General features: G+C 37.2%; 5 protein-coding genes across 5 annotated transcripts in view; 3 read left to right on the top strand and 2 right to left on the bottom strand.

Moving 5' to 3' along the window:
- rcc1l (RCC1 like) overlaps nt 1–22,307 on the bottom strand; it is a 22,612-nt gene extending 305 nt beyond the window's left edge. The window contains exons 1-12 of the mRNA XM_079814828.1: nt 22,091–22,307; nt 21,453–21,749; nt 12,547–12,676; nt 12,024–12,152; nt 9,167–9,233; nt 8,765–8,816; nt 6,699–6,783; nt 6,340–6,521; nt 6,073–6,160; nt 1,852–2,025; nt 1,622–1,707; nt 1–1,298 (exon numbers count right to left, since the gene is read on the bottom strand). The exon at nt 1–1,298 is cut by the window's left edge and continues 305 nt beyond it. Coding sequence (XP_079670954.1) covers nt 1,221–1,298; nt 1,622–1,707; nt 1,852–2,025; nt 6,073–6,160; nt 6,340–6,521; nt 6,699–6,783; nt 8,765–8,816; nt 9,167–9,233; nt 12,024–12,152; nt 12,547–12,676; nt 21,453–21,737 — 1,356 coding nt within the window. The 5' untranslated portion in view covers nt 21,738–21,749; nt 22,091–22,307 and the 3' untranslated portion in view covers nt 1–1,220. The remainder of the gene's footprint in view (nt 1,299–1,621; nt 1,708–1,851; nt 2,026–6,072; nt 6,161–6,339; nt 6,522–6,698; nt 6,784–8,764; nt 8,817–9,166; nt 9,234–12,023; nt 12,153–12,546; nt 12,677–21,452; nt 21,750–22,090) is intronic.
- A 389-nt stretch (nt 22,308–22,696) lies between these two features.
- On the bottom strand, nt 22,697–31,000 carry ncf1 (neutrophil cytosolic factor 1). Its single transcript, XM_079814829.1, has 11 exons — nt 30,881–31,000; nt 30,615–30,695; nt 29,730–29,805; nt 29,019–29,184; nt 28,510–28,577; nt 28,291–28,413; nt 26,504–26,611; nt 26,280–26,397; nt 26,047–26,160; nt 25,784–25,944; nt 22,697–23,141 (listed from the first exon to the last, which is right to left on the bottom strand). The coding sequence occupies exons 1-11, from the start codon at nt 30,950–30,952 to the stop codon at nt 22,996–22,998; spliced, it is 1,233 nt and encodes a 410-aa protein (XP_079670955.1). The 5' UTR covers nt 30,953–31,000; the 3' UTR covers nt 22,697–22,995.
- Nucleotides 31,001–41,462: 10,462 nt separating this feature from the next.
- On the top strand, nt 41,463–48,994 carry polr2j (RNA polymerase II subunit J). Its single transcript, XM_079815827.1, has 4 exons — nt 41,463–41,583; nt 42,087–42,176; nt 42,264–42,438; nt 48,595–48,994. The coding sequence occupies exons 1-4, from the start codon at nt 41,531–41,533 to the stop codon at nt 48,628–48,630; spliced, it is 354 nt and encodes a 117-aa protein (XP_079671953.1). The 5' UTR covers nt 41,463–41,530; the 3' UTR covers nt 48,631–48,994.
- A 266-nt stretch (nt 48,995–49,260) lies between these two features.
- Nucleotides 49,261–56,011, top strand: alkbh4 (alkB homolog 4, lysine demthylase). Its single transcript, XM_079814752.1, has 3 exons — nt 49,261–49,397; nt 50,654–50,845; nt 54,683–56,011. Exons 1-3 carry the CDS (start codon nt 49,290–49,292, stop codon nt 55,199–55,201), a joined length of 819 nt encoding a protein of 272 aa, XP_079670878.1. The 5' UTR covers nt 49,261–49,289; the 3' UTR covers nt 55,202–56,011.
- A 277-nt stretch (nt 56,012–56,288) lies between these two features.
- On the top strand, nt 56,289–71,655 carry lrwd1 (leucine-rich repeats and WD repeat domain containing 1). Its single transcript, XM_079815980.1, has 16 exons — nt 56,289–56,357; nt 56,856–56,937; nt 58,456–58,690; nt 58,810–58,929; nt 59,050–59,196; nt 59,325–59,417; nt 61,640–62,122; nt 64,131–64,254; nt 64,349–64,455; nt 65,674–65,881; nt 66,983–67,055; nt 67,199–67,339; nt 67,430–67,533; nt 68,122–68,280; nt 69,860–69,969; nt 70,339–71,655. Exons 1-16 carry the CDS (start codon nt 56,345–56,347, stop codon nt 70,486–70,488), a joined length of 2,349 nt encoding a protein of 782 aa, XP_079672106.1. The 5' UTR covers nt 56,289–56,344; the 3' UTR covers nt 70,489–71,655.
- The last annotated feature ends 434 nt before the right edge of the window (nt 71,656–72,089 follow it).

Below are 72,089 nucleotides of genomic sequence, written 5' to 3'. Positions count from 1 at the left end.
TTCAGGTGACCAAAATGTTAATGTTATTTCCTGTGAACATTTAATGCTTTAAAATAGCTTGAATGTAACTCTACACCCTTGCTTAATTTAGTATATGCGGCACCATTAATATGCAAATTTGCTCCCACCTCCAGCTCAGAGATCCACTATATGTTTGAACCAGCGAATTACACAAGTTTGTCTACAAGTCGATTTGTTACAGCATATTTGTGACGTAGAGAACTGGGGCGATTTCAAACCATGTTTTTGAGACTGGTTCACTAGTTTTAAGGATAAAATACGCTGCAATGGTGTTGAGTGATGAATTTGCACATGATTTGTCTTAAAGCACATTAAAAAACACCACATAGACATATAAACAACATTTAAAAACTTGATTTTCACCACAGGGGGTCTTTAAAAGTAGCTTTTTGTTAAACTTTCATTTTACAAATACATTTTTGCGACCACTTGCGGTCACAGAACCTGTACATATCATGGAATTTTAAAATGCTTTTCCAGGCCTAGAAACAATGATACCTAGTGCATTAAATGAGCAATAACTAGCTAATGAAATATTTAGAGCATAATATTTAAAGTAAAACTAGCAAGCCACAGTGATGTCTAACTTTTGAATTCAGTTTTTAAAAGATTTATAGAAAAAATTTCTGGTGCAAGGGTGGGACAACCCGGTCACTCACATGAGATCCACCAATAGCAAACCCCAACCATCCAATCAATTCCGCATATTCAAAACATCATTTCACCAATAACTTCTGCTTTAGCCTGCTTTAAAGAAGGCTACATAAAAGGTACATTTAAATTATAGTTTTCAGACCCCATTTGATTCAATTGCCTGCTGACAATTCAATGTTTTTAACAAGAAAAGCAGATCCAGAAACAGCACTGGTTTTAGTTTGAACATAATATCCACCTCAGGTGATGACGAAATAAAACATTTCGAGGAAACCTCAAGTGGCCAACACAAGAGTTCTTGAGTTATTTATGAGTCAGACTCGCATCTGTTTTTGAGGTCCACACTGTAAACAGCAGAGGAGGTGTCACGTTTCAATGTTACCTTAAACACACCCTTGGCTTGCTTGATGCAGGATGACATGACGACTCCTCGGTGAGGGCCCTTAACAAGTCCAACGTTTATGGAGACATAATGAAACCTAGCATGCTGATGGTGTTCGCTGAAGTCACCCAGATGTGCAAGAGAAGATCTACCAAAGACAGTCTCAAATGATGGATTTGACCAGCGCCACCATGTGGTCAACACCACAGGCAACATCCTTCACGTGGCCTGGCACTGTTACCTAAAGCCAATGACAAACATTAGGATAAAGAAAACGGATTTCATCTAACATCTACTACAGGGTATAGTGTTGTCAATTTAACATTCATTAAAAGTAGACTTTTTTTTTGTTGTCTATTCAATGACAATAATGCTGCGTGTACTATTCATTTGGGGGCTTTTCTCACAAAATATATATGTGTGGTTAGCTGTGATTAATTTGAATAATGAATTAATTTGGACAAAACAAAAAATTGGCTAGCCCTAGTTTGCCAAACCAAATAAGCTCTGAAATCCTCACTCTTCCATGTTAAAAGATAAAATGCTGCATTGTTGGTTTCTTACCCTCCATGGAAAATACTGGTCATCATGTTTCCCAATGCCGAGACATCCTCTCACATTCTTACCCCAAACAAACAGTTCACCTCGATCTGAAAACAATATTCACGTAGCAAATCACTCAGCCCTCTATTTACATGGATGTTGGCCAGGAAACAAGCTGGATTTAACACCAACATGGTTATCAGGAGAATGTGTGTTAGTATCCTGTATGAGAGCAAAGATAATGTTTTTACCTGTGACGGCTGCAAAGTGATTGAGTCCACAGCGGATGGACGAGACCTTCACACTGGGGTTGAACTCTGACTTCCCAAAAAATGTGGCTGGCACTCTTTCTGGGACAGCAGACTCTGAAAGTTTTGGGCCTTTTCCCAGAATTCCGAAACCCCAGACAAACACCTCTCCTTCCTCTACAGAGATTGAGTCAGTTCATTCATTACACAAGCCAAAACTACAAAGCGACATCAATTTGTGCTTTTCCACAATAGTTGTATGGCAGGTACAATTGTGCATTCAGACATTAAAACATATTGAGCATTATAAATTATGAAAGTGATGTCCTTAAAATATGCAAATCAAATATTCAGATCAGTTCATACATAGGGTTTTTGGTAAAGCACAGAAGTAGATTCACAAAAATACCATGGTGGTTTAATGATGGTGTCAGGTTGTAATATTAGGTGTGAGAGAAAACAAAAGTGTTGCAATATGATAATGCTGTCACAACATTGATTGTCAAAAACAATATTTTAGTTATTTATTTTAACATGAATACTTTCTGAGAATTTAGAGCTGGGATTCCCAAACGTTTTAGACTGTAAAATGGTTTTTCTAATATTGATTATAGAGTATTAGAATAATTCAGAATATTGATTGTTTTTATTTTAAATTAAATAAATAAATGATTATATTTAGATCAACTAACAATCCCCTGTTCGAGGAAACCTTGTCTCTATGACAAGGCAAAACCTGACATGAATCAGTGTCATGACCCTCATATCAATATATATAATATTGTATTACCAGGTCCCTGCTGAAAACATCCACCTTCCTCACCTGCATAGATCTGTACGTTTGTTCTTAAAGGGTCATGAAACCCCAAAACACATTTTTGTAGATATGAACAGATATGTACAGGCTGCACATCACTGAAAACACTAGAAGCACTCATAAATGATCAACAAGTGGAAATTGTTTTGCATTTTTCTGAGCAATTTTGTTCGAAGCAACATCACGTCACATAGAAGCGTGCTTTCGGAGTGTGTGATTGGCTGCTGGCACGATTCTACATCAGCCGGTTCTGAGCGCTTCTCTTCATTTATTCGTGAGAATGAACTCTTAACCCATTCACTGCGCTGTATCAAGATGAGAGCGGTTTCTGCGTGGAATGAGTTTAACAACGCTCGCAACGCGGATCATGTAGATCAGATACAGACCGGAGCAAGCACGTTTCAAGTGTTTATGGATATATTTCATATCCTCTAGTGCTCTTAACATGAACCAACATGTGCACATATTTAATCACGTCATGTGCAAATAAGGACACTTATACAGCCGTACGTCTGATCATGAACACAATGATGACATGAGGAATTATTCTGATACACTGAAGACAGTGATGTAGACTGAAAATTCAAAGAACAATTGACAAAGTAACTATTCTTTCTGCGTTAAACTGACGTGTCATTTGTTCAGACTCTAGTGCTCGTAAATGTAATGGATATATTATTTGTAGACCTTTTAAAATGTTCTTCCTCATTCTTGTGAGTTGGTTATATAAGGTTATAATTTTAAAATATGCCCTCAAGCTTTCTATAGATATATTTAAGTAGCATACGCTACTTGCCTCACAAAAAGAAACATTTTTTTTTCTCCTTTATGTCACCTGAGGGAGTTTTGGTTTCTTTTCACCGTCACCTGTCGCCTTTGGCTTTGGCTTGCTCAGTTGGGGACACAAAATATTCAACCATATTACTGATCAGCTCATTTAAATGATCATAAAGTCATAATTAAGAGATAAAATGTTTAAAATATGATTTTAAATGTCCTCATTATTAGATAAAAAGTCAAAAATATGATTTTAAAAGTCATAATAGTGAGATAAAAAGTCGGAAGTACGACATGCTAAGTCATAGTGAGATGAACAGTTGAAATTAGGACTTTAAAAATTCTAAATGTTGGATTATGATTAGAAGTCCTAATTATGAGATAAAAAGCTGAAATTAGATTTTTAAAAAGTCTAAATTATGACCAAAACAAACTAAGGCATTTAAGAGATGAAATCATGCTTGTTTTTTGTATGCACTTTTAATTTTTTGATTCACACTTATAATAATACTATTTACATTTATTGTTTTCATTTTGTGCAATATATTTTTTTTACATGCATTTGTACATTTTGAGTACATTCAGTTTTTACAACAGAAATTAATCAATCAAAAACTTGTTTTAGCTTTTCATCTAAAACTAAATTCATTTCCTATCATCACTGTAAAGCTGCTTTGAAGCAATCCGTGTTGTGAAAAGCGCTACAGGAATAAAGGTGACTTGACGCCGAGTTTTGGTTCATTTTTGTGACGTGCTACAGTTCACAGAGACCGAAATGGCAGAAAGTGTGTCTTGTTTTCTTTACTTTACAAAAGCACAACGTTTTGTTGTTATTTTTAGTTTACACAAATAATAGTTTCAAATGATGCATTACTCTTATTTGTATGAACAAAAACGACTTAGTATTTTAAGCGGTTTCCAAAAAATGGAAATGGAAAAAATGCACAATAGCGCCAGTTAATACTTCAGCATCCAGACTCCACACAAACACGTGTCTAATAATGGCACACATTTATCTAGGTTAATGTTAGAGCGAGCAGCCAAGTATAGTTGCTATTACTTGCATGTTTCAAATGATAAGCCATATTTGAGGTCGATGGATGAAAGGCAAACATTTATATTTCCTGCCCGACATACTTTAATTAGCACAAGGATCCGCTGTTGACTAATAAAAGTTTAGTCGATTAATGTTTAGGGGGACGCCCTAGTCTTGGTGGACTAGATCTGCTGCGTTGTTGCTGCAGAGCAAGTATGGACTTCTACCTGCCATTAGATACACAGACACGCTGCTGTGAGCATGTAAGATATGCTGCTGCTGTATGAATAAACTTACATAACTCACGTACAAATCTAGGGAGGTGGAGGGTTTCAGAGAAACTCTGATAGCACATGGATCTCTCAACTATATTTGTGATGGTGGTTGCTGATTAAATGCACTTGTCTGTGTGACAATGCAAGTCTTTTTTGCTGTTGTTTTAACAGAAAAACAGGAATGTCATTTGGAATTATTGGATTACTAGGTTAATTTTTGAGAGAAGTTTCTTGTTTTAACCAGTAGGCCTATATGATAAATAGCCTATAATAAAACAGGAAACTAGATGAGGTCAAATAAACCATGCATATGGGTTGACATTTGTAAAAGTGCAATAATTCTAATGAAATGGCTTAAGCCTAGTCTCAGACTAAAATGCATGTTTGAGCTGTCTTAAGGGGAAACCATGCACAGACAAATGACCGGTTTGTGCGAGAAACCGAACAGTATTTATATCATTTTTTACCTCTAATACACCACTACCTCTAGTCCAACAGCCTTGAGCGCGCGATCACTTCCGGTGAGTGAGGTCAATGTACACGTTCTGGCGTAGTTTACACGCTGAAGGCTGTTGGACATAGTGGTGTATTAGAGGTAAAAAATGATATAAATACTGTTCGGTTTCTCGCACCAACCGATCGTTTCGTGTCTTAAGACATCAATGTGTTGTCACGAGCCACAGGGTTCAATATGGATAAGTCTGTGCATGTTTTTTTCCTCTCATAGATTTTGTTACCATTCACATGCATTATACGACTGACAGACTGCAATGGTTGGAGTTAAAAATCTTAATTTGTGTTCTACTGAAGAAACAATCACCTATATCTTGGATGCCCTGGGGGCAAGCAGATAAACATCAAATTTTCATTTTTGGGTGAACTATCCCTTTAACTGAAAGCAACTTGCAGCAACATCTTAAAATATGTCAGTGCCATTGTTTTGTCTCAAGATGCACACCAGTGATGTTTTTTTCTAAGGCAAGTTTATAAAAGCTACTTAAATGCCCTAATTGAACTAAGGCCTAATCCTGGCTTTATTTAAGCCCTGTCTGCAACTTGACTAAACAAAAACAGAACAAGGTTGACTACATATGATACAAACAAAAAAGTAAATTTGACACAGGACTGAGACTAAATAAATAAAAAATTGCTGACAAAATTAACACTATATGGTACTAAATAATTGACATATTCATGTACAATTTATAGTGTACTTCAGAGAACACAATGGTACTTCTGGTCATTTTTTTTTTTGCAAGTGTAATGAATTTTTCATGCAAACTCTAGGATGTTTTGCCTCACAAAGACCGCAATCTTACCGTTGAGTACAGCCACCTGTGTTCCTCCGCATGCCGCCTGTCTTACTCGACCCACACCCCTCAGGGGCAGCAGCCGTGGCGAGCTAATCTGAAAAGCACACTTTACAAATGAGCTGCACAGCCTGGTATTGTTACACACATTGACCTTTTTACATATTTTATGTACATGAATCTCATTATAATTGTGATATTTCAGGCTAATTCTATGACAGTGAAAATCACTTCAATCATTTCAGGTATTTGTCTGCTGTGTGTTGACCTCTTTACCTGTGTGGCCTCAGTGACAGAGGCCAGCTGCAGGTACTCAGAGTTTCCCCAACCAAAAACCTGCCCATCTGTGGACACAGCCAAACTACAGTCACCATATGTGGCCACCTGCTGAACTTTGACCCCGGCCAGATCTCCTCCGACAGGCACTGGACAGGAGGCCTTGTTGTGATGGCCCAGACCTTAAAATACATTTCGGAGCCATTAATTGTGAGAGAATGATCACATGTTCTCAGCCATGAGTCACCTAGTGTTGTCTGGATACATTTTTTTAGAAAACGCCTTTAGGCAGGTTATATAATGGAATGGGAAAGAAAAGAGATAGACAGAGATAATGACAGACAGATGGGGAAACAAACCTGTTTGTCCATCTGCCCCCCACCCACAGGCGTACACTGTTTCTGTTTCTGTTAGAAACAAACTGTGATCCTGGCCACAAGCCACCTACAGGACGAGAGGAGCAGGACAGTTGGAGTGAATCTCACAAAGGCCTTGTTTACACCTAGTATTAATATGCGGTTTGGTCGATCAAATCACAAGTGCACAACGCTAAAAACTGGTGTAAACGGGGTCTGAAACGTAGTGTAAACGCTCATGTGGTCGAATGTGTTCAAACAGGCACAAAAGACGCCTACTCTCCACCTACTGACCTAATACGTAAACATTAAGTGAAGCGCGCTAGACAGACAGGATTTCAACTTTGTTGGCTGAAGACCCAAGTTTGGTTTGAAGAGGAATAGAGCCCTGCACGGCTAGGCCCTCAAAACTAGGCCCAAGCCCGGCCCTGGCCCGAGACGCTGAGGCCCTAGCCCGGCCCGTGTCTGACAGCTCATCAAAATTATCAGCCCGAGTCCGACTGGAGCCCATGTTTTTTTTTTATCCTCCCTATTACACATTAGTTGCAGCCATTAAAATAGTTCCGTTTTTTTTTATGTCAAAGTAGTTATATTTCGTTTTGTTTCTATATTAAGTTAATTTAGACAAATGTTTGAAGCATTTTGTTGCTTGTTAAATTAAAGTTTTTGTTCTTTAAAGTGACGACCAAGCAGCCAACGGTCGACAGTGAGTTAACCCAACGCTTTAGCCTCTCAAATCAACACTTGACTTGTCTTGCTTATAAAATCCATATAAAACACTTAAAGCATTGTTTAAACGTTTAGCCTACTATCACCACCATCACAGTAAAAAGGCATTTTTGACAAGATGAGGCAGGCAGATCGCAACGGCGCGCTAACGAAACGGGCTACACAATCTAAACAAATAATAAAAATAAAAAAAACATGCTGGTTGTCTTACCTACCTCTCAGCTAAATTAATATAAATCCGATCTTCAATTCCCGCGCTATATGCACATTTAACAGAGTTCATGTCAACGAAAGCAACCGATATGAGCATTTTATTCATCAGCTCATTTCAACATCAAAGACCGCATTATGAGAACGAGCCACCTAAACACTGGTAAGAGCCTTTAGTCTCATTAGTTTTAATGAAGATGGTTGTGTTTTTGAGCATCTCAGACTTAGCTTATTTTCAGTTTCACTTGTGGCCGTTTGCGTGTTGGCTTGCTTTACTCATTGGCGGCGATGCGTGTTGCATAGTGCCGTCCTCTAAACACTGTGAGAGCCGGTCTTGACAGTTGCGGACTCGCGATATCATGGTCTCATGTTGTTTCCACCAGCGCAGCACATCTCATTGTTTCTTTTAATTATTGAATGTCTAAAATATCAAATGAAGGAGAAGCCTAAAAAGGCCCGAAACCCGGCCCGCGTTTGAGGTATGACGGGAAAATTGGCCTGAAGCCCGGCCCTAGGGGCGTAAAAAAGTCGGGGCCCGTCGGGCTCGGGCAGAAATGCAGGGCTCTAAAGAGGAATAACATACCAACTAGCACAATGTTCTCTCACCATTCCTGATTTCTAACACACACACACACTCACAGCGTTCGCGTGGTCTTGCGGCTGTCAGAGCAGAAAAGCCCATACATTTACCTGCCCATAGACCCTCCCCTCAAAGAAATCAGGACAGAAGTGGTTGAAAGTGGACAAAAGAGACGGATTAAAACACCAGGAGTAAACAGGTCTCCATCGTCTACTTTTGATCCACCCAATCGACCAAAACGCATCTTAATGCAGGTGTGAACAGGGCCAAAGACAGTTCCAGGTCATATCTCAGCCCAGATTTAAAAGAAAATAAAAATAAATCATATTTTGCTTTAAAAAATTGTTATAATGGTGTATTTCCAACAAAAGAAGAAAATGTGAGTATAAATGTTAACTCAAGTAGAATAACAGGAACTATTATCACTACTAAAATTGTTATTAAATATATTATGCATCAGATGATTTCAATGTTGATATTGTATGTACCATCACATATGAATAATCAACAACATATCATGCTAATAAAGTAAAGTGTCATCATCACATACCTGGGTGACTCGACTGTCAAAACCCTCAATCTTGTGAACAAGATGACTGCCACTGCAGGGAATAGAGGAAAAGGACAGCCATTAGACAGAAATCCATTCTTAAAAAAAGGTATTCAGGAAGAGAGAGAAAAAAAAAATGCAGCCTAACCCATGTTCTCATAATGGTTATTAACAAAGGCAACAAGAGTATATATATATCGTATTTGAGTTGATAATTTGCCTGATGATAAACCCAATTCTCCGTCATACTGAATAATCTAAGCAAATCAGAAAACGAAGCATATCAAAGTTATACACAGTGGATAATTCAAGGCTACTGGGATACGGGGAAAGCACTTGTTCATAATGTGAAGTAGAGTCCTTTGGTGCAGAATACTGGACATATGTTGCTGAAGGACAAACCTGTACACTTCATCCTCCACAATCTTCCTCCCACACTGCCCGTAAGCATTATTACCCATGCTGAAAACTAATAAGAGAGACAGAGAACGAGAGACATGAAGGACTTATCACACTACAGCACAATGATTCAATTTTATTTGAAATAGAAATCTATTGCAGTTTAAATGCTTGGACAGGATTTTTTTCTACTGTATATAATATCTGAACAACTGCAACTCTAACTTTACTACTTGAGTGAAAACCCCAAAAAACACACACAAAAAAAATGCTCCATAAATGACAATAAATCTTCACGCTAAATCTCAGATATTGTATTTGACAAAACATACAGCTGTTTCCTTCCACCTATTTTTATGGGTATTTGGGGATATTGCACTAAAAAATGCCGGATGGAACACCAAGTGTCTAGCCTGGATGACAGCCAAACTTAGCTCCGCCCACAACATTTGAGTTCGGGAAATTCGGTCTAGACTTGATCCGTTGTGGGGCAAGAGCTGTTCGGATCAATTAAATTGTAAGGCGGGCTTTATACAATGATGGACAGATGATCAACAGTAATATAACCATTCACGTCGCCAAAGAGCGCTTGGGTTGAATTTGTTCTAATCCTAAACGGAGAACTTGTTCGTATATGCATTCAACTTTACTATTTCTTTCAAAAATTATGATCGTGTTGGTAAGTACTCCGTGTATCCTTAAATTCTTTTTAAAACCCCTGAAAAGATCGTTTACACTCATCTTCTTCTACTACTTCTCCAATCGATTGCTAATGAGAGACGAGTGTGACACACGGCGGCAGCAGCGGAGATTTTATTATGCCACAGTCACCGCTTCCGCTTCTTCCGGTCAAGCAGATGTGGGGTTATCATATTAGATACATTTGAGTGTGTTGAAAATTATGCTATAATGTTACTTTGCGTTCGTTCCACAGCTGCTATGAGACACTTGTTGCACACTGCAGTAAAATAGATCGATATTAGAATATATTAATAAATCCTGGATTGCTTATGTTGCTAAATGGCATGCAATTCATTTTAAAACATTGTATGATGGAGATAATGCTGTAGTACTGTACATTTATTATTTTTCTGTGTATAAATGCATCCAAACAGTTGTTCCCTTGTCTAATAAAACATAAAATACAGTAAAGCGCCTTTGGTGTATCCATGGTTTCTACCGAAAATCGAGGGTAAGGCAGGTATTACGTCACTGATAGGAGACGCACAGACAAGGTCCGTGTCCTGGTTAAAAAAAGGCTAATTTCACTGGATTTAAAAATTCTTGGAAACATCAGGGATAATGTAAGTACACAAGTCAACAAAATAACACCGTTTAAAATAACACTAGTGTTTTGTGGATATTTTAATCCACAAATATTACATATTGCGCCTTTAACCTGAATTAAGAATGAACAATAATTCTACATAATTTATTAATTTAATTAATATTAATTTCAACATTAACTAATAGATTATTAAAATCCAAAGTTGTGTTTGTTAACATTAGTCAATGCACTGTGAACTAACATGAACAAACAATGAACGGCTGTATTTTTATTAACTAACATTAACAAAGATTAATAAATACTGTAACAAATGTTTAGTTCATTGTTAGTTAATAGCATGTTGACTAAAGAAACCTTATTGTGAAGTATTACCACAAATTTCCTGACCAATCATTTGTGGTCAAGACAATTAAAAGCTTTGTGTTTATCCATTTTGGGAATAGGCAATTTTTTTTGCCCAGGAGTGTACGACACTCAGGTGACTTTGCCTCAATGATTGGATATCTTGACTAACCAGTAAACTAATTTCATTGCACAGCATCTCAAATGTTGGTTTGGTCATACTGAAATGCCTGAGCCAAAGTCTGTCATCAGAATGAATGGGTATAATGACCTCCCAGAAGTGTCTCACACAACTGCATTCCCAAGCACCAGGCATTCGCCTCTAAACGCAGATAACATGACAGCGTTTATTGTTTTGTCGGCACGATATGAGGCGCAAGTCAATTATGGTGTAGGAAAAAAAGAGCCACAATGGCTTCCCCGATTGCGGCAACTTTTGTTCTCTTGAACTCATGGGATACAAATGGTGCTTTATTCACAAACGTTTTATGCAATATTCTAATTTTGCACACAAGTTAAAGCCACAGTATGTAATTTTTCACCGCTAGATGTCGCTTATTAAAAACAACGGCTTAGCTTGATGACGCCTGGATTTCGGAGCTTTTATTATGGCGCAGACGAACGCTTCCGCTTCCTCCGGTCATGAGTGCGCAGCACTGTTTTATCATATTATATACATTATTTCAATGTGTCGAAAGTTATGTTATAATGCTACTCTGTGCGTTCACTCGGCGGCTACTATGAGACACTTGTTGCACACTGTAGTAAGCTAGATCGATATTAGGCATGGTAAAACATGGCACTCGCGGTAAATCATGAAAACGAGATTTAAACAGTACGACTAACTGTGTTGAGCTATATAACAATGATTCGTTTTCTGTCGATGAATGTATTCAAACAGTTGCTCACCAATCTAATAAAACACATATTAAGCGCCTTTGGTGTATCCATGGTTACTACAAAATAAAACCGGAAATCGAGGGTAACACAGGTATGATGTTTATTGATAGGCGACGCACGGACACGGTCCGTGTCCTGGTTAAAATTTTTAAATTCCCGCTTATTTCTCTGGATTTAAACATTCTTGGAAACATTTAGGATAATTTAAGTACACAAGTCAACAAAATATATAACTGGTTCTAGTGATTTTTGGATATTTTAATCCAAATATCTTACATATTGTGCCTTTAAATTCGCAACTTTGGATGGAAACAGCTAACATTTGCTCACCTCCCTCGGAGTCTGTGAGCACCAGGGAATGAGCACGTCCACATGAGACCTGCAGCACTCGTGTCTCCTGGGGGTTCAGCAGCGGGAGAGACACTGGAGACGGCTCCAGGACATAGTCATAACCTTTATCTACAAACACAAGACAAAGCAGTTGATTTCGAAAAGTGCTCAAGGAAAAGGTTTGTTTCTTGAACGTTGCAGATTGAGTGAAGGTTGGCAACTCTTTCCATCATAGAGGAACATCAACATCAGCCAGAAAAAGAATCTTCCCATGTTCAGTAGGAAGTGCTGATGAACACTTTCACTACCCCTCAGACCAGAACTAAAAAAACACTTTTTAACGTAACAAACCTACTTCCCTAATAAAACGTACAGTGGCACTACAGTATTTTTTGAAGTTCCCTGTGATATACAGTAAATTTTGAACCTTCTGGTATAACTGGAACTTGCTTGTTAGGGTTGTTTTTACCAAAAAGCATATGAGTTACTAACAGGAATGCAATGGGATTGTAGGGTTTCTTACTTCGGTCGTGTTGAGTACGTTGAAAGCCCAGCTGGGAATCTTTGTTAAGGCCCATGCCCCACAGTTTGGTCAGATCTCTAGTATTACAGGCGAGTAAGGTGAAGCCATATCCACAGGCTGCTGAGGAAATCTACCAAAAAACACACACAACATACACTAGCATTCAAAAGATTTGTTTTTTGAAAGAAATTAATACTTTTATTTAGCAAGGACACATTAAATGGATCAAAGGTGACAGCAAAGAGATTTCTAATGCTACAAAGGATTTCTATTTCAAATAAATGCTGCTCTTTTAAACGTTCTATTCGTCAAAGAATCCTGAACAAAAATTCTACATTGATGATAATAAAAATAAATGTTTCTTGGAGCACTAAATCATCATATTAGAATGATTTCTGAAGAGTAAGGAGTAATAATTCTGAAATTCAGCTTTGCCATCACAGAATAAATTACATTTTAAAATACATTATTATAGAAAAATAAATTACAGTTTTTTTTACAATCGCTATGACAATTTTTTCAATACTTTTTAACAAATTTCCTAAACTCTTAACACAGTCAGCACAACATCTGTCTGTGTAGGCTATACAATTAACACATTTACTGTTGCTTTTACACAAAATGCATATTAGTTAACACAAATTTAAAATTCTTGACTTCTTTTACACACAAGCTCAACCAAGACCAAAACAATGGATTTTTACTTCCAAATTGACCAATGCTTTAACACTATATGTCAGAACAGATAACACCATGTTCTAAACCTAAACTTATAGGCTAAAGTCAAGGTAGATAGCTGTTTATATTGTGCATTGAAACACAAATATATCCCCTGTATTTTATTCCACTGTTACTGAGAAACAGCTGATCGAAGTTATCACAGCTGATTCCCATCTAGGAAACACACTCAGGTGTTGAGGTTCTTTCAATAACATGACCATATGGCAGGGGTGGCGAACTCCGGTCCTGGAGAGCCTCAGTCCTGCAGAGTTCTGCTTCAACCCTAATCAAACACACCTGAACAAGTTTATTAAGGTCTGAAGGGTTACTAGGAAGCTATAGGCAGGTGAGTTTTATCAGGGTTGGAGCTGAACTCTGCAGGACTGAGGTTCTCCAAGACCGGAGTTCGCCACCCCTGCCATATGGTATAAAAGAGGACCTCTTTGGGCTGATCTTGTGTGGAAAGGGAACAAGGAGCAAGGGCAAGGGAGAGGAGTGAGGCAAGGGAGAGAAGTGAGGGCGAGAGAGAGGAGTTAGAATGCGTGGTGGGCGGCGCTCAAATAAGGGCCAGAGCTACGGTAACTGATGAAATACTGTAAGAGCTACTATAACAGACCATGTCATAAACCACGGGCTATCATACAGAGAGTTCAACCAAATCTCAGCCGGGACACGGTGGCATCAATTGTTCAGATTTTTAAAGAAACCAACAGGTAGGATATTGCTTCTCCTACTGCAAAGTGTAAATCATTTTACCATGTATTACAGTGACTGTGTGCCTCTGGTCTCTATGTAACTGTACTTTGTCCCTCTAAGGCAGGGGTCTCCAACCTTTTTGTGAGCGAGGGCTCCCTGAAGGGATAAAAAAGTCTTGAGGGCTACTTGTTTAATATAGGCACAGACACACACACGCACACACACACACTCACACACACACACACAGGGCCGGCCCTGACCAATTTGCTGCCCTAGGCAAGATTTTATTTGGTGCCCCTTGTATCAAGGTTTAGCACTACACGTTATCAGTCTAAGTTGTGGAAACACTCGTACAGTTTTATTTTTGTAATGCATTGATGTTTTATTTTTATTGTTGTTGTTTTATATGATGTCCAGTCCATTCTACCCCATCATTATGTTCATGATATTATTATTATTATTTGATTTTTTAAAGGCTGATGATAGTTAAACTATACAAAAATAGCACCTACGCCACATTACAGCCTAAACACAAAGAGCAAGAGTAATAGCATCTAGCATTCATGCACAAACTATTCATTGAGAACTAGCAAAAGTGTTTGTTTTCCAGTAGATGGCAGCAATCTTACACTTGACTATGAGCATTCATGTTTTCACCAGGAATTAAACTGTGAAATTTAGATATTTAATGTGAATTTTACCTAAAATGTTGCTATTTTGTTATTCTGTTGCCTCTGGCTTGGCGTGCTCAGTTGGGGACACTAAATTTTTCAACTAAACATCGAAATAAATCTAAATAATAAACTAAATTAACCATTTAAACTAAATTACTGATCGAATTATTGATCTAAAGCCCACACTGTCACTGTATGATAATTGAAATGAACTGATGACATCAGCGTTTTTTCCAGAATGGCTATACAGCTGAATAAAATTATGTTGCATTATTTTCCTGTTTAACACTGTAAAGCTGCTTTGAAACAATCTACATTGTTAAAAGCGCTGTATAAATAAAGTTGACTTGACTTGACTATTTTAAATGAACCTGTATATAAATATCATTACTAATTTTGGCAAATACATTTTCAAATTGCTATATATCCCCTTAAAACTGCACAACTGCAGAGTAAAAACATTAAGCTATTAAAAAAAGTGATATTACATGCGTTTAATATTTATATATATATATAAAAAAAAATTTTTTTTTTTTTTTACAAAATCACACTGGCTGTGTGGCCTCTGGAGAACCCAGAACAGCTGCTTGCATAAGGTAAAAATAACGAATTAAATTAGCGAACATTAGTATTTTACCACTATGCAATTATAGATACACTGTTCATTCATTAGCCTACATCACTTTACTTCGGTCTTTACACTGCAAAAAATGCTGCTCTTATTTAGTATTTATTTCTTGTTTCCAGTATAAAATCTAAAAATGCTTAAATCAAGATGCCTTTACTAGATAAGTAAAATGACATTAGATATTTTTTCTTATTTTCTGGGGGGAAAAAATCAAAATGAAGTGAGTTTTTTGCTTAAAACAAGCAAAATTATCTGCCAATGGGGTGAGAAAAATAATCTTATTTCTGTTTGGGAAAGAAACAAGATTTCAATCAGGAACAAGATTATTTTTCTCACCCCATTGGCAGATCATTTTGCTTGTTATAAGCAAAAACTCACTTCATTTTGATTTTATTTTCAAGAAAACATATCTTATGTCATTTAACTTATCTAGTAAATGCATCTTGATTTAAGAATTTGTATATATTTAGACTAGAAACAAGACACAAATACTAAGTAAGAAGAGCAGTGTATTCCTTATCTTCCCATCATCAGAGGGCTTCTGTCTTTTTTGACACTACAATTCGGCCATCCGTCATAATATGATCAGGCAACTTTCACTGAGTCTACACCTGGCGCGAGCGGCCAAGCACCCTAAAAAATAAAAGCAATCCTGTCTGCTTTGGATGCGGCGAAAGGCGGCGCGACACAACAAATTCCCCTAACGTTAAACTGATTGCACGTTATATTTCTGACGCACTTCAAGTAGCTCGGCGGGGGGAGATTGATGCGGCGGACTGGGAAGAGGCGGGGGACGCTTTTTTGAGCTTTATTTGGTAATATTTCAAATGAATATTAATAAAATATCGGTAATACATTTTGGCGCCCCTAAGGATGAGTGGCGCCCCTAGCATTTGCCTATTCCGCCTATGCCACGGGCCGGCCCTGTGAAGAGGAATTCTGTCTCCCATTCCTCATTGAAATAATAAGTCTTTTTCTTTTTTGCATGACTTGCATCATCAGCCATAATTAATCTTTTTTTCTTTTTTATAGTTCAATTTATCTCATGTAGAGTATGTATACCGTCTGCCCGCGACCAACTCAATTAGCAGAAGTGACGGTTTTTTTGTTTTTTGTTTTTGCACAAAGTAATGTTGCCTATGGCAACGTACGTGCAGATTCAAAATATTTTAAATTATTGAATTATTTTATTATGTTTTAATGGTATATGAAATGTCACCAATAGTTATTTTCTCATTTTATGCCATTATCATAAAAAAAAAAAAAAAAAAAAAAAAAAAAGATTACAATTCAGGCTATTTATAGAACGTGCTTGCGGGCGACCCAGAGACTCCACGCGGGCTACCAGGTGCCCGCGGGCACCATGTTGGAGACCACTGCTCTAAGGATTCAACGTCTACCTCCCTAAGGGGGCAGAGGAAAGCTCCTGAATTAAGAACAGGAACTTGTCAACATGGTGATCGCTGACAATGAAATAAAACTGAAGGACATTCAGTCCAGATTTGTAGAGGACAACCTTGTCTTTTGGAACATTGCAGCAATCAGCATAACATCCATTTCTCGGACTCTAGCTAAACACAGTCCGAATGAAACAACTATACAAAGTTCCTTTTGAAAGGAAAGGTGAGCGCATCAAAGAACTCCGGTAGGGCTGAACGATTTTGGAAAAAAATCTAATTGCGATTTTTTTTTTTTTTTACCAATATTACGATTGCGATTTAATATGCGATTATTTTTTAAACTCTTTATCTTCTGTATTATTCAACAATACATCATTGAATAGTAATGGTGGAAATCTTTAATTGGTACCTCACGATCCGATTCTGGGAGTCACGATCCGATTCCAAAACAATTCTTGAACTTTTTCCTTATTAATTAATCTTATTAATTTATTAAAAACTTAAAATGTTTTTTATTATGATATATGTAATTATAAGCTTTTTAAAATAACTAGGACATTATAACATTTTAATTAAAACAATTGCATGCTAATAATTTTAAATATATAAACTAATATAGCTGCAAAACATAAGCTAATAAATCATAAAGAGGAACAAAAAACATATTACAAGCAATGAACAAAGAGTGCTTTCAGTATTTAAGAGTGTCTGAACTGTGAGTGATTTTTCTCTTTCTCAGCTTTACTGTTGTTTGATTATTAATCATGACATCATCATAGACAGCGGGAGACCTGCATTCACACTAATGCACAGATCTCTTTTGAAATATAAGATGTTTTTGCCCTGTCTGATTAATTCATTAAGACATTACTGACGGTGTTTACATTAATTTTGCGTCATAAAAGCATTTTGAGACTCACATAGACACGTGCCCGCGAGCACTCTTCACAAAGCGCCGCGTGAGCATTTGAAATGGAAAACCTTCTGTCAGTGAGTTACTTATTTTTTTAATATAGCACACTGCATTCCTAACGACATGAATGAAGCCTTCGTTGAGCGTTTGTAAGGAAAATACCGGCGGGCGAGAACACACTCTGTAAGCGTGACATCAAAGCTAAGTTTCTCACAGCGCATTTCCTGTGCAAAGAAGCCTGCGAATGTCATTGCGATTCGTGCCGTCAACCGTTCCGGAAGTTATGAAATATTATTTTATGGTTCGTGTGTGATTGTGTGTGTGTGTGTGTGTGTGTGTGTGTGTGTGTGTGTGTGTATGTGTGAGAAAGAGAGAGATAATGGAAGCAATCAGAATACGGGTGTTTCTAAAACACACGCAGCGCCACCACGCACCTGCAGTTAAAATCTAAGCTCAGAATCAATCCAGAATCATTGGAGAAGAATCTTTTCTCCCACCTCTATTGTAGCCTATAGTATGAACAACACAATATTAGATAGATCAAACACAAACAGTTTTTCCCCTTTTAGGCCAGGTATGTGTAACGTGCCAAGTTGCTTCTTCTGCAGACTTTACTCTCGCGTGTCACGTGACCAGACTGTAATCGCAGCCTTTGCGGTTAGGAAATCGTGTTTTATCATATCGCGATATTATCGCAAATGCAATTAATCGTTCAGCCCTACATCCAGGTAAGGTTATGCAATACAGTCATTACTGTACTATACATAGTGTGTTTTGCAGTAAACAACTCTATAAACTTGGAGTACATTAGGACATACAGTAGATATACAGCAAAGCATTTACCTACACTGTGTCTGATTACTTTCAGAAAGTCATGGAGTTGGAGGCCAATCAAGTCCCTCGTGAAATGATCTACATTGACGAGGCTGGCTTTAACTTGGCGAAAGTGCGTCGGCGCAGAAGAAACAATTATCAAAAGGGCGAGTTCCCGTGCCGGGCCAGAAAGGAGCCAACATCACCATGTGCGCCGCAATCTCCAACAGTGGTGCACTCCTGCATAAACGTGTGAGAGGCCCCTACCACACCGACCGCATGCTCCTGTTTTTAGAAGACCTGCACGAAAGACTGGTGCCAGAGGTAGAAAGGGGACAGGTGAGAGACAACTTGCCAATATATGTGATCACACTGGACAATGTGACATTCCACCATTCCCGTGCAGTCACAGCATGGTTTGACGCCCATACTAGGATCATGTCCTTACTCCCCTTTCCACAACCCCATTGAGGAGTTTCTCATCCTGGAGATGGAAGGTTTTTGACCATCATCCACAGGACCAAATGTCCCTCGGATACTATTGTATTTTCACATAATAAATGGCAGCTATATTGCATATTTTTGTTATCTTGCAGTAATATCCATTTGCAAATAAAGTCTTTAAAGGTCCCGTTCTTCGTGTTTTTTTGAAGCTTTGATTGTGTTTACAGTGTGCAATATAACATGTGTTCATGTTTCGCGTGTAAAAAAAACTGTATTTTAAACACAATTTACTTATCTGTACACCGCTGTTTTCACTGTCCTACAAACGACTGAAGACTTCCTTTATTCTATGAAGTCCCTCCTTCAGAAACACGTAACGAGTTCTGATTGTGTCAGCGGTTCCCGTGTTGCGATTTGACAGCAGCTTAGCGAACGTAGCACGGTCCTGTGTTGTGATTCGACAGCAGCTTAGCGCACGTGGAAAGGTCACGCCTCTTAACGGGAGATATATACGCGCTTAATAATCTCTACAGCGTCCCTGGGAAAGCCAAACAAATGTGATTTGACTCCGGGATGAAAATAACAGCGTCTCGACGACATGGCGACAAACACACTGAAACGCAGCACTTCCTTTTCTCCACGCGACGTCCTCTTCTTCTCCACGTGGGACAGCAACAAGACCACGCCCCCTTTTTTCGCGTTTTCTTGTGGGCGGAGGTTAGTCTGTTCTACTGCTCTACTGACGTAATTAAAGCAGGAAATACCAGGATGTAGTTCTAACCAGCCGTTCGCTGTAGGCTTTGAAAGGGAACTTCTGTTAAATAAAATATCTCGCTTGGCATTGAACTTTGAGCTTTATCATTTTACAGGTATTATTTATGCTCTAGCAGCAACATTACACACTAACTAAAGTTTGAACAATGGGATCACGAAGAACAGGACCTTTAATGCAGCAATTCTGTCTCTGTCTTCGTTTTTTCATTAACCGTACATTCTATAACGCACCCTGACATGGGTTTTTTTTTTTTAATTTCTGCAGCAAAAGAAAACAAAACAAAAATGTAGAGAGGCTTCAAAAGAAACTGCAGTGCAAAACAATCTATGATCAATACAATATACTGTCTATTTTATAAGGGCATACCTGACCTGTAATTCCATCTGATGTTAGGGTTTTTATGACATTGTGCCATGATTGACTAAATGTTCCTGTTGGACGAGAACATATGTTAGTGTTTAGAAAAAATATTAGATTTTGAGACATGTTTGCAGTGTTTTGGTAGACAGTATATTGTGCTAGTCTATTATTGTTTTTTGAAAATTAGTGTTGGAGTTTAGTTTACAATGTGTGATTTTGAGCATGAAATTAACCTTTTTGCCAATTGTGTGTTGTTGGTGCTTTAGGTTTAGGAAATTCGTTAAAAGTATTGTAAAAATTGTCATAGCAATTGCAAAAAACTAATATTCAGTAACATAAGTAATATTTCACAATAACACTGACTTTTTGATTAAATAAAAGCAGCTTTGTTAAGCATAAGAGACTTATTTAAATAAATAACAAAAACAACCCCAAACCTTTGAACATTAGCGTAAATAATAGAACATTTAGACAATTTTTGTTAAAGGGATAGTTCACCCAAAAATGAAAATTGTCATTAATTACTCAACCTCATGTCGTTCCAAACCGGCAAGACTTTCGTTAATTTTCGGAACACAAATGAAGATCTTTTTTGATGCTCTTCTGTCCCTCCATTGACAGCTACACAACTACCACTTTGACGCTTCATAAAGTTCATTAAGAGATTGTCAAACTAATCCATATGAATTGAGAGGTTTAGTCCAAATTTTCTGAAGAGACACGGTCGCTTTATATGATGAACAGATTGAATTTTAAGCTTTCATTCACATAAACATTCATCAACTCACACATCAGTTGTGGTAAACAGAAGCTCAAGCATGTTTGCCTGACATGCGCGAACCAATGAGGTTCATTCTTGTGTTACACAGCACGTTAGAGCCTTCGCAAGAACCAATGAGGTTCATTCTTGTGTTACACAGCACGTTAGAGCCTTCGCAAGAACCAATGAGGTTCATTCTTGTGTTACACAGCACGTTAGAGCCTTCGCAAGAACCAATGAGGTTCATTCTTGTGTTACACAGCACGTTAGAGCCTTCGCAAGAACCAATGAGGTTCATTCTTGTGTTACACAGCACGTTTGAGCTTTCACAAGAACCAATGTGTTTAATTATCTTGTTATGCAGCATGTTTGAGCTTCAGTAAGAACCAATGCGTTTCATTCTCGTGTTAGGCAACATGTTTGAGCTTCTGCAAGAACCAATGAAGTCCATTCTCGTGTTACGCAGCACGTCGTCATATAAAGTAATCATGTCTCGTCAGAAAATAAATTCATATTCATCCTCTCAACTCATATGGATTAGTTTTACAATCTCCTTTTTGAGGCGTCAAAGTGGTAGTTGACAAGCTGTCAATGGAGGGATAGAAAGCTCTCAAATTTCATCAAAAATATCTTCATTTGTGTCCCAAAGATGAACAAAAGTATTATGTGAGTAATTAATGACAGAATTGTCATTTTTGGGTGAACTAAACCTTTAAAGCTAACCTTCTGTTCAGTATCCAGGCGGTACGGTGTGAGCTGGTACTTCCTGGGCTTCTTCCTGCCACTGTCCGGCACTACAAAGCTTGGGATCCCTAAAGCTCCAGTGAAACTGAAGCCCCACACAAACACCTTCTCTTGGGGCTTCCTGTGTTGACCCACATACTGGAACACGGGTGTGTCATCTTGCTGCTCCCGCTTCCTTGGGGTGCCAATGGGTCGTGTGGCATACGCACGGAGACACAGATGAAAGCCATGACGGCCACCGGAGCGAATGTTGACTAAAGCCATTATGACAGTCACCTGCATAAAATAAATACAAAATAAATTCTGATATACTTAATACCAATACTGAATATTAGGCAAATGAAGAAAATGATCAAACACTAACAAAAAGTTCCATGGTATAATTTGTTTGGATATGTACCATGGCAAGTACCTTAGAAAAGCATGTAATTACCATAAATATGATTACCTGGACATGGCACCATGGTATTTTTTTGGAGGTACCTTGGTGTGTCTAGTAAATACCATGGCACATAAGTGTCACTACTATGATATATATCAACACTGTATTAGCATATCATACCAGAGTATTTTTGTACTCCATTTTGTTTGGAGGTGAAACAGTTACAGTTACTCACCACTCAATGATTGGAAAATCCTCTATAATATATTTGTCAAGTCGTTTCAAATGCTTCTTATCGCATAATATGATCCACACATGCGAATATCAGTACATATGCAAGTAGCGAAATGAAATATACACGGTAATACTCTCCACTCTGTGTTTTATGTTGCTCTGACATGTTTTCTATGGAGGCGGCCATGACAGTCTCCGCGTGCACCGTGACGTGTGACGCAGGACGTACATACAAGCTAGTCGAAATAACCGAAATAACCTGTAGGTGACAGACGTTTCCCGTGTTATCAATTATATTCGAGTGTGTATCACTTTCTTTTTTCGAAACTATACACAAAGGAACGTTTAGCAAAAGCACATTGTCATTGGTTTGTTTGAAGTATCTTGGAGTATGAACACTTATAAAAAGTTACAAATATGGCATGAATTTTAGCTCCATGGCATGTGACAAATTACCATGGTATTACCATCAGATATCATGGTAGGCATACTGCTTTGCTAAAGTACTTTTTTGTAAGGAAATAGCATTGCTCATGAATATGTTAATCATGCAATCACAGATTTCTTCTCAATTACTTTTGGACTTCATATCACCACACATTTAATTTGTAAAATAAATGTATGTTTATTTATTTGTTACTGTTTACAAAAACATTAAAAAGGGTTGAACACAGCAAGTCATAAAAATGCAGTAAGCAGTATAGCTGGTTGGCAATATAGGGGCTAGACATAGGCTACACACACTATTATACATACAAAAATGTCTAACACACACATAGCTTATAACAGGTTCTGGGCTAAGCAGGAATGAACAGATCATTTGTGTAGCTATACAAGTATCTGAATGCCTGTTTATATTTCTATCACATTTTCAAGTCAAGTTTTAATGGGTGCCGTTGAATCATTTCAGTCGGCCTCATGTACGCTGACTCTCTTGCATGTGTTCTCAGTGCAGCGCTCCAGAATGAGCTGAGGACTGGGCCGAGGAGGAATGACTGGGATATTTTTATCCAGATCTTCTGCTTGAGGAGAGCCTGATTTTACGATGTTCTCTGTATAAAAACAAACATAATACAGCATTTTAAATAAAATCATCCAGTCAGGTCCTTCGACCAGAGCTACATACTCTTTGGGCATAAGTATGAAGTGAACAGTCAGTTTCTATGTGCGGAAATAATGGACATAATTGAATGTTGCCTGATTTGTTGACATTAGTTAATTTATTAACTAACATGAACTAACAATGAACATTATTATCACAGCATTACTTAACCTATGTTAATGTTAGTGAATAAAAATGTTCAAGCTCACAGTACATTAACTCATGTTAACTGATAAAACTTTTGATCCCAAAAAAATTGTATTAGTAAATGTTGATATTAACAATTATTTATAATAACATTATTATTTTTTGTTAGGTTGTGTTAACTAGCATAGGTAAATGATTTTAACAAATGAAACTTTATTTTAAAGTGTTATCAAATAAATGTATATGAAATAATAAAATATATGATTAATGTAAATGCTGCTATCATTATGCAACATTAGCATTACATAATAAAGGAGTGAAAGACGCTATATATTTTGTAATGTTAACGTTTAATATAACTATTTTAAGATATTTGTATTTATCTATTATACAACCCCAAATCAGAAAAAGTTGGGACAGTATGGAAAACGCAGAAAAAAAAAGAAGTGATTTCTAAATTTACTTTGACTTGTATTTCATTGTAGACAATATGAACACAAAATATTTCATGTTTTGTCTGGTCAACTTCATGTCATTTGTAAATATGCATCCTTTCCTGTCATTCAGACCTGCAACATATTTCAAAAAAAGTTGGGAGAGTAAAACATTTACCACTTTGTAATGTTGCCATTCCTTTTCACAACACTTAAAAGACGTTTAGGGACTGAAGACACCAAGTGATGAAGTGTTTCAGGTGTAATTTTGTCCCATTCTTCCTGCAAACAAGTCTTAAGTTGGTAAACAGTACGGGGTCTTCGTTGTCGCATTTTGCGCTTCAAAATGCGCCACACATTCTCTATTGGAGACAGGTCGGGACTGCAGGCAGGCCAGTCAAGTACCCGTACCCTCTTCCTCCGCAGCCAGGACTTTGTAATGTGTGCAGAATGTGGTTTTGCATTGTCTTGTTGAAATATGCATGGACGTCCCTGGAAAAGATGTCTTCTTGAAGGCAGCATATTGTGCTCCAAAATCTCTATGTACTTTTCAGCATTAATGGTGCCTTCACAGAAGTGCAAGTTACCTTTGCCATGGACAACCCCATACCATGAAAGACCCTGGCTTTTGGACTTGTCGCTGGTAACAGTCTGGATGATCCTTTTCTTCTTTGGTCCGGAGCACACAGCGTCCATTCCTCCCAAAAAATACCTCAAATACTGATTTATCTGACCACAGTACACGTTTCCACTGTGTGATGGTCCATCCCAGATGCCTCCGAGCCCAGAGAAGTCGACAGCGCTTCTGGACACTGTTAACATAGGGCTTCCTTTTGGCACAGTACAGTTTTAACTGGCATTTGTGGATGTAACTACGTATTGTGGTACTTGACAAAGGTTTGCCAAAGTAGTCCTGAGCCCATGTGGTGATATCGCTTATAGATGAATGACGATTCTTGATGCAGTGCCGCCTGAGGGATCGGAGATCACGGTTGTTCAGCTTAGGCTTGCGCCCTTGTCCTTTACGCACTGAAACTCCTCCAGATTCCTTGAATCTTTTAATTATGTTATGCACTGTTGAATGTGAAATATCCAAATCTCTTCCTATCTTTCTTTGAGGAACATTGTTTTTAAACATTTCAATAATTTTCTAACGTATTTGTTGGCAAACTGGCGATCCTCGGCCCATCTTTGCTCCTAAAGGATTAGACCTTTCTTGGATGCTGCTTTTGTAACAAATCATAATTACAATCACCTATTGACATCACCTGTTTCAAATCACATCATTATTTAAACATTTTACCTCATTACTAGCCCTAAATTGCTCCTGTCCCATTTTTTTTTAAATGTGTTGCAGGTCTGAATGACAGGAAAGGATGCATATTTACAAATGACATGAAGTTGACCAGACAAAACATGAAATATTTTGTGTTCATATTGTCTGCAATGAAATACAAGTCAAAGTAAATTTAGAAATCACTTCTTTTTTTTTTTTTTTTGCGTTTTCCATACTGTCCCAACTTTTTCTGATTTGGGGTTGTATATTATGCTAATATACTTTATTCTATAATATATGTAATATTTATATAAAAATACTTTTTTATTAATTATTTTACTTTTATTTTATTTATTTTTATATTTCGTTTTTAAATGCATTTTGTGTGTTTGTGAGTGTGTGTGTGTGTGGTCCAGCCAGGTTAACCCTACGTTATGAGAACAAAATGTACAAAGATGGCAATATCCAAAATCCTTGGGACATATCCACACGGGTCATTTTTTGGTCCCCATGAGGAAAACAGCTTATAAATCAGACTAAATTATGTTTTTTGAAAATGTAAAAATGCAGAAAGTTTTCTGTGATAGGTAGGTTTAGGGTTAAGGGATAGAATATACAGTTTGTACAGTATAAATACAATTATGTCTATACAAAGTCCCCAAAACATGAAAACGTGTGCATGTGCGTGTGTGTGTGTTTATGAGACACTAGACATATTTCGTCACGATTACACACCTCCGTTTGTCTTCCTCTCCTGCAGTGGAGATCGTGTCACACCCCTGGAGTTTAGTCTTCCTCGCTGCTGTAAGAACCGCCGGCTCTGTCTCCGATAGGAGTCCTGACTGATTCGCTGACGTCCATTAGTATGGATGCTCTGGGCATTGCGTATGGTAGATCTGTTGGCCCAAATGAAAAAAGTATTACATATTTAGATATTTTCAGCTGGAGTGTTCAGTTATTTTTATCTTAATATGTGGTGTGTTTCATTATCGCTGTACCTTCTGGGTGGTGGTGTTGCTCTACTGACCACATCCTTCTCAGCATCCACCTCTTTCTTCTCTCCCGTCCTGCACAGGAACATGGATGGGTAGAAGCCTGTCTCTTCTCTTTTCCTGCATAAAACAATTTTGTTTTAGACATAGGGGAATCCGACTAAATTATGAATCATCAAATGACTGCAAGAATTTCGATTGTTCGACACACCAGGAAGTTGAAATGAGATGACTCATACCTGACCACCCACCACCCATCTAGAAGTTTATGGATGACCTCAATCATCTCTCCAGCCTCGAGAGTCAGCTCATCCAATTCGGCAGCTTTATACCCTTTAATGGTTTTATAGAGCTCTCCTGTTGTGGGTAAATATCATCAGCATAATCCAAATAGCACAATTAATCACTCCCAAAATAGTGGTTTGGGACTCATATAAGTGGAATTATGGCAATACACACTGACCTGCATAATTAGGCTCTGGTTCCTCAGATTCATCTGCTCCATCCAGTGGCTCTAAGTATGAAGCTGGAACCCAGCCTCTCCTGGACTCACACTGACAAAACCACCAGCCTGTAAACATCAGATCAGTTAACCTTTACCCTTTACTGTTATTCTAAAATGTGCAATTAAATATTTTGTAATGTCATTTAACATCTATATATGGCCCAAGCTGATAGGTCCTTTACATGCAGTCTGCAAGCAATCACATAATTCCTGCATGGCACAAGCTGATTGGTCTCTGCTGATCCTGCAGCCAATGAGATTGCTTGCTCAACATTTCAATAGTCTGGTTCATTGTTTGCGGTAAGCTAGTCCTGCAGCGCGGTATCAGAGTTCCTCTGAAACCATCCACCTCCCCCAGCTCCACCTGCCTAGATTTATTTATGTCTATTATATATATATATATATATATATATATATATATATATATATATATATATATATATATATATATATATATATATATATATATATATATATATATATATATATATATATATATATATATATATATATATATATATATATATATATATATATATATATATATATATATATATATATTCATGCAGCAGCTTATCTTACATGTTCACAGCAGCATGTTTAATTTAATATCACTACTACTATCAACAGTTTGGGATTGGTGAGATTTGTAAATCTCAAAAGAATTAAAGAGTCTCTTACGTCCACCAAGACTGCATTTATTCAAAAATACAGTAAAAACATTAATATTGTGAAATATTATTAAAATTTAAAATAACTGTTTTCTATTTGAATATACTTTAAAATGTATTTTTTTCCTGTTATGGCAAAGCTGAATTTTCAGCATCACTACTCCAGTCTTCAGTGTCACGTGATCCTTCAGAAAATTATTCTAATATGATGATTTGGTGCTATCAATGTTGAAAACATTTTTATACAAACAGAAAGTTCAAAAGAACAGCCTTTATTTGACATTGAAATCTTTTGTTAAGTTATAAATGTCTTTACTGTCACTTTTGATCAAATGAATGTGTCCTTGCTGAATAAGAGTAACTTCTTTCAAACAAAAATCTTACTGACCCAAACTTTTAAAATGGTAGTTTGTGTCTGTGTGTGTGTGTGTGTGTGTGTGTGTGTGTGTGTGTGTGTGTGTGTGTGTGTGTGTGTGTGTGTGTGTGTGTGTGTGTGTGTGTGTGTGTGTGTGTGTGTGTGTGTGTGTGTGTGTGTGATTTGACCTACACTAAAGCCTTATCTTGTGGTGTGTATTCAGGTTTCAGGCCATGCCCCCTACATGAGGACACGTCGATGTCCTTTTTTTGTGTGATTAGTAGGTTTAGGGATAGTGATTGTTTAGGGGGTTAGAATATACCGTTTGTACAGTATAAAAATCATTACGCCAATGGAATGTCCCAGTAAACCTACCAACGTGTGTGTGTGTGTGTGATTTGACCTACACTAAAGTCCTTATCTTGTGGTGTGTATTCAGGTTTCAGGCCACGCCCCCTACACAAGGACACGTTGATGTCCTTGAAATTTTTGTGTGATGAGTAGGTTTAGGGATAGTGTTAGTTTAGGGAGTTAGAATATACCGTTTGTGCAGTCTAAAAACCATTACGCCAATGGAATGCCCCCCGTAAACCGTGTACTTATACAAATAATAATAATAATTCTTAGAAAAACAACAGGGCCTTCGCCCTTTCAGGGCTTGGGCCCTAATAATTAACAGAGCAATTCCAATAGGGTCCTCCTAAATATTTTTTCCTCACCATTGGGGCTTTTCTCCACAATGTCCACCATGTCTCCCATCTTTAGGGCGAGCTCATACTTTGAGCTCTTATTGTAGTCTGCAATCACTCTGTAGCTCTCAAGCATAATAGGCCCTGTGATTTCTGTACAAAGAACAACAGCTATGAAACCTGTCGAGAAATGGCATAAGGTATTTTGCTATTAAATGATAACATCAAAAACAGGAAAGTTGATCTTACCCGATGAGGGGTTGGTGTTGCTCCGTGCTCTGTTTGTGGACATAATGAAGGTCTCATTTCTTTTGTAGCTATAGAAAGAAATATATTTCTGTAAATATTGCATTCTTAAAGTAAATGTTTCAAGGTGATCGACTTTTGCGGTTGGGATTTTTTGCCCTTTTTAAGTCAGAGTACAAAGCAGATACAGCACAGGAGGGATAGCACAATCTCATGGCAATTCGTAATTATTTTACGTTTTGGCAAATCGGTGGCTAATTCATATGAATTCATACAATCTCATACATTTTCGTATGCTCTGCTTACGCCCCAGTGACAGGTATGTTTTTTCTAACAATCATACAAATTCACATGAATTCACCACCTTGTAAAATGTTAGATCAGATTGAGAGGGAAATTGGCTCATGATCAGCAAACCTCATGAGCCTTGCCCATGATAACCACTATGGCTTAAAGCATCAGAGCGTTAACCTATACCACAGCTCTAAGTAACTTTAACCAGACAGGCTTACGGGTGCGGTGCTGGTGGAGTTTCATCTTCAGGCCGCATTTTGAAGAAGTCGCGTACAAGCTGACAGCGAGAGATCTTCGGCAGCAGGTCGAGAAGGGCACGGAAGTATTCCGCAAGAGTCGCCTGCCTCGTCTCTGTCGTTTTCTGATTGTCGAGCCATTTAGGAGCTGAGAGAGATTTAAATTCAGATGGTCAGATGTAACGTTTCACTTGTATTGTCTCTGCAACTCTGCGGTATGACCATGTTGCGCAATCTCTTTTGAAACATTTTTTGTTACAATATCTGTATACTGCTTGCCACATTGGAAAGTCCACAGAAAGTACAGCTTATCACCATCAGTTAAAATATCCCCTATAAAAACCTGAACTTTCTTTTCTCAACTGAACTTTGCAGAACTGAAACTTAAACTTAAAAAATCCAAAACAAAAAGGAATATCATTGTATGACATGCAAATACAAAATGTGTTAGCACGTGTGGGCACCTTTCATGAACTTTAAACAGACTGATATGCTTGACATGAAGCAGGTGTTTCCTATTCTGATAGGAACACTAAGACCTGAAACTTATTTCTGTATTGTCTGAAAAATGAAACCATCACATGATGGCACATTTATTGCTGGCCGGTTAGTCTGTAGCTACTGTTAACCTGGTAAATCATTTGTGATGCAACATTTTTTTCTTTCTGAAAGACATTTTACTGTAAAATGTACCTGGTAATGTGGGAATGATTCTGTCCTTTGCGTCAATGTCTCCTGCCTCAATAGGGAACATTTCCTTCAACGTTTTCTGTAAATTAAATGTTTTTGGGTTACACTTTATTGTATTGTGACGTAGTTACATTGTACTTACTCAAATAAGAACTGAGGGTTGCATTTTATTTTAAGGTGTCATTTTTACAGTGTAATTATATATTTAAGTATTGGGTAATAATAATGAATTACATGTAGGGTTGGATTAGGGTTTGGTTTAGGTTTAGATGTATGTAATTATGCATGATTTACTATTATTACTACATGTAATACATGTAACATATGTAACAAGGACACTGTAAAATAACATAATAATACATGCACTTACCATAGAGTTACGGTTACGTTTAGGATTTGGTTTAGGGTTAATTACTTAGGGTTAATAATTTACTGTTAGTAGAAGTACTATAGTAAGTGCATGTAATAATGTGTAAGTACGTCACCTTAAAATAGTGTAACCTATTTAATTTTATAAAATAAGCTTTTGCATTCATTTATCTACTATCAACTTGTTTCAAACTTTACAATAAAGTTCCATTTGTTAATATTAGTTAACTGCGTTAATTAACATGAACTAACAATGAAAAATTGTTTCATAGTTATTGTTAATTTCAACATTTACTAAAACATTATTAAAAGTTGTTTATTTCATGGTTAACAAATAATGACTAGTTGCACTTTTTTAGACCTTATTGTAAAGTGTTTATCCATAATTTTATACAAATGTGCTTAACCGTAACTAAAACTAGAGGAAATGCTTGCAGCAATGACAATGAAATCAGTTAGGAAAAGGGAAATGTAACACTCTGCCACTTTCAATTGTAGAAAACTGAAAAAGAGACTTACATGAAATGTGTGGATTTCTGGATAGCGTCTGTACACCAGCTTTTCAGACTGATCACTCCATTTAACCAGGAGCATGTACACCTCCAGGAAAAAATATATAATTATTTTGTCTTATAGAAAAAACTCTATGACAACTGTAATCATCAAAGCACTTGTTAATTATGTGTAACGTACCGTGTCTATATGCACTTATCACACAATAATGTTTGCAATATCAAATGTGAAATATCATATGTGAAATGCAGATTTTGGACAAGTTTACTTACATAGTGCTGGCTGGGAAAGAATCTTTTCTCGAAGCCTAAAAGCTCCACATGTCGCACGTAAGATTCAGCCATCCTGCAGAACAGAAGTCTGACCGCAAGCTCTAAGAGAGTATGCTGAGCTGTTATGATCACCAGTACTTTATAGAGTTATGGACTATGAGTGTGGGAGGGGCGACCTGCACCAAACACTTCCTATTCCACAAGCCCTGATGAGGAAATACTGATAGAAAATTCCAGAATTAGTTTTGTTTTACATAATACAGCAAGTGAATGTAACCTTATACGGCCTAATAGGATTTACACTTCACGCTTTGACATTTTGTAATACAAAATAGTAAACACTGTAAAAAATTATCTGATCAATAAATTATGACAACACTTGTTACATACTCTTATGTAACTTTTTTAAGTTATACAAGATTCAACTCATTCAGTCCGTTTGATGTAATTTAAGTTGAAACTACTTACATCCAAGTTGATTGTACTTCTTCTTCTTTTCTTTGTTTTCTTTTTTTTATACAGATTATCAAATACAATGGAAAATAGTAAATCACATTTAATCATGAAAGTAAAGAAAGAAGGAAAAGATACTAGATACATACTAAGTAAAGACTCCTAGAACATTAATGTGCGACAAATATACACCTATCAAATAATATAGGTGCTACTTTTAAATGCAGGAAAGGAAAATCTTGCTGGTGTACAACATAGGAGAAAACCAAACAATTACAATAATGTTCAAAGATCCCATATAATAATTTCACAGTTTATGATTAAGCAACTTTAATTCCTAATTAAATTACTTTATTGGTGTCACGGAACAGAGGAATGCGACACACAGGTCATTTCCAGAACAAGAGGTTTATTGCAGGTATGCAGAAGACAAATGACGTAAGCAGGTGAGTAACTGAGAGAATGGATAAGTTGTCTAGATAATAGCAGTGAAAGACAGTTCTTATTGGTTTCAGATGACTGGAGTGCTGGAGAAGACTGAAGACAAGCTGAGACGATTGCACAGGTAAGTGTCTCAAAGATAGGAAGTCAGGTAAGTGTTCAGGGATAGGAACAACGAGACCAGAAAATCTTGAACTGATGGGTGACTGTTTATATAGTGCATGGGTGATGAGTGAATGTAGGAAGGCTCACCAAACTCTGGAGATAAATTGGGGTCTGTGGTCGGAGATGATTTTTTCAGGTATCCCAAACTGATTGAAGAGTTGCTGGAAGAGGGTTTCGGCCATTTCTAGGACAGTAGGTAGCCCTTTCAAAGGAATTAATTTATAGGCCTTCGAGAAACGGTAGATAAGTAAGGAAGTCGATGCCAATGTGGGACCAGGGTCAACTCGGGACAGGTAGCGGTACCAATTTATCTTCAGGAAGATGGCACAGAATGAGCATCCTTGGATATATCGGGAGATGACTGATGAGCGAGAGGGTCAGCTGGCTGCCTGGGTGTCCAGAGCCCGGTGATGTATGTACTGATTCCATGAGGGATAAATGAAAGTGAGTTGGTACAAAGGTCCGTCCCTCTGGACCTCCCGGCGGAGACCGTGTGGCTTCCATGATTTGGTCATCAAGGGACCCCTGGATGGGACGGACAATGATGGCTGGAGGGGGAATTGTGTATACATCAGCCTTCTGATTATTGTCACCAGGTCGGTAGTGAAAAAAAACTCTCTTGGCTTCTCGAAAGTACTAGATTTCAGTACTAGACCAGTTTAGATGATCAGTGATCACTTTGAATGGGTGTTGGCTCCCTCCAGCCATTGTCACCACTCACTCCAGTTTGATGGCCAGCAGTTCGCAGTTGCCTCTGTCGTAGTTGCGCACCGCCCGGGACAGTTTTTTTTTTGTTGAGTAGAAGGCACATGGATGGAGTTTGGGAGGCTCACCCTGCTGCTGAGATGCTGCTGAGGACAGCTCCTACCCCGTTGATGGAGGCGTCTACCTCAACGATGAAGGGAAGTTCAGGATTTGGATGTATGGATGTATAGATGGAAGTCACATAGTTTCTGCAGGACCTGCATCATGAGGTGACGACAGTCGGCCAGGTTCCAGGAGTAGATGAGGATGTCTTCGATATAGACCAGGCATTCTCAACCCTGGTCCTTGAGGGCCACTGTCCTGCAGAGTTTAGCTCCAACCCTAATCAAACACACCTGGATCAGCTAATTAAGCTCTTCAGGATTACCAGAAAGCTACAGGCAGGTGAGTTTGATCAAGGTTGGAGCAAAACTCTGCAGGACAGTGGCCCTTGAGGACCAGGGTTGAGAACCCCTGATATAGACAATGACGAAACGATGGAGGAACTCCTGTCACACCTCGTTCATGAATCCCTGGAAGACGGAGGGTGAGTTTGACAGCATTTACGGCATAACAAGGTACTCATAGTGGCCTGATGGGGTGATGAACTGTCTTCCATTCACCTTCATGGATCCGAACAATGTTATAGGCGCTCTTCAGGTCCAGCTTCGTAAAAATGCCATCTCCACGTAACTGCTTCAGGGCTGCTGGGACCAGAGGAATAATCAGCACCACAGTACAGGCACAATCGATTGTGGATTCTCTATTGATGTTCTGCATTCAACAGATGGGCTGAGTCAATTTGCATGGGTTCAGGAGCTGGAGGGGCGACCGATGGAGAGGCAGACATGGGATGTAGCGTGGGTTGGTCGAGGGTGCAGGCAGTACGTCACTGTGAGATCCTGATGGAACGTTGTATGAAGCTCTCAAGTCCTATCACATCGTCATATATTGCCATCTGTTGGCGAATGTTGGGTTTGAGGCCTTGACGATACGCAGTTATCAGGGGGGTCTCATTCCACCTGTTGACGGCAGCCAATGTGCGAAACTGAAGAGCATAATCATTAATGGTGGATCTCTCTTGACGAAGCCGGTGGAGTTGATCATGGATGGAGATTGAACTGGCGGACTTCCTCCGCCTCATCTGAGTAGGTCACCGGTTGAGCCATGGGACTGGCAGATGGCAAAGTAGTGGTGATTGGAGTGGTTGGAGTGCATGATGGAGTGCTTGAACTATATTTCATCAAAGGGATCTGGAGATGGGTTGCTGGCGTCGGGATCTGCTTGTTGCAGGTTGGTCTGGCCTTCTGTCACGGAACAGAAGAGTGCAACACACATAACAGAACAAGAGGTTTATGGCAGGTTTGCAGAAGACAAGCAATGTAAGCAGGTGAGTAACTGAGAGAATGGATAAGAGGTGCTGAGGGTGTGGCCATTCAGAACTCTGGGGCTGAGGGTGTGGCTGACTCTGTGATAATTGGTCTTTCTTGACAAATGCTATAGGACAATGTGGAAATTGTAAATTACAATCAATCCAACAATAAAAGTCAGTAGACAGATCTAACAGCTGTGTTAGGGATTAATTACTTGTATTAGAGTTATAATCAATGTTGGGAAAAGTTATATTTAAAAGCAATGCATTACAATATTGCTTTACCCCCTAAAAAAGTAACTGATTACTTTTTAAGGAAAGCAATGCATTTACCAGGGCTGGGCTTGTTTGTTTGTTTTTTAATAACAAAACACAAAAAAAGTTCTATAAATGTGAAAAGTGAAACACCTCCGCACCTTACTAAAGAGATGTCAGTCGATAAATCCAAAGTAACACTGTAAAACAAAATATTTTTACAAAAAATCCTGCCAGCTGTTGTTGCCAGAATAATTCTATAAAAAAATACAGTAAAGATGTAAACATATTTACAGAACGACCTGTACTTTTTACAGTATCCAACAATAATTAACAAACAAGAAAATTGCTATTTAAACCAGTAAATCCAACAACGCTCACTGCTGCTAAAATCTATTTTGTACCTTTAACATATGCTGACAAGCCCCATATAATGCAGGTGGTAAAAGAGGAAGCCACATGAAGAATCATGAAGAAGTTCATCACAAGTATCCTTTCCACAAGCTGAATTATACTAGTATACAGAAGGTGCACAGAGTCATTCACACAAACACAAAACACCATCATGGTAACCCACATGACACTAAACTAATGCAATAAACATTCATTATACAAAAGATGTAACATAAAACCCAACTGTGCATAACTGATAATAAAAATGATTAAGAAATATAATTATGTAAACAAAATATTTTCAAATGTGTCTCACAGGGAACTGTCAGTTTACAGTATTTTTACAAAAAAAATGTTTACTTCTACAAGCTGTATATTTAACAGTATTTTACTGTACAAATGACATGTAATGGTCGGTCAGTTCTGTCACAGTTTTTATGTACGGGAACTTGTGTAACAGTTTTTTTTCTGTATCATTTTTACTATATATTTTACAGTTAAAATTACTCAAATTCTTTACAGTGTACTTATTTGAAAAAGTAACTAAAATATTTTGTTGTTCATTTAAAAGTAATGCATTACTTTACCAGTTACTTGAAAAAGTAATCTGATTATGTAACTCATGTTACTTGTAATACATCACCCCAACATTATTATAATAATAGAGAAATACATATTTCGACAAATATATATATATACAAATATTTACAGTCATTCATAGTTTATGTCATTGTTGGCTTACAGTTAATGCCGACATTCTCAATGTGCAGTTCCTCACGTTCACATCTGTGTCTTTTAGAGGTGCTTGTTTACCGAAAAAGAGAAGGAAGCAATTGTAAATCCAAAATCTTTTTCAAGAGATCATTGCCTTTGGCTTGTTCCTCTTTTTCGTCATCATCCAAATGTGTTATTGTCAGATATCAGTGAATAGTTGGAAACAGACATGACTCTTGGTTTGGTGATCAAATACTACACTGCTTCTTAAGATGTTTTATAAAAGCTTCATAATCATTTTCACATTTATTTTTCCACAGTGACAACATTTCTCAAGCTAGAGAATTTCACAGGGGATTTTGGAAGATGTATGATGAAAGATGTAACCACAAATCTCCCCACATGTAGCATCCTCAAAAAATGCGTAAAATGTGTAAGATTTAAATTACACCTCACCTACTAACTACCGCAAAAAATGGACAGGATAAATTATACAGAATGTGTGTGTGTGTGTGTGTGTGTGTGTGTGTGTGTGTGTGTGTGTGTGTGTGTGTGTGTGTGTGTGTGTGTGTGTGTGTGTGTGTGTGTGTGTGTGTGTGTGTGTGTGTGTGTGTGTGTGTGTGTGTGTGTGTGTGTGTGTGTGTGTGTGTGTGTGTGTGTGTGTGCGCGCGCGTGTATGTAGTATTTTTATGGATGTTAAAGGTAACTGTAAAATTGCTTTGGAATGATATTTATTGTAAAAAGTGATATAAATCAATTGGAATTTAACTTAAAATATTTCTCTTCTTCTGTGTTTTTTTTAGGGTAAAAAAAAAATATTTTTTTATACAAAGACAGCTTGTAATTATTGGCTTTGCCAGCAGTAACATTATAAAAGGACTTTGCTAACAACAGGTTTTCTTTATAATATCACTTTTACGATATCACTTTTTTGTAACACACAGCATAAATGGATCTTTATTCATGAAATTATATTACATTTATATTTTTGGAAGGGGGTCCCTCATAAGGGGATCATCATATCTCGGGGTCATTGGCATTTTTTTTTTTTAAAGAAGCCTAAACTACATATCAATTTGTCACTGTATCACTATTGTTTAATATTATAAAATATAAAATATATAAAGACTACACACATGCATAAAACAAGACTATATTATAATTCAAACGAATAAAAAATAGCGTTTTTTAGTAGACATTCTTTAAATACTGCCGTTCATGAATAAGATTCCTTGTGTTCCTTGTGCTAAGCATAGTGACATTTTTCAGTGATGTGTTACCACATTAAAAAAAAAAAAAAAAGTAAATATTTGGCTCTGAGTCACTGAGTTACATCAAATGCGGAAGAAGTGAAGAAACTTGTGAAAGACTCGTGGTCTGGGTAACTTCTTCATGGACATTCTTCATCCACAGGACATACTCCCTTTTGTAAACACACACCCACATCTTTTGCTTTGCTTTTTCTTTTTGATGATGTCTGTTTTTTCGCATGACTCTGTCTGGCCGATACCTCATCTGCATGATATTTATAGCATCACTCTCATACAGTTTTAATAAGAAAATAAGATGGAAATCGGATAAAAACTATTTTATGACAATTCCTCAATCTTTCTGCATTGACAGTCTCCTCTGAAATTCTCCTGAGAACCAGGAAAAAATAATAATTTTAGTATTTTTGTGTGTGTGTGTCATTACATTGTTTAGAGCATAAGAAAACATGGAAAATTATATTTTATACATATGTTATGCTATGTCCTCTGTAGGACATTTCCTGTAGGAAACCAGTCATGAATTTTTTTTTTAATCACCAATCATTTTTTTTATACAAATCTTTGTATAAAGATGATTTTCAACTATGTTATGAAAGATATAACAATGTTTTGATATATAATTTTACTTCAATATGTGTGTAAAATGGACATAAGTGGGGTTTCCCATATACAATGTCTCTATACACTGTAAGTTTCATATTAACATGTTCTTGGGGCAACATGTATAATAATGGGAGAAGTGATTGGCAAGATTTTCATAATAATATCTAATATTTCATAGGAATATTGAAATCTAATTTATTTCCCTATTCACTTGTTGTGTCTGATAAACATGCTTTAAGTCCTGGTGTCCTCTACAGTGGACATGTATGAAATCGATGCCCTGTTTCATAACAGAAAGTCATATTTGGATTTGAAACCCTATAACATTTTCCTGAGATGTTGATTTAATGACCAAAAATTAAACAATTAGTCATATTTAAATGATAATTAAAAAAAGCGAAGTGATGCGTTTGTGTTAGAAAAATCTCCATATTTAAAACTTTACAAACTGTAATCTCTAACTTCCATTAAATGTCGTATTAGTGTTGTATATTTTTCTTACACAAACCCGTCGATTCGCTTCAGAAGGCCTTTATTAACCCCCTGGAGCCGTGTGGAGCACTTTTATGATGGATGCACTTTTATGGAATTTGAAACAGAAACAACCATTCACTGCCATTTTAATGCTTGGAAGAGCCAGGACATTTTTTAATATAACTCAGATTGTATTTGTCTGACAGAAGAATGTCATATACACAGAGGATGGCTTGAGGGGGAGTAAATCATGGGGTCATTTTCATTTTTGGGTGAACTAACCCTTTAAATATGATCACTAAGTTAATGCCAGTTATTTTTTGAGCCCAAGGAGAGGCAGTTGTCTTTGTGAAACTTCCAAACATTTGCTATCTCTAAAAAGCCCTGAATGTGCTCTTTACAGGACATCCAGACTGTGACATTTATGTTGTCAGAGACATTCACTAACATATAATGTCCACTACAGAGGACAAAAGTCAATTCCTGGGTCCAGGAGTATATAATGTGGGGAGTTGAGTAGCTTTCTTTAAACAAGAAAACAGACTGGAAAACAGATCACTGTATCCTGAACTGTCACGATATGCTGCTCGCATCACTTTTCATGCATTTCTATGAAGAATGACTAATAACTGAGGCCTCTTAACTGAGGCCTATTTATTGTGCTCTAATGACAAATATCAAAGTGGTATCTCATTTCCCAAAAGAACACTTTCCGAATTGCCAAATCACAGTTTATTTTTTACTCAGCATTGGAAAACAAGTTGTAATATACATGAATCATATTTTGTGAGTAAAGATTAGCAGATCATGAGGAGTGACTTCATGTCCACGGCTGAACAATAAGGTTTACTGGTTATATATATATATATATATACATACATACAGGTGCTGGTCATATAATTAGAATATCATCAAAATATTCTATTGATTTATTTCACTAATTCCATTCAAAAAGTGAAACTTGTATATTCATTCATTATACACAGACTGATATAATTCAAATGTTTATTTCTTTTCATTTCTTTTCTTTTTGATGATTATAACCGACAACTAAGGAAAATCCCAAATTCAGTATCTCAGAAAATTTGAATATTGTGAAAAGGTTCAATATTGAAGACACCTGGTGCCACACTCTAATCAGCTAATTAACTCAAAACACCTGCAAAGGCCTTTAAATGGTCTCTCAGTCTAGTTCTGTATAGGCTACACAATCATGGGGAGGACTGCTGACTTGACAGTTTTCCAAAAGACGACCATTGACATCTTGCACAAGGAGGGCAAGACACAAAAGGTCATTGCAAAAGAGGCTGGCTGTTCACAGAGCTCTGTGTCCAAGCACATTAATAGAAGGCGAAGGGAAGGAAAAGATGTGGTAGAAAAAAGTGTACAAGCAATAGGGATAACCGCACCCTGGAGAGGATTGTGAAACAAAACCCATTCAAAAATGTGGGGGAGATTCACAAAGAATGGAGTCAGTGCTTCAAGAACCACTACGCACAGACGTATGCAAGACATGGGTTTCAGCTGTTGCATTCCTTGTGTCAAGACACTCTTGAACAACAGACAGCATCAGAAGCGTCTCGCCAGGGCTAAAGACAAAAAGGACTGGACTGCTGCGGAGTGGTCCAAAGTTATGTTCTCTGATGAAAGTAAATTTTGCATTTCCTTTGGAAATCAGGATCCCAGAGTCTGGAGGAAGAGAGGAGAGGCACACGATCCACGTTGCTTGAGGTCCAGTGTAAAGTTTCCACAGTCAGTGATGGTTTGGGGTGCCATGTCATCTGCTGGTGTTGGTCCACTGTGTTTTCTGAGGTCGAAGGTCAACGTAGCCGTATACCAGGAAGTTTTAGAGCACTTCATGCTTCCTGCTGCTGACCAACTTTATGGAGATGCAGATTTCATTTTCCAACGGGACTTGGCACCTGCACACAGTGCCAAAGCAACCAGTACCTGGTTTAAGGACCATGGTATCCCTGTTCTTAATTGGCCAGCAAACTCGCCTGACCTTTACCCCATAGAAAATCTATCGGGTATTGTGAAGAGGAAGATGCGATATGCCAGACCCAACAATGCAGAAGAGGCTGAAGGCCACTCTCAGAGCAACCTGGGCTCTCATAACAGCTGAGCAGTGCCACAGACTGATCGACTCCATGCCACGCCACATTGCTGCAGTAATTCAGGCAAAAGGAGCCCCAACTAAGTATTGAGTGCTGTACATGCTCATACTTTTCATGTTCATACTTTTCAGTTGGCCAAGATTTCTAAAAATCCTTTCTTTGTATTGGTCTTAAGTAATATTCTAATTTTCTGAGATACTGAATTTGGGATTTTCCTTAGTTGTCAGTTATAATCATCAAAATTAAAAGAAATAAACATTTGAAATATATCAGTCCGTGTGTAATGAATGAATATAATATACAAGTTTCACTTTTTGAATGGAATTAGTGAAATAAATCAACTTTTTGATGATATTCTAATTATATGACCAGCACCTATATATATATATATATATACACACATTACACTTTCCAATAAGGACCTGTAAAGCTTATTTGGATTTTACAAAATGATCTTTACATTATCCAGAAAAAGGGATGTTTCCCTTTCTGCTCAGTTTATTTCGTTTATGTATTTGTAATAGAGAAAGTATGTAGGGCCAAACAGGAAATAATTATATCTAAATCTGAATATATTAATTTAAATCTGAATATATATTTATAAGCTTGCTATATACTGTAAATGGAAATCTGAATAGTTATAACTATATATTTGGATTGACATTTATATATTCAGATTTGTATATTCAAACGTATAACTATATATTCAGATTTACATATAATTAACATAAATATGGTAATAAAAAAAAAAAAAATAAATAAAAAAAAAAAAAAAAAAAAAATATATATATATATATATATATATATATATATATATATATATATATATATATATATATATATATATATATATATATATATATATATAAATATATATATATAAATATATATATATAAATAAAAAATATTACTGCAGTAGGGTGTGAGAGAATAATTAATTAATTTAAAATTTAGATTGTTGCTAAACCATGAAATTTATCATATTTTTTTTATTGAAACTACAGGTATATTAAACAAGTTTAAAATATAGAAAGTATAAAGAAATGTGCAAAAACGGAAAGAAATGTGAGAGGAAAAACACAGAAAAGAAACAAACAAAAATATATTAAGTGGTTTAAATATTACTATGTTAATTAATTTACATAAAATCATATTGCAACAAATCTTTGTTAGTTCTACCATTATAAAAACATTGTAACTCGATGAGAAATAAATTAATTTAAACTTATGAAGAAAGAATATTAAATAAATGTAGGCTATATATATATTATATGATATTTATATTATATAAGAAATACATAATAAAAACAAGGTTGACGTCTTTATTACGGTGTTAAAACATAGCCTTTATTTAGCATAAGTATCATTTTCATCAGTTTAATTGATCTACGGCTTATCACTGACCTCCAGCGGTCTTCCCCCAACACTGCGCTCTGGAGCTCCAGCTCCCCCTCTCTTGACCTACTGTGGGCATGATGGTTGGAGCAGTATCCCCTAACCGCACCCATAACCCTATATCTCCACCCATTAAACAGGTTAAGCTCCACCCTTGAGCTCCAGCACTACTTGTGCGTTTTAGCGTCATGTAACGCGCATGCGCAGTACAGTGTGCGTCCATTAGCACAATCGCTGCTGGTTTTCAAACAGGATGAACGCGCCACCAGCATTCGAGTCCTTTTTGCTATTTGAGGGAGAAAAGAAGTAAGTGCAATGCTACGCAATCTTTACAATTAAGTGATACTATTTGATAGCTGCCTATAATGAAAAAAAACGGTAATCTGGAATACAGGAGGTTATTAGATTGCAAAGTGTGTAGCTTGTTGGCTAACGACAGTCCATCTGTAAAAAGATAAATAAATACAAATATTGCGATTTTAAGTAGACATGTACAACTTTTCAGGAATCATACAAGGCATATTTATATAAACTGGAAATAATGCTGTTCATGTATAAGATGAACTCTGAACTGAAGTTAGATTTAACAATCTATAATAGTTAAATCTAACTGTTAAATGTATGTCCACGTTTATATGTACGTTTTTGGACATTCCTTAGAATACCATGATACATGTATATGGCTAATTATCCAATACTAGACTATTTATCAAAGTATCACAGTTATTACCATCATTCTACCACCACTGTAAAGGGTTTGTAATGGAAAGCAATTGTCTAAATATTCATGTTCAACTTCCATTTTACAGGATCACAATCGTTAAAGACACCAAGGTGCCAAATGCATGTCTGTTCACACTGAATAAAGAGGATCACACGCTGGGAAACATCATCCGCTCGTAAGTCTTTGATGGCCATACAGATTTGAGTCATTACTGTGACATTCTGCTGGTTTGTGAAATCAACCCATGACATATTTCCATAAGGCAACTGCTGAAGGACCCTCAGGTGCTGTTTGCTGGATATAAGGTTCCTCATCCTCTAGAACACAAGATTGTGATCCGCGTTCAGACGACACCAGACTACAGTCCCCAGGAAGCCTTTACTAATGCCATCACTGATCTGATCAGTGAGCTGTCCCTGCTGGAGGAGCGATTCAGGGTATGTGTCGTATGCATAGCATAACAGATTGTTTCAAAGCAGCTTCAAATTAATAAACGATCAATAATGCAAACTTTATCAAATATAAGATCAAAATCAAATTCTGGTAGCACTTTATTTTACAGTCCTATTCCCCATGTACATACTATGCACTTATTATAGTAATTACAATAACTGGGTAATCACTAGGTGCTAACCCTGAACCTAACCTTAAACCATGTAGTTACATTATATTAACCAGTACTTTCATAGGCAAGTACACTGTACGGACATGTAAGTGCACATACTGTTAAATAAAGTGCAACACAATTCTGTTATAAAGCAGCTCTACAGAGGACAATAGTGTCATTGGTTGCACTTTATTTTACAATACGTGTACTAACAGTGTACTTACCTAAGAAAGTGCCTTCTTGCCCTTGAACGGACAAATACACACAACGATGTCAAAATATTCTTGTAAACACAGTTAGTTATGTCTTAAGTGAATGTAAACGGTTGAGAGAAAACGCATGCGTAACAGTATATTGGGCCCTAATATCTGCTGCTGTCTGTGTCATTAAAGTGGCTCTATTATGCTATTTTAAAATTTCCTAATTTTGTTTTGGAGGTCTACAACAACAGGTCTACATGGATCAAAGGTTTAATTTTCTCGTAATATACATTGCACATCACCACAATGTTTAATGATTCTCAAACGACTCGAGGGAGGAATCAGTCTCTAAATCCCTCATTTCCACGAGCCTACTCTGCTCTGATTGGTCAGACGGCCCAGTCTGTTGTGATTGGTCTACCGCGTACAGTGTGTATTTCAGAAACAAACGTTCATTACCATAACTGAACTCCAGCTCCGTCAGGAGGCTTCCTGTTCCTAAAGCTCAGCGATTGTACACACTGTAAAGACATTAACAATGATGTTGATTTTACATAAATCCCAGTGCGAGTCTGAACCGATGACGAAACAATGGAATTGTTTAAACTCACCGAAATAGTGTTTTAGACGGCAAGCTGTAGTCTCGCGCTGAAGTCCCGTGGGAACTCAGTTGTAGCCGGTAAAAATGTAAATAGTCCAGAAATGGTTCGTAACGCTCCTCCCCTCTGGACTATTTACGTTTTACCGGCTACAACTGAGTTCCCACAGGACTTCAGCACGAGACTACAGCTTGCCGTCTCAAACACTATTTCGGTGAGTTTAAACAATGGCTAAGTTGCTAAACGCATCTCGTTGTCATGTAAGGGCCCTGTTCATGTTGGACAGACATTTTAATTGCATTTTGTGTCTGTTAAGAGGCACAAAGACACTCTTTATGTATATGCCCCCATAACTGCTGTGTTAGCTGAGTGGGAGCTCTGGGCATTAACTGTAACAGCTCCGTATTGCAAGCACCAATCCGTTTTTTTTTTTTTCTATAGACACTAGACAGTACTCACAAAGGTATAACGATCAAGATTAACTTAAAAATTCACCGGAGTTCTCCTTTAAGGTGTTTACATGTCTGTTTATTGCGATTAAAATCAGTGTGCACCACATAGTTTAAAGGGGTCATTTTTGAAATGTATTTTTCTGTTTTCTGAGGTCAACTTATGATGTTTGTGTGGTTAGGGATGGGCGATATCTTATCGTTTGCGATATACCGGTAAAAATTCTCCCCACGATAAGAATTTGTCTTCCCGCGATAATAACGATAAAGCCTAGTTGATGGCGCGACCCATCCGCACAGTGCCGCCGCCGGCCGTGTTGATTCCCTAAGCGTTCTTTATGATGGCCGTGGTGGCTGCGTTCGTCACTTAGTATATATGAACTTTTCTTGTGGTGCTCCCCGCAGCACTTGGTGCCCTACGCGGAGTGCGTGATGGGAGCGGCGGCACTGAATCCGCATCTCACGTGCAGAGCTGCTGAAGAGTTCATAGCTAAACGAGGGGCTACCTGAGGGCAATCTGAACCTGTACATACAGATGTATTTTCACTCGCTGAGCACTTGGACTGACCGCTTAAGAGAATCGCTCCGTCTCAATCGATCGGTAAAGCACACTATTTCAGTTCATCTCAATGAATGCACGCAGTGTATTTGACGCACAATAAACACTAGTGTGAGGCGCGCGACTGAGAGCGCTCAGTGTTACACACACACTCAAAGAGAGAGCGAGAAAGTCTTACACAACACAGAATTGACGTGCTACATGTAAACAATATCCTTTGTTGTATTTTCCTGTAAAATAAAGGTGTTTATTTGGAATTATTCAGCCTTTTGTGAACAGGAAGAGACGAATGCACAAACCAAACGGGAATCTCATAGGCTGTGCCTGTTTTGATTTCAGCAAATCAGTTTGAATGAGCGCTGACAACGTGATTTAATATTCATGAACCCAGAAGCTCATTAATCCTTAGTGCAGTTTATTTTTATTAGTTGAAGAATTCGTGGTAATATTATCTTATCAACTCAAATTACTGAAGTTCTATCATTAAATCATTATTTGTAACTTTTTTGTAATCTGAAGACATTGTTGGGATAATTACTTTTGCTGTTTCTGCTATTTTTACCACTGTTTGCACCATGAGTGAATAAATACAGAATCGGTTTACATTTAAAACTTGTCATTGATTTGAATTATTATTGTTTGTATTGTGTGATGTTTTTCAGCACAGTTGCACTATTTAAACATTACCTGCACTTTTACAGAAGACAATTTACCTGCAACATTAACATTACCTGCAACTTTTCCATTTCTGAAAAGGCTGGTGTGGAATTTTACATAAAAAAAATAAATGTATATTATGTATTATAGGAGCCTATTTGATGACAGGTAAGTTTTAATTAAGATCATTCTCACTTGTATCCAAAAACATGGGGAATGATACTACATTTATCGTCATTGATATCGTTATCGGAATAAATACTAGAAAATATCGGGATACATTTTTAAGTCCATATCGCCCATCCCTATGTGTGGTTTTTACATTCAGAAACATCATAATGAATAAGTAATAGGCTATTTTCTGCCTTGGTTTTGAGGCTCTCTCAAGAAACACTGGGTTTTGATGGGCGTGCCGCACTGAAGACTTGGAAGTAAACGGCTAGGATTGGATAACAGTTTTGCATATTTAATGAGCTTCAGCTCCCCTGTGAGTAGGCTACACGATGAACTGTTTTGAAAGCCTGTGAGAAACGGCAAACGAAATGATTCGTCCCACAGGGCTCGCAAAATATCTTTATCAAACAAACACAATGATCTATCTCTCATCCACCCGCGATTGATTGGAATGTTATTTTTGTATCACTTGGCCCGCCCGATCAGTGGATATAAGCGCGAACCGTGCATCACACACATGCGCGCCAAGTACGTTGCGGACAGCACGATCAAAACTTCCGCGATTGTATTTTTCCTTCAAATATCAAGTCAAGAGAGTGAACGCACATCAAGAAAGGAATGTTATTTCACTATTTAAGGCCGGGCTTACGTTTTAAATGCCCGTCTGGAAAACACATAGCCCCGGGACGTTGGGCTTTGCGAGCCCTAGCCCATACATGTCAGAGTCTGATCCCAATTCTCAATGAACCAACACCACCACAAATAAAGGATTCTTCAGCCTTTGACAGCGTGCTAATGTTCAGTTAGTCACGTACACATAATTAATAGATATCAAACGATCTGTAACAATGCAATACTATCACATATAAAAATCATTTTTACTCACAAGTGTGGTTACTCATCCTGTCTGCTAATCCAGTCTCTTGTTTACAAATTAATCCGGTGAAATGAAAGAACAGATGCGCAATGTCTTCCCCACGTGAGCTGGATCTTCATTAAAAATAAAGTTCATCCATGCGTTCATAATATTGGAATCCGAATGAAGCTGATGCGGTATGTTTAGAAATTCTATCCGGTTTAGTTCTATGTAGGCCTATGTCATGTTAGTGGCACGAGTCGGTAGGCAGGGCTACAGAATCTGGCGTTGTTCTTCTTCTGTTGAGGCGGTGCTTCACTACACTCTTAACGTCATAGCCTGCACATTCTGAGGTCTCTCGTTTTCTGGGCCTGGTGTCTATAAAAGCTTTTCTTTGACTAACAAGGAAGTTTTCAGCTCTGAAACTTATTCTTATATTACTATGACCTTTTATATATCAAAAGCTCAAGGGAAAGTTGATTTCTCAATTCATCACCCCTTTAAAGGTGAACTATGTAGGATTTTTGCAGTAAAATATCCAGAAACCACTAGGCCAGTGTTATATATTTTGTTCAGTTGAGTACTTAGAATATCCCAAATGTTTCCAACTATTTGTAAATCGTGAGAAAATTGCTATTTTAACCAAGGAACCGGGACGTGTGAGCTATGCGTGTGAGGGAGTCGCCTGTCGATTGCGTCATATCTGCGTCACCCTCGGTCTCCGGTTTTATTCAGTGAAACACTTTACTCTCACTGCAGTGTGAACAAGTGTCATAGCAGCCGCCGAGCGAACGTCATAACTTCCTTTTCAACACACTCAGATGTATCTAATACGATAAACAGAGTTGCGTTACCTCAAACTCATGACTGGAAAAGAGGAAGTGGCGCCGGCAACCGTGTCATAATAAAAGTCCCGCCGGCGACTATGCCATAATAACAGTCCCGCTCTTCAATCGCTCCTGCGGCCTTGCTCAGCTCCACAACACTCGGTCCTGCTCTGCTTCACTACAGTAATGTTAATAATCGCATCCATGAACATGATTTCTGCCCGAGTCCTATCCTGACTGTTTCCCACCGGCTGTGAGGTGAAAACCACATGTCCCGAGATTCTGCGCTCAAACATGGCGTCATCAAACTACGCCTTTGCTTTGAACAAGCGACCTCTAGTGGACGGAAAAGTTACATAGTGTAGCTTTAATGTGAATATGGTTACTACCATGGGCGTCGGAAGCAAAAAAAAAATGTGGGTGGGTCCTCAGAATTTTTTTACTGGAGTAGATGCCAATTACATTAAGTACAAATATACCGCTTTGCTTGCTAAACGTATAGTTCGGAAAGACAAAATTATGGAAATCGCCTTATCATTGAGAGTGGCAGTAGTGTAGAGGTAAGACGCGCGGCATCTAGTTTTGACACAAATCGACCTGCGGTTCGAGTCCGCCTTTCGCCGAGCTCAATCTTCTCCCTTTTCCCATCACATATCAGATCAGAAAGGCATTTGTTTTCAATAAAAATGAAGAAAATATTAGAAAAGTGGAAATAAAGCGTCTAACGTGTTTAATAATAAGTGTTTATCGATTAGGGGTAGGTAAACAGACATGTGCTGAATGTTAGAGTCAATAAAAGTGAGTGGGTCCAATATCATTGAAAGTGGGTGGGTCTTATCCCACCCACATACAATGGTTCCGACGCCCATGGTTACTACGATTATGAGCTTAATCGAATTAGTTTGATCAAAGTATTGCATTTACATGAGGTAACGTTTAATCGCAATATTGCCAAAATCCCCTTATTATTGCATATGACTGTTAATGAAGAAAATCACTCGCTGATCTTCACTGAATAACTTTTTTAACATTAATAATGATTGATCTATATTTTATAAACTATGCAGTGTTATTTTACATTTGATTTCAATTTCTGATGTTCAGTTGTATTTTTTTGTTGCTAATTTGCTTTTGTTCTTATTGTATTACTTACTATATACATGTCTTTAATAATGTTTGAAATTTATTTTTGTCTAGTTTATTAGTTTGTTGCTCTTTAGGCTGATGATTTTTGTTCACGTTATTCATCTGCAACGTAATGTTTTGCTAAAAGACAGAATAAATATGTTTGTCTAAATGGCTGCGCAGCGCTGCTTCAAGTCAAACACACCTTTACTGACTGACTGGGAATAGAGGTGCTGCAACAATGTCAAATGTGAAAAATGTGTTTTTGTTGAACATTTAGGCATGAAATCCTATTCTAAGTAGACCCCAAAAACAAAATCAAGACATTATGATGGGGCATACTAAATCCTCTTTAAGTGTCCCCAGTTGAGCAAGCCAAAGGTGACAGTGGCAAGGGACCCAAACTCCATCAGGCGAGAGAGAGAGCATGCTCAGTCGGGGGGAATTTCTCCCCTGGCCAGTGAGGGCTGATGTGATTTGATTTCACAGTAATGCTTATCAGGCTTCTTTACTAAATTATCTTTTTTAATTTTATTTTAGGTTGCCATCAAAGACAAGCAGGAGGGAATAGAATGAAAAACCATCAAACTCCATTGGAGGACAACAACTTTTCACAACAAACTGAATTGTCACTGTAATGGGCTACAATACTCCCATTTATTTATTTTCTTCAAATATGACAGCTGACAAGCTTGCATGAATAAATAATATGAGATCTTTAACAGCCTCTAGCAACATCGAGGTTAAGATCGATGGAGTCCCTCTTCCAATGCTGTTTGTCTAACAAAGCATGTTGGTATAATAAATCAATTTGTGAACATTCTTTGAAAATATTTCATTGCACATTGTTTATGTACAAAGAAATAATTTCCTCTTCAGTGACCCACTTAATTATGATGTACATTATGTTTTTGTTATTAATAAATTGACTTTTTTAATGAAATCCATTGATTTGCGATTTATGTGAGTGTTGTGCTGTCTTCACGTGCTATCAGAAATTTCCTACTGCCCTTTTTTTAAGTCGTGATTACGAGCTCATCGCATTCAAATTTTGACTCGAGTAGGCGTTCATGTCCAATTTTTTAACTAGGAAACTAGATTTCACGACAATAAAGATTGCACTTGAAGGCATTGTTTCGAGGGTTTGTGATCCATGCGGCTTTTTAAAGTGGGAACTGATATCCCTTCAGTTGTTTTTAAGGGGACACATTAGAGTGATGCACTAATGTTGCTTAATGGCTGCCGAATATATTCCAAGTTTTAATTGTGGTTGTAAAGGAATAAGAACATGTCTGAGGTGTGAGGCGCAGAAGTCTAAACATTTACTGCAGGAAAATGACCAGGTGAGTCAACAACAGTACGTTTAAGAGCGATTGTATTAACATGTCTAACCGAAGTTGCACTCAATCAAATTCAGAGTTCAACGGGGTCCTCCATTTAATAAAATTCAGACAGCATTTCTCAACCTCCTGTCCAGTGTCCAGACTCTGTGTGATTTTAAACAAAAGTCTGTTCACCAATCTCGAATTAATTTGGTGAAAAATAAAGTTATGTAGTAATGTTGCAAAATAATATTACATATTAAAATAACCTTTCTATTTAAATATATTTTAAACTAGTATGTGAATATATTGGGGAAAAAAATATTCGCATATGTAAAAAAAATATATATTTTTTTATTCTTGTGGTGGCAAAGCCGAATTTTTAGCATCATTACTCCAGTCTTTAGTGTCACATGATCCTTCAGAAATAATTTTAATTTGGAGCGCAATAAACATTTCTTGTATCTGTGTTGAAAACCGTTGTGCTGTTTAATATTTTTTTCGTAACATGATACTTTTTTTTCTTAACTGAATCGATTTAAAAGATGAAAACATTTTAAAAGGATAGCATTTATTTGAACTTCTGTAACATTATTAATGTCTTTGCTGTTAATTTTGACCAATTTAATGCCTCCTTGCTGAATAAAAGTATTAATTTCCTTCTAAAGTAAAAATAAATAAATCTTACTGCCCAAAAACGTTTGCAAGACATACAGACAAACCTAAATTTATTCAGACACTTTCAACATTTTCTCACATTATCATAGTTTATTTGCTATAGTTTAGAAAATGGTGATAAAATATGACAAGAACTCAAGAGTTTAACTGTGTCGGAACAAATTCATCTTAATGTCAGATACCTGATAGAACGGTATGTTATGGATTACAATCAACCAATCAGCTGTCAGCTGTAAAATTTAAGTACACAATTAGATAATACAAATTTAGGTCAACCAATTAGCAAGCAATGCTTAATTTAGTTCAGTCTGTGGTATAAAAGGTCGCATTAGCAATTAAAGTAAAAACACTTAAGCAAAACATATTCAAGTCAAGTGTCTGAATAATTTTGGTCCCATATTTTTATAAATTTTACTGGTAGTCCACTGTATGAAGAATTTTTGGGTATAATATGTCACAGTTTACTTTATTTAGCTGTCTTCACTTACATAAATGAACTATAGTGTCCTGCACCCACTGACTAGTAAAACATTATATCTGGTGTCTGAATCAATTTTTGGTTTGACTGTATATTAAAATATATATGTATTCTTCTGCAGATACATTATTTCACCTATGATCCACTGTCAAAGACAGCAGTCCGAGAGGAGGAGACTGGCGCTCGACAGTCCTTTGTGTTTCCTGGAATATTTTTGTGGGAGAATTTTGTGTCAGAAGATGAAGAGAGAGAGCTGACCGCCAGAATGGATCAAGACGTCTGGAAAGAATCTCAGTCAGGCCGACGGAAACAGGTGAATAATGGGAAATAAAAACGACACAGTTTACTACTTTATACATCAGCAGCACGATCTTCAGGTTGTAGACATTGTATATAAGAACATTTATGATTTAAAGTTAAGATATTCATAAATCTGTAATGGAAAATTGTCATAACTGGTCACCAGTTTTTTTTCTAGTTTGTTTTTAAATCCCCTTTTGAGGATTTGTGCAGTTTACTACAACAGTGCTGGTGTGTGACAGAGGACCTTTTATGCCCTTTTACAAAGTCGTGTTTTTTTTTTTTTTTTAGGGTCTAATAGAATATGTTTTTATGCTTGAATGTTCAAAAACACATTATTTTTCACATATCTGACATTGTTGCAGCACCTCTTTTCCCAGTCTGTCAGTAACTCTCTGTTTAGTTCCTGTCTCTATGAGGCCCCTCCCAAAAAGCACAGTGTGCTCTGATTTGTTATCTGGACCAGTGTGTTGTGATTGGTCAACTGCTGTAGAGCGTGTTTTAGAGCCCTGCACGGGCCTCAAATCTAGGCCCTAGCCCGGCCTGTGTCCGACAGCTTATCAAAATTCTCGGCCCGAGTCCGACTGGAGCTGTTTTGTTTTGTTTTTTTATACTTCCTATTACACATTGTTGCAGCCATTAAAATAGTTACGTTTGTTTTTAATGTCAAAGTAGTTATATTTCGTTTCTTTATTAAGTTAATTTGGAAAAATTTGAGCATTTTTTTGTTTGTTAAATTTAAGTTTTCGTTTTTTAAAGTTCCATAACTCTTGCAGCTGCGCTGAAGGAACGCACATCGCATTGTTTCTAAATGAATGTCTAAAATATAAAACGAAGGAGAAGCCTAAAAAAGGCCCGAAGCCCGGCCCACGTTTGAGGTATGTCGTGAAAATTGCCCCGAAGCCCGGCCCTAGGGTGGCCATACGTCCAGATTTTGTCCGGACAGTCCGGATTTTAAGCTCCCTGTCCGGCGCAGCCTCAAGCCGGACACTCATTTGTCCTCCTTTTTGGAGTTGCGCTGAATCAGCCTATTAAACCCCGCTCTAGAATCTTTATTGGGACGCAGCAGCCAAGCGTATAATGCCGTAAGATCTCTGGTCAAACAAATGATTAGCTGAAAGCAGTGTCAAATAAATATCTGATATATCATTAGTTAAAAACGTAAACAAGCTACCACGATGTGCTGGTCATATCATAACGTTAATATACCTAAATGTCAGACGCTGAGACCTCATTTAATGGACAAAAGAGCCTGAATTTATATCAAAAAGCACACTGTGTCGCTGTGATGTGGACGTTAGTAGTCAAGGGAAAGCCGCCATTGACCGACATGTCAGCACGAAAAAACATAAAAGTTACCGACGAGCCCCAGGTAGGCTACCGTCTTCCCTTAGGTCATTTTTTCGAGAAGCAACATTACCGCAGGATGACAAAATCTCCACTGCAGAGCTTTGTAAAATCTATCATAATCATGCTGTCAAGCATCACCAGTCATACAGAAATGCATAACCAAATAATCAGAAGACATTACATTTCTGGACTTCTGTAAATAACAGAAATGCATAAATAAACAAATATGAATACTAAAAATAAATAAATACACATTTCAGATGGCAAAGAGCTGCCTGAGCTGCTGCAGAGGGTAAACTTCTTTGTTAAGAACTGAAATGTGTATTTATTTATTTTTCGCCTTCATTATTTGTTTATTTATGTATTTCTGATCTAAGTCCAGAAATGTTATGTTTTCAGGCACTGTGCACTTTGCAAGACAGGTTCATCTCAGTGGTCAGTTTTTGAAACAGACATCACAATGTCTTGAATAAATACAAATACTGTGAACAAACACTTTTTTGCCTCTTCTGTCACACATGGGTCTACATCAAGAAGATAGATCGTAGATCAAATTGTCTGGCAATGAATAGAGTAGGCTATTGCAGAATCACTGTGTCACGATACCATTGATATGATGGACAAAATTGTATTGTAGTTGCGAGTACACCAGAGTCCTATGCAATTATTCTTGCCTCACTAAATTCCGCGAAGTGTCCTCCTTCTTGGTGTTATGGAAATGGCCACCCTACCCGGCCCTAGGGGTGTAAATAAGTTGGGGCCCGTCGGGCTCGGGCTGAAATGCAAGGCTCTAGCGTGTTTTGATAAGCCCCCCTTTATTTTGCGGATGCCTTGGGCGAGATTATTATAAATCAAGGATGTGACGTGTTCGCTGAAGAAAACTCAAGACTACAGGGAGTTCAGAAACAGTGTGCACTGATATAGAGAAAAACTCCCATTGGAGTGACTTTGTGTTTTGTAACTTTGCAGACCTTTTTCATGTTTTAAGGAACACGCCGACTTTTTGGGACTTTAGCTTATTCACCATATCCCCCAGAGTTAGATAAGTCCATGCATACCATTCTCATCTCCGTGCGGGCCATAACTCTGTCTGACGCACCCACCGTTAGCCTAGCTTAGCACAAAGACTGGCGGTAACGGCTCGCATTATACACATCGCTACATGTAAATAGGAAGATGTTGGCGTTATTTTGTCAACTTATTGAGCAGTAGGCTAGCTGGAGCCGTTCATCTCCAGTCTTTGTGCTAAGCTAGGCTAGCAGTGGGTGCGTCAGACAGAGTTATGGTACGCACGGAGATGAGAATGGTATGTATGGACTAGGGGTGTGCCAAAAAATCGATTCACAGAAGAATCTATATTCTCATTTGCAACGATTCAGAATCGATCGAAATGTCCAAGAATCGATTTAATAAATTAATAAAATCAACTGGCTGTTCGCCTCCATTTTGTAACTAGCCTATACGCAACGTCCGGACATAACCACGCAGCCAGTTTTTGAACGCGAGCGGCAAATCACTAAAACAGAGAGGAAGCAAATATGGATGAGAGGGAGATCCAACCAGCCCCGTCTTCACTTAAAGCTAAAGTTTGGCGTCATGTCGGTTTTTACAGAATGCCTGGAAGCACTGCGCTGGACATGACACACACAGTGTGCAAGCTTTGCAAAATGAAGACCAAGTACTTCGGCAGCACAACAAATGCGCGGGCTCATTTTACTAGGCATCACCCTGAGCTCAGCGATACGGAGCAGAGTCAGCCGCAAGCTGCAGACCAACGCACACTGGAGTGTTTCACGAAACTCCCAGCACTTTATTTTCATAACTTGTTATTCTTTAAGTTACTTTGTCTGACTGAGAAATATAGATTTTTTTTTTGTCTTCACCGGTTGTGTTCTACATGATATTTGTGGTAAACTGCAACTTTCCTGGGAAATGCATCTATTTTCAACCATTTTGTATTTTAAAGAAGCACTTTATTTTTGTTCCAACTTATTTTATAGCTAGCTACTAATGAGTAGCAATTGAGAACCAGACAATGTTTTTGATAAAAGGCACTTTCCTGAGAATTGAACTTAATAAATGTGAAAAAGACACTTTAATGTCTTCGTTTGTCATTCTGTATAGCAAAGCAGATGAGAGTAGATCATGATCAGAAACCCGATTAGAAATCATTATGGATAAAATCGAATCGTTTTGAATCGAAAATCGATTATGAATCGAAACGTGGCCTCAAGAATCGGAATCGAATTGAATTGTGAGATGGTAAAAGATTCCCACCCCTAGTATGGACTTACTCTAACTCTGGGGGATATGGTGAACAAGCTAAAGTCCCAAAAAGTTGGCGTGTTCTTTAAACAGCAACAGTACACTATGAAGAAAGTTGAAAATGTAAAAAAATTGTATGTAGTTTCTCAATTATAAAAGTTGTTATTAAAAGAGGTAATATATGGTTGTAAACCAGTACTATTGTAATAACATCCAATTAACTGTATATCCAAAGGACTTTGGGCCAAAGGTGAACTTCAAGAAACAGCGTGTCCGTGTGGGAGGCTTCACTGGCCTGCCTGCTATCAGTCGTCTCCTGGTGGACAGGATGTCAAAGGCACCTCAGTTGGCCTCCTTCAAACCAGTGGAGCAGTGCAACCTAGACTATGATCCTGTCAGAGGCTCTGCTATTGACCCTCACTTGGATGACAGTTGGCTGTGGGGAGAGCACCTGGTCACCATTAACCTGCTCTCGGACACTGTCCTCACGATGAGTTTAGATCAAGGCTGTGGAGGCATGGACCACGGGGAGGTGAGAGTGGCTGTGCATTTACCGCGCAGATCATTGGTCGTACTCTATGGAGAGGCACGTCACCGGTGGAAACATGCCATCCACAGAAAAGACATTCATGGGCGCAGAGTGTGCAGCACCTTCCGGGAACTGTCTGCTGAGTTCCTACAGGGAGGAGAGCAGGAGAAACTGGGCTCAGAGTTGTTAGATATAGCACTGAGCTTCAAGGGTGCACCTCTATAAGTTGAATGTATGTTCAGTTTTCATTACACACACAACTGTAAATTGATTCTTTTTTATTCTTAATTTAAATAAATGCATATTATTTTTATACTCTGTGTTGTTATTTTGTGAATGAATAATGGATATGAGCTTTTCTAACTTTTTTTCTTTAAAAAAATATGGATGATCTAATGATGTTTAGAGCAAACTAAAATTGTGTAACATTTTCATATTTTTGGGAGTGGTTCAAGCTCATGATTATGATAACATACCCTGCATAATGTAATCCAAGAAATCTTTTGAAGTCGATGTGAAACTGAAGATTTCGATGTAAGGCGGGACTTGATTTTGTTAATTAGAAATTGATTGGATGGTTGTGGTTTGCTATTGGTGGATCTAATGTGAGTGACAGGTTTTCCCGCCCTCACGCCTGTTAACAGGTCATCAGAGAAGAGATGTTGATGCAAGGGGAAGTTATTTTGATTAAAGATTGCGAAAGCACATGAATAAAAAATATATATACATGTCCACAGGTAAATCATTTATAATGAATACTACAATGTTCCATAAAACAAAGAATTCTGATTCCATGGCAACTTTAAATGTTTCAGCAAAGCTGCACTATTATTTGTCAGCCTTTTACCTTAAATTGATAGTTCTTGAAGAAATATTTTTGATTTGGTTATTAATCAATTAATCAGTGGTTCTTAACCTTTTTTACTCCAAGGCCCTCCTTTGTCTGAAACAATATTCGAAGACCCACCTATCTAAGCTGATATGTACCTTTGTTACTTCTATTGTAATAAATACAAATAAACTCGATGCCAGTTTAATGTTGTACATCTTTACTTTTAGTTCGTAAAAATAGTTTTAATTAAATTAAGATTATATTAACTTATTTGGGCCCCACTGGTTGAGATTCGCTGTTATATTTATGTTATAAGTTTGCTTGAAATATTATTTTTCAGTAATAACTGTAAACGGTCATTTAAAAAAAAAAATTTTTTTAACTACAGTGACACACTCAATATGGCGGAATGATGACGCCAAAACCAACTTCACGTCAAAGCTGGTCAAAGTTCATTTGTATTTTCCCGGGAAAATATCTGACGTTCTAATCCACATGACCTCGTGTATTGTGTATTTAAAGATCTCTAGCACCGCATGTACGTTAGAGGTAAGCTGTTTCAATAGCTTTGAGCACCAATACATTTGTTTTTACTCTAACGCATGTAAAACAACATTTATTTAACAAAACTAAACTCGACCGCACAATGAACGTGCAAAGAAAATGCAGTGAGGAGTTTAGCAGTCGAATGTCTTAAGTTGACAAATACGTTATTACGCAAATATAAACAATATGTATTCATCTTTATGTTTTCAAATTCGCCTTTAGCATGATTTTACGTAGCATTTTCCAGTATTTTCTCAATGTAAATGATGTTGCTCTCTAGTTTCTCTACAAAAGTTTCAGGGCAATCTCCTGTGTTCAGGACCCCCATAGGGTGTGAATAGACCACTTGTCCTGTATCATTACATAATAACAATACAAGTTTCTGACACCTAAATACCCAATAGCAAGAGATTCACAAAGTCTCTGAAACCTGCAATCATTCCAGCCTGCCTTTATAAGGTCTGATCAAACACAATACTCACACTTTCACTGTGTGTGCAGCCATGGAGAAGATAACAGAGAAGATTCTGCTGGAGAAAAGCTCTCCAAAGACTAACAAACTAGACCAGATCAAGACCCTCAAGTAAGAAAGTTATTTTTTTGTGATTGCAAGGCACACTATGTTGTGTTTTGGTCTGTAGGTCAGACGTTTAGTTGTTTTTGAAAGTCTGTCATTCTCACCAATGCTGCAGTTGTTTGAGCAAAATACAGTAAAAGTCATATTGTGAAATATTATGGCAATTTAAAATTACCCTTTAATATATTTTTTAAATGTAATTTATTCATGGGATGGCAAAGCTGAATTGACATCATCATAACCCCAGTCTTCAGTCACATGATTCTTCAGAAATCATTCTAATATACTGATTTGCTGCTCAATAAATTATTGTCTCTTATTATTATCCATGTTGAAAAACATTTTTGTGGAAACCATAATACACTACCATTTCAAAGTTTGGGATAAATAAGATTTTATTTTTTTTTTTTTAAAAAGAAAGAAAATAATACACAAGTGTGTGTGTGTGTTAAATAGTTTTTTGTGACAGTAAAGACATATGTATAATGTTACAAAAGATTTCTAATTCAAATGCTCGATATTCAATATTAAGCAGCAAAAACTGCTTTTCAACATTGGTATTAAAGGGATAGTTCACCCAAAAAATTTAAATTAGCCCATAATTTACTCACCCTCAAGTCATCCTAGGTGTATATGACATTCTTCTTTCAGGCGAATAAAACCGGAGATATATTACAAAAGTCCAGGCTAATCCAAGCATCAGAATTTGATTCATAGTTGCTCTGTTTTTGAAGTCCATAAAAAGTGCATCTGCCCATCAAATAACTGCTCCACACGTCTCTGGGGTGTTAATAAAGGCCTTCTGAAGCGAATCGACGCCTTTGTGTAAGAAAAATATCCATATTTAAAACTTTATCAAGTAAACTTTCAGCCGACTGTCTTCCGTGGAAAAGTGTTGAATGTTGAAAGTGAAACTCGAGATGCGTACTTGACGCATTCGCTTCAGAAGGCCTTTATTAACACCCTGGAGCCGCGTGGAGCAGTTATTTGACGGACAGATGCACTTTTTATGGACTTCAAAAACAGAGCAACTATGAATCAAATTCTAATGCTTGGATTAGCCTGGACTTTTGTAATAACTCCGATTTTATTCGCCTGAAAGAAGAATGTCATATACACCTAGGATGACTTGAGGGTGAGTAAATTATGGGCTAATTTTCATTTTTGGGTGAACTATCCCTTTAATAAGAACCATTATTAATAATTGAGCGCAAATAATAAATAATAACTGAGCATTAAATTAGCATATTACTGGAGTAATGATCCTGAAAATTCAGCTTTGCATCACAGGAATAAATTACATTTTAAATTATATTAAAATGGAAAATAGATATTTTAAAATGTAGTAGCCTAATACTTCGTTTTTTACTTAATAAATTCATCCTTGGTGAGCTATCAAAAACATTCATAAATCTTAATTTGACCAGTGTATAAAAAATAAAGAGAACTATTTGAATGCCCTTAGGTTAAAAACTGAACTGTCTGAAATATATGATCTGATAAATGCGTGTATTCTCTGTTCAGTCTCTCACGCATGGGTCTGAAGAGCGAGGATCTGCCTGTTCCTCTGCTCTCGAAACTCTGCAGTCTAGAGCAGTTGGATTTGTCTGGGAACATGTTGCAGGAGATTCCCAAAGGCCTCTGTCTACCCTGCCTGAAGATCCTGAACTGCTCAAACAACGATATGGAGGATGTGGCGTCACTGGAAGCCCTGAGAAACATCGAAGAACTTCGTCTCGAGGACAACCTCTACCTCACCGTGAGAATCACACTTTGAAATGAAACCCTCATATTTATTTTCAATCCAGATCATCTTCAGTGGCGTTCGTAGACACAAAGAATCTTGCTCTCTATGAATTGTTTAATTTTTTCTTTTAGGTCAATGATGAACACAAAGTGATCTTCATGTTACCTAAACTGAGGGTGTTCAACGGGAAGGATATCAGCTCTACAGCCCATCATATTCGCCATGGCAGCACTGAGATCCTCAGGAAGAGGGTGAGAACTGACTTTTCCACTTATTCATTGTCACCCATGTGATATTTCTGTTTGCTCATTTAAGTTAGTTTGCATATTTTTAAGGATCTCATTTCTTCAATGTTTTTTGACCGCCTTCAGGTGATTGGTTTGTGGGAACGAAGCTTCAGTCTCCCTGATCCCATTACGGCTAAGAGCCTGGCTGCTGTCGAGAAGAGTTTTGTTAATGCTGCCCACAGCCAAATCAAATACGGCCCCAGTTCCTTGAGCGATTACACAAAGTGGAGGGTTGGTACTCTTGCGTGTTTATTGCGTTCACTGGGTCCTGACTCATATCTTTGAATTAACAGAGCCTCTATATTGTTGTGTCTCTGTGGTTGCATTTAAACTAATTTTGTTTCTGCTTTTTTTTTTAGCTTAAAATGATTGCAAAGGAATATTTGAAGTCACTGACGTGCAGTGAAGAAGGAGGCAAAGTCACAGACATAACTCCAACAAAGGAGAATGAGGTAAAGCCAGTGGCATCATTTTTTTTAATGTAAAGCCAAATCAAATGAAATATAATTTTAATGAACCTTTTGACAAAATATATTTAAAAAAACCCCACAAAATATATACACTACCAGTCAAAAGTTTGGAATCATTAAGTTTTTAAAAAGTTTTTAAAGAAGTCTCTTCTGCTCACCAAGGCTGCATTTATATTATTAAAAATACCAAAAAAAGCTATAATATTGTGAAATATTATTAAAATATAAAATAACACTTTTCTATTTGAATATATTTTAAAATGTCATATATTCCAGTGACGCAAAGCTGAATTTTGAGCATCATTACTCCAGTCTTCAATGTCACACGATTCTTCAGAAATCATTCTAGTATGATGATTTGCTGCTCAAGAAACATTTATGATTATTATCAATGTTGAAAGCAGTTTTTTTAGGATTCTTTGATGAATAGCAAGTTCAAAAGAACAGTATTTGTCTGAAATGGAAAGCTTTTGTAACATTGTACTACCGTTCAAAAGTTTTGGGTCGGTAAGAATTTTTGTTTGTTTTTTGGGAAAGAACTTGGGAAGGACAGTATAGACATTTATAATGTTGCAACAGCTTTGTATTTCAGATAAATGCTGTTCTTTAGAACTTTCTATTCATTAAATAATCCTGACATTTTTTTTTGACACAACACATTTTTTTCAACACTGATAATAATACATGTTTCTTGAGCAGCAAATGGGCATATTTGAATGATTTCTGAAGGATCCTGTGACTCTAAAGACTGGAGTAATGATGCTGAATCACAGAAATAAATTGCATTTTAATATGCATATATTCAAATAGAAAAAAACTATTTTAAATTGTAAAAATATTTCACAATAATACTGTTTTTGCTGTATTTTGGATCAAATAAATGTAGCCTTAAGGGATGGTTCAACCAAAAATGAAAATTCTGTCATCATTTATTCACCCTCAAGATGTTCCAAACCTGTATGAGTTTCTTTGTTCTGCTGAACAAAAAAGAAGATATTTTGAAGAATGTTTGTAACAAAGCAGATAGAGCAACCATTGACTACCATAGTATTTTCCCCCCTAATATGGTAGTCAATGGTTGCTCTATCTGCTTAGTTTGGGTGAACTATCCCTTTAGTGAGCAGAAGAGACTTATTTCAAAACCATTAAAAACTTTTGACTGGTAGTGTATATATACACTAAATATATGCAATATGAGTAAAAATTTGCAATTTGGTGCAGTTGCTGGCCAAAACATATGTAATTATGATAGCTTGTAATGTAAATCAAATCAATCTACTTGCATAAAATACATATAAATATCAGTTGGCACGCTATATCTCCCAATAATATGTCTTAATATGCCTGTTCACACCAAGAATCATAACAATAACAATATTGGCATCCACACCAATGCACAATATTGTTCTGTTTATTATAAGAGCGTTGCAGTTTTGTCGTCTGCCACTTTAAATGCTCGAGCTCTTTAAAGCAGGATGGATTCTGATTGGCTGTCAATGTATTTTATTGTTCATCAGCTGGAAAATAAATAATTCCAAAGTAATTCCAAAGATATTGTTTCTTTGTGTCATTATCGTTATATTTGTGGTGTGGTCTATCCATTTCGTTATCATTTATAGTTATCGCTCTTGGTGTGAACGGGCCTTTAGTAAGATAATATTTATATGCATACATTTTATGATCAAAGCTCTGTAGTTTTTTATTGTGGGTGCAAAACATATGATGCAACATATTAATAAATGTTCTTCAAAAGTTTAATGTATCATATTCAATACTTACATTTTAAAATTATTTTTTAATACAATTATTTATGGATAATAAGTTGCTTCTGCTCAGTAAGTGCTCATCTTGAAATATTTCAAACAATATAAAAAAAAATCTTATGTTTACTTTATAAAAATCTGTAAATATTTCACAGCAAAAAGAGTTGTGTGCCACGACCTGGAAGGGGAAGTTTTTAAAAGGCATTTTTATTGCTAATAAAGTATGAAATATCAATCAGACGACAGACAGTCTATGACAGGTTTTTCAGCAAAGGTTTGACCATGTTGATCATTCAGAGGCTTTAGAAATCTGCGTATCACATATTGTAGGCTTTATAGAGTTAAAATGATTTTTCCCATCCCAGGTGTTTGAAAACATTTGTGACTGTAATTACATAGAAATTAAGGAACATGTATGTTCAATTTTTTTACACAACGCAGACTCAAGCAGAGAGAGAGACTCGTGATCTGGGTGGTAACAGTATTACAAGTCCTCAGAAAAGAACCCGAAACAACACCGAGGTGTCTGCAGAGGCCAGTCCACGAAAGTCAAGTCGTTTGGCGAGTGCAGCTCCGGCTGAGGCTAGTCCACGAAAATCCACTCGAGTGCTGAGCACTCCACAGAAAACGGACCCTATATTGTCCAGCCCCAGAAAGCATGCCAGAATGACCAGTGTGGACACTCCAGAGGGAAGTCCAAGGAAATCAAGCCGTCTGGAAAATATTTCTCAGAAAGTTGTTAGCAAAACTGAAAGCCCCAGAAAAGCAGCTAAGAGCCCAGGCGTCTCTACGCCCACATCAAGGCCGGCGAAATGTGAGAGCCAGAGGAAAACTGCTAAAGATCAGACTACAGCTCAACAAAGCAAACGGACCGCTGCCGACACACCCCGGAAAACTACCAGAGTCAAACTCCAAATTCCTCAGGTGGGTCATGACGCTTAATTTTTTCTCTACCTATCGTTTTTTAATATGCCTATTATTTGTTTTTGGGGTCTACTAGAATAGGTTTTCATGCTTGAATGTAAAAAAAAGAAGAAGATATAATATATATATTAGGGTTGGGCAAATTAACGCGTTAACGCGGGCGATTAATTTTTTCAGTTTAACACATTACAAATATTTAATGCAACTAACGTAGCGTCCGTTTTTATATCTATTTTTGTCTAGCGTTACATTTTATGATCACGCTCTTATTCATGAAAATACTTTTAAACAGTCTAAGCTCGACAAGACACGAGAACACGCTGTATGTCAGTGTCCTGTCTGTGTGGGTGCGTCTCATGTCAGCTAATCGAGGGACACTCTGACACACACACACACACACACACACACACTGACGCACAGACAGACTCGCGTCAGTCTCGTACACACATTGAGTTCTCTTTTGCTCTTGAACAAACAATAACAACAACACAGAGAATTTTGCCAAAACGCCAGTTGTGTCGAGTATTCTCATATTAGGAGTCTTAAATTAGTTAAATAACGTCTTAAATGAACTTAAAGAGTTGTGAGGAAAGATGCGCGGGACTGCGCGTCATATCCGCATCATGTTCGTCAGCGGCCGTTCTTAAAGTGACAGGAGCACTGATGATGCCTGTCATTAATGTTCATCAAAGAACAAAGGGAACAGAGAATTGTAGCTTTAATGATGATTAATCTATATTTAATTTATTATTTATGCAGTTAAGAAAGGTGTTTGATAACTATTACATTTCTGTATGTCTAACAGGGAAGGTCATGGGTTAAAATAACATTTATTATAATGGGTTTATGTAAAGATTAAGTTCACTTAAATTAAAAGTTGTTTTTTTAAAGCCTAATAAATGTTGAAATTGGTAGCTTTCAGTTATACTGTAATGTAACGTCATTAATGTTTCATAGAGACATTAGTATCAGTGATACTGGCCTTCTTTCATAAAAAGATGCCATTACAACAAATATTTAAAATATGCTGTCATTAAATTGTTTCTACATTAATTTGGAGAGTAACTGAAATTAATACAATATCAAAATATTAAAAACTTCAAAAATATTAAAAACTTTATTTGCGATTAACAATGCATCCAATGACTTAAATATACATATACTTATAGCTTTAATGAGAAATTAAAAACATGCTGAGTTCTAACTAATTTGTATGCATTTGGGGGCATAAAAAGGTCAAGGTCTTCAGATTATAATGAAGAAAACCTCAGAAGAATAAAATTCTTGAAAACCTTAAGTAGTTTAGCATAATCTTTTATTGTTATTATTTCAGTATTATTACTTTAATTATATTTAAACAAAAGCATGTTTTTGTTTGGTTAAAATATAAATGTATAACTTTTCTACGGCAAATTAAATTCATATGGTGTGACCAACATGCAGGGAAAAAAACATAAAACTAGACATTTGATCATAGACAGGAGTCCTGCTGACCCTAAGTCTCTTAAAATATCAGCTAATTTTTTTAAATGACAAAGTAAGGTGGGATTAGTTTGTAAAACAACATGTGGCTTATCCCCCTATTTAATTATATTAATGTATACGTAAAGAATGTATGATATTTGTAAGATACCTTGAATTTTTTTTTTTGAAGATGTGTTTTTGAGGTGTAATGAAAATATGGCATTAGTTACTTTTTACTTAGACCACATTACTTTTTAAGGTCATTAAATAAAAACTTTTCTTGAAAATTATATAAATCTTTTTCAATCATGAATACAAAACCTGTAATGTAAACTGCATTTCTGTTCTTATCTCAGACATGGTTTTGGTCTAAACAATTTCCTTATTGCACCAGATTATTGTATTTGCATGTTTATTGTCACTGAATCACTCTCAAGGTGTGGATTCCTATTGTTGCTTGTACTGTATTCTGTTTACTGTTGATTGCTCATCACACAGTCATTAGCGCATCGTTAATGTGCGTCTCTCTCCCCTGCCGTTTCAGGAGCCGGTGAGTCTGCAGCCGTTCCATGTCCTGCAGTGTCACAGCCGACAGGACAGTCCCGACGACTTCAGCACCCAGCTTTGGGCCTGTGCTTTTGAGCCCCCGCAGGATTGCAGTGGTGGTGGTGAGCACTGTCAAGTAATTAAATTCAATGAAATCTGTGGTATGCTTGAATGTATTTTGATCGTATACGTCTGCCATTGCTTTTAATCTGTTAGATACCAGAGATGGGTCTCGGACAGTTGCTACATGTGGAGGGGAAAGTTTGTGTGTGATTGACTGTGAGTCAGGACATGTGCTGAAGAAATACAAGGTTCCTGGGGAGGTGAGCGCAAAGTTCTCTACAATACCGTCTCTTACCACCAGGTGGCGTTGGTGTACAGGCCAATCAGTTTTTTGAACCACATCAATGAGACATGGAAATACACTGGCTATTCAGAAAATACCTCAGTTCTGCTATTTCTGCATTATACAGTATGTACATGTGCACAGTAAGCAAATACTCTATAAGCATTGAATACTTGAGTGACTTTCAGAATTTGCCAAACAGTTTGATTCAACTAAGCAGACTATGAACAATATTTTTTCCCGCAATGCATTCAACTTGATGGTCCATTTGTAATGGATATACAAGAGAGATTTTTTTTCATAACCAATACTAATTAATTGTATGTTTATATGTCTGATAACGATACACTGAACCAATATTTATTTAATGTTTTACTTGTTTTTGTTCATTTCATATTACAACAATAAAGCATAGTTTTTTTATACCAACAATAAAATCTAATATTTTCAAGGGCGTCGATTAACTTAACAACTACAGTTTAAATTGAAAATGTGGGTGTTGTTTGCTAGGCTAAGGAATAAAGACAGCTAGTTCACTGGAATACATTATCGGGAAAGTAACAATCAAAACAGTAAATAGTAAATGCATTACATTTGAGTCTATAAAGCATGTTGGCAGAATTAATTGTATTATTATATAATATTTTAAATTACGGTTTGTGTGCAATTCTTGACATGTTTATTGGTGGATCCCATATTACAAAAAAAATATCTGATAAAGGAAAAATGCTTAAATATCAGGGAAAGAATCTCTAGAACATACTGGAAGTTTATTTGTCAGTTTAAGTTGTGTATTTAACTACTATGTACTTGCATTAGAAAAAGGTAGGTACAATGTATTTATGGTACAATGTATTTATTGTTCATGTTGTATTGCAAAACACTTAGCTGCTATTGAGGTGGGATACGGCTAAGGTTAGGGACAGGTTTAATGATATGGGTAGGTTTAAAGGTGTAAGGAAAGGTCAGCAGTGTAATTTATAAATGTAATTACACCATCACTTTAAATAATACACTGTAAATATTACACTTAATATAACTGTCCATTCTGAACGTAGCCACTTACAATTTCTTTTATTTAATTTTCTTTGGTTTGATGTCAAATAATCCACCCAAGCCTGTTCTGCAAATAGTCTGCATTTGACTGGCAACCAGTGCCTGTAAATTCAATTTTGCTTTCCCTTTTGTCTTGTAGGAGTTCTTCTCGCTAACATGGTCCACGGTGCTGATGTCCAGGACAGGTGGCTCTACCCGACCCTGCAATATCCTGGCTGCTGGGGGAAAGAGGGGTCTTGTAAAGCTCATTCATCCCCGAGTCAACCTGGCGTTCGGAGAGTTCCGTGCCAGTAGACGTGCCATTTCCATTATGCGCTTCAGTCCACGCAAAGCTAGCTTTCTCTTCAGTGAGTAAAGCAGTTAATCGGGTGTGCCTCATCTCGTGTTGTCAGTCCTGGTTGTTACAGCGCCCCTCCTCTCTCTCTCTCTCTCACACACCCACTCCACTTAGGAACCTGGCCAAGAGCGGTGATTTGAAGGGAAAGTTCACCCAAAAATTTAATTTATCCCATAATTGACCCCCCCTCAAGCCATCCTGGGTGTATATGACATTCTTCTTTCAGACGAATACAATCGGAGTTATATTAAAAAATGTCCTGGCTCTTCCAAGCTTTGTAATGGCAGTGAATGGAAGCACAAAATTTGAAGACCAAAAAACTGCATCCATCCATTATAAAAGTACTCCACACGGCTCCAGGGGGTTATTAAAGGCCTTCTGAAGCGAAGCGATGCGTTTGTTTAAGAAAAATATCCATATTTAAAACTTTATAAAGTAAAATATCTAGCTTCTGCCAGACTGCCTTGCGTATTCAACTTACGAAGTAAGTGTAACGCCTCTCGCAGTTCAAAACGTCATACATCGCTCCAGTTACGCTTTTTTCGTAAATTGAATTTTATAATTTCATTATAATGCTGGATTAGCCAGGACATTTTTTAACCCCAATTGTGTCCGTCTGAAAGAGGTCACCTAGGATGGCTTGAGGGTGAGTAAATCATGGGGTAATTTTCATTTTTGGGTTAACTATCCCTTTAAGGGATGCACTGATAATAGGGGGATGCAGCCATTCCACGACAATACTTACTCCACAAACTCACTCCATAAACATGGAAAATCACAATTGATGGAACGACGTGAAGTCCAGGCACTTCAATCTTTACACTACAGAGTTGACTGCCACGCTTAAATAATGTCGCTGTCTGCAGGCTTGCGTCACTTCAGGGTTCCTACTGGCGGTGCAAATGTAACCAGGAAAACGGCCCTAGGGGACCACCCTGGTGGCTAGTTCCTATAGCTGAGCTCCTAAAACTACCTGGTGCAACTGAATAGACTGATTTTACAACTTATACTTACTGATACTTACTAACTTATACTTACTTAACAACTTACTGATAACAACTTATTTGAATTATATAGACATAACTAAAAATCACATTGTTTCTATTTACAGCTGGAACGTATGAAAATAAGATCTTTTTGTGGGACATTTGTGGACTGGATCAAGATTACAACTTTAAAATCAGGTTATTTATTATTTATTGTTCAGTAATTTTTTAATACCGTATTGGAAATGCTAAAATGTGCTACATTTATGTTCAAAAGAATTTTCATTTAATTTTTAAACTTAAACACACTTTTCCATAACTATTTCTTATATTACCGACAGTAAGCTGCTAGTCCTGGAGACGAACTCCACTCCTCTGCATCTCTCTCTGCTCCCCACGTCTCCAGACACACACCTGCTCTCGGCTTGTGATGAGGGGCTTTATGTCTTTGACATCCAGCTCAGTAAAAACACACAGAAGAGGTTTGAGTTCTCCATCAGTCCAGATATTATCACCCCTCTGTGTGGCAAAGAAAAATGTTTCTTTATTGAAATTTACTTTGCTTTTATCAGAAATGAGGAGATGGAGATTGTGTTTCCAATTTACAAGAAAAATGACAAGAAAAACAACTACCGGACTATTGATGGACTGAGCTTCCTCTCAGATGATATAGTGGGTGAGTAAACAATAAGAAAAATATAGGACTAGTTGAACAAATAATACATTTAATATATAATGTATATTTTACAAATTAATTGTTACAAATGTATTGTTATTGGATTATTATTTCATTCAATATATATCCTTTTAAACATATTTGTAAAAAGTACTGATCATTTCTTCAAGGTCGTCGCTTGTATTCAACTCTGATGGTTCAAAACATTTATAAAGAGATTGTAAAATAAATCCATATGGATCAAGCGGTTTAACCCAAGTCTTCTGAAGAGACACGATCGGTTTATATGATGACCCTTATATAATTTAATTTAGGCTTTTATTCACATATAAACAATGATCAGTGAACATGAAAACTGAATGAAAGTCTTATGGGTTTGGAACGACATGAGAGTGAGTAATTGATGATTGATGGCATTTTCGGGGGAATTAACCCTTCAAAGAGTTCGATTCATGTGGATATTTTACACTCTCTTTATGAACACTCTGAATTTTCATTTTTGGATGAACTATCCCTTTAACACATTTTGTGACCTTTGTTCTGTCTGATATTTAAGGCGATAATGATGCTTGTCATTTTTCCTCCCAGCATCCAAGAGCCACATGCAGGGCTCTATCTACCTGTGGAGCTGGAGTGCTACTCGGGCATCTTGGAATGGCAGAAAGAAAGAGGTGGCAGCTGTGGTTCTGGCAGAGCTGCAGTGGTCCAGCACTGATATCCCGTACCTGTCTCTAGGAACTTGTCCAGGTATTCATGTTGTGTTTACAAAATGTCATATGGTCAAATATATGGACAACTTTTTTTTACGTTCTTCTTTCCTACGTGTCCTTATAAATATGTTGAATCTGTCTGGGCAGTGCTCAATAACCTCATTATGGGAATTTTTGTCATGTTCAGTTTTTAAAAAAATAATAATTTTGCCTGTGTTAATGCCAACTGCATAAATGTAGGCACAAGTGTGTATTTTTATAGAAATTTTACAATTTCACCCCCATTTCCTTTAATAAATCTATTTTACACTAGAAACACAAAATAGTTACACTCAGGACCTTAAAGGTTACATAACACACAGTTTCTGCCAGTCTCATGTTAATCTTGAGTACCTATAGAGTAGTTTTGCATCCTTCATATCTCCAGAGAGTCCTTAGTTTGATCATATTTATAAAAGACAGATTCGCTGTATCGATTCTTTCCGAAAACAGCCGAGCTTGTGCAAGTGTGCAGTGGGTGGAGCTAAACATGAGCACACACACGCACAATACATCATGACATTATCCCTGGATAACTTTCGATTCACTATACGTTTGTGTTGTTGACATTTATATGCACTTACGCGCCGATTGCCAACAAAACATTTGATGCAGTTTCACTTCGACTCGTGACACACTTGCACAACTCCGTTGCTGCTCCGGAAAAACGAACTGCATCCACTGTTTCCTTAACGCTGGGTTATTTGGGAAGCTGAACAAGGTTATCTTTCCCTCACAACCAAAAACACACTTCTTTAGTGGCATTGTTGACGTTGTGGTCTAAAAACAAAATGACAGTGCTGCCAACAGCTCCCGTAACCGAACAAAACTCGTTGACGGGCGCACTCTTGCTCTCGCTCTGGTTGATGTGCGCACGCAGTGCGAAGTGCCCATATAAGGAATTCCTCCCTTTATGAAGTCATACAGGGCCATACTCAAAAAACTTTCCGAAACTTATTTGAATCCTGGAGGGGTGTATTTGGCAAGGCTTCAAAATATATATATTTTTTTACCGGATAGTGCCATTTTCTCAGGCCTACAAAGCAAATACTCTCCTTATTCCTGTTTACTGCTTCTGCATATTGTCGAGCCAATTGGATAAATTATACAGCTATAATTGTGTGGGTATGGATGTCAGAGTGTGGATTGTATGTGTGTAATATTTGAGAGAGGAAAAACTACTGCAAATCACAAATCCAACCACTGAGTGCACCAGTGGAGCTTTGCTTGCATCTAATGGGGAAAATTTGGCACTGCACCCAAACACAATTTTACTGAAAGCTCATTTTGTGAGATATCAAGATTACATTTGGAGCACAACTTAATTAGATTTATGGATGTGGTTTTCTAGTAGTTTTAAAGTTAAACATGTTTCATAAAATATATATTTTATAAAAAATAATGTTTATAAACTTAAACCTCTAACTTTTTTTTTCTTCACTTTTAAAGCTTCACATTTTTATGACCGTTTTTGGACATATAGACCTATGTGTAACTTTTTTAATTGACGCACAAGGGTTAATAATCTACCAATCACTGGTGAGATTAAACTGATGTGTGATTATTTTTTCTTGTAGGTTATGGTTATGTGGTGTGTGGGGATGAGCAAGGCAGACTATGGATGTACCATATCACAGACACCATGATGGAAAACTTCAAAAGTGGAAAAACGATCTCAGCCACTGAGGTAAGTTAACCATTGCTGGGTGAGCGATACGGTATGGATTTAATGATAATCTTTTAGACCATGCACTGAAAAAAATGCTAAACTAAAAAAGGTTACATCCTAATGCACTGGTTTTATTCAAGTCAAAAATATTATTTAATCTTGCTGAATCAACCTAAATGCATTATTTTATATCAACAAATGAATCAAGTAAACAATAGCTCTTTAAGGTATCAGTTGCAGGTAAAATATTCCTGTTAGCTACAGTATAGATATATAATCCACTGAAAGTGTCAACATGTTAACTCTCGACTAGAGGAGTGATTATTGTTCATGTTTGTATACAGAGCTCCTGGATGTCATTTTGCTCCTTTGCCTGTGTTATTTCAGGTGCTGGATTGGCCATCACCGGTTAGAGCTGGAATGGGCGCATTAGAGGGGCCTTCTATTAACGGCATTGCCATGGATCCTGATCTACATTACTTGGTTGCCCTTACTGACAAGAACATGGCCGTGGTTTGGAAGAGAGAGAATCACTGAGCACAGAGATGTTCAGTTGCTGGCAGTATTTCTACATATTGCTTTGCATTTCTGAACTCGACTTGAATTGAGATCATGGTTGTGTGAGGAGAGCAGGAGTTAAAAAAAGAAAATGAAGACTTCACCTGTTTTTAAGACTTATTGTCTCAAAGAGACAGAGACCGAGACTAATTTAGCTATTGTGTAAATTTGCTCCTGTGTTTCTAGTTTTAGTAGATGAAAGGCAATTGTTATTGCAAACTCATTCATAAATTCTTGTTTTAGTCTTCAAAAAAGTATATATACTGTATATTAAAGGGGGACCTATTATGCTATTTTTCTTAATTTAGTTTTTGGGGTCTACTCTTCCTAGTTTGTCTGGGCTGTGCTTCTCAAAAGCAACGTACGCCGAGGTAGATCGTAGAACCATTAGCACCTATGGTCTCTAAGATCAACTTAGCTCATGATGCTTTTAAGAAACGCAACCCTGTTTAGTTCCTGTCTCTATGAAGCCCCTCCTTCCAAAAAGCACAGTGTGCTCTGATTGGGCGACTGAACCAGTGTGTTGTGATTGGTCAACTGCTTCAAGCGTGTTTCCGAATTGTCACACCCCTTACCATAACCGTGAGTTTCACACATTACTAATGCATAGTGTGGCCAAGTCCGCGGTTTTCCTCTCAGCGGGTTGAAGCGACCCCATTTATGTAATATTTAGCCCTGGGAATGCAAATTTTATTAGGCAACCATGGAAAAAAACCACATGTTTTACACCCCAAAATTGTTACCGGAGAAGCCCCCCTGAAACGTGATTGGGCTTGTTTTGAGTAGCAATTGGCCGGGTTTTGTTGTGAAAACCTGGCAACCCTGCTAAGGCAACTCTACCAGGCCTCAACCCCTTTATTTTGCGTATGCCTTGGGAGATCATTATTTAAATGAGGAATATTGTGACGTGTTCGTTCCTGGAAGAAAACTCAAGACTACAATGTAGGAGTTTCAGGGAGTTCAGAAACAGTGTGAACTGGTATAGAGAATAACTCCCTTTGGAGTGTGGAAAAAGTTGAAAATGTGAAAAAGCATCATAAAAAGACCTCATAAAAGGATTTCATTTCAGAGAAAAGAATGGCATTGTTCAAAAAAGGACTTTTTATGTAACGAATAAACTGGTGTCATACACCATTTTCTTATTTGCACGACTCTCCTTCATGCTTCACACTTAGTTGTAGGACATGTTCACAATCTGACTAGCTGCTGAACTGATGCAGATACACATGATGCTGAAGTAGATGGATTGGTCTTGAACTGTGTAACATAAAAGTGGGGCAGTCTGATTTCTGCCTCTACAGCTCTCAATTGTTTGCGTTGCATTTCCATGTTTCACTATAGATGTATATTAGAAAAATGTAGTGTGCTGTTGAGTTTGGGACGGTGCCTTTGCCCTCATAGGAATATCATTACACACTGTAGGCTACCTGCTTGCTCAAGCCATATGCTAAATGTTTTATTACCAACTCACTTTGCAACTTAAAATAGAAACTAAAATAGAACTCTAGAAACTAATATTTATTGCAGGTTAAGTTTATATAGAGGTCTATCTTTTGAAGTGGTTGAATGGCAGGTGGGGC

The sequence above is a fragment of the Gobio gobio genome, assembly GCF_949357685.1.
Source record: "Gobio gobio genome assembly, chromosome: 4".
Taxonomy (NCBI): domain Eukaryota; kingdom Metazoa; phylum Chordata; class Actinopteri; order Cypriniformes; family Gobionidae; genus Gobio; species Gobio gobio.
Note: the sequence above shows the minus strand (reverse complement) of the source record. Positions and strands in the feature narration are given on the sequence as shown.

What these genes read in the sequence shown, in the direction of transcription:
- ncf1 (XM_079814829.1), bottom strand. Translation starts at nt 30,952, where the DNA reads ATGGCTGAATCTTACGTGCGACATGTGGAGCTTTTAGGCTTCGAGAAA. An exon ending in CAACACCAACCCCTCATCGG is followed by an intron (nt 28,414 to 28,509) that starts GTAAGATCAACT and finishes TTCTTTGTACAG; the next exon opens with AAATCACAGGGCCTATTATG. An exon ending in GATGGGTGGTGGGTGGTCAG is followed by an intron (nt 26,161 to 26,279) that starts GTATGAGTCATC and finishes TGTTTTATGCAG; the next exon opens with GAAAAGAGAAGAGACAGGCT.
- polr2j (XM_079815827.1), top strand. Translation starts at nt 41,531, where the DNA reads ATGAACGCGCCACCAGCATTCGAGTCCTTTTTGCTATTTGAGGGAGAA. An exon ending in CTATTTGAGGGAGAAAAGAA is followed by an intron (nt 41,584 to 42,086) that starts GTAAGTGCAATG and finishes TCCATTTTACAG; the next exon opens with GATCACAATCGTTAAAGACA. An exon ending in CTGGGAAACATCATCCGCTC is followed by an intron (nt 42,177 to 42,263) that starts GTAAGTCTTTGA and finishes TATTTCCATAAG; the next exon opens with GCAACTGCTGAAGGACCCTC.
- alkbh4 (XM_079814752.1), top strand. Translation starts at nt 49,290, where the DNA reads ATGGCTGCCGAATATATTCCAAGTTTTAATTGTGGTTGTAAAGGAATA. An exon ending in TACTGCAGGAAAATGACCAG is followed by an intron (nt 49,398 to 50,653) that starts GTGAGTCAACAA and finishes ATTCTTCTGCAG; the next exon opens with ATACATTATTTCACCTATGA. An exon ending in AGTCAGGCCGACGGAAACAG is followed by an intron (nt 50,846 to 54,682) that starts GTGAATAATGGG and finishes GTATATCCAAAG; the next exon opens with GACTTTGGGCCAAAGGTGAA.
- lrwd1 (XM_079815980.1), top strand. An exon ending in TCAAACTCCAAATTCCTCAG is followed by an intron (nt 62,123 to 64,130) that starts GTGGGTCATGAC and finishes CTGCCGTTTCAG; the next exon opens with GAGCCGGTGAGTCTGCAGCC. An exon ending in AAACGATCTCAGCCACTGAG is followed by an intron (nt 69,970 to 70,338) that starts GTAAGTTAACCA and finishes GTGTTATTTCAG; the next exon opens with GTGCTGGATTGGCCATCACC.